General features: G+C 40.8%; 3 protein-coding genes across 4 annotated transcripts; 2 read left to right on the top strand and 1 right to left on the bottom strand.

The window, feature by feature from the left end:
* Window positions 1–6,294: 6,294 nt before the first annotated feature.
* ttc14 (tetratricopeptide repeat domain 14) lies at window positions 6,295–17,311 on the top strand (the record flags this gene model as incomplete). The annotated part of the gene is made up of 12 exons (XM_079221094.1): window positions 6,295–6,428; window positions 7,002–7,132; window positions 7,816–8,015; window positions 8,279–8,363; window positions 9,484–9,613; window positions 10,315–10,470; window positions 11,359–11,430; window positions 11,550–11,669; window positions 12,340–12,462; window positions 13,082–13,199; window positions 15,366–15,472; window positions 15,625–17,311. The coding sequence occupies 12 exons, from the start codon at window positions 6,295–6,297 to the stop codon at window positions 16,616–16,618; spliced, it is 2,370 nt and encodes a 789-aa protein (XP_079077220.1). The 3' UTR covers window positions 16,619–17,311.
* A 20,280-nt stretch (window positions 17,312–37,591) lies between these two features.
* Window positions 37,592–50,282, top strand: fxr1 (FMR1 autosomal homolog 1; the record flags this gene model as incomplete). Of its 2 annotated transcripts, XM_079221434.1 has the most annotated exons (17): window positions 37,592–37,732; window positions 39,347–39,399; window positions 39,522–39,615; window positions 39,696–39,767; window positions 40,736–40,884; window positions 41,148–41,241; window positions 41,439–41,555; window positions 42,164–42,334; window positions 42,598–42,676; window positions 42,889–43,229; window positions 45,036–45,312; window positions 45,452–45,545; window positions 45,644–45,783; window positions 46,472–46,681; window positions 46,906–46,983; window positions 47,745–47,830; window positions 48,378–50,282. In XM_079221434.1, 17 exons carry the CDS (start codon window positions 37,592–37,594, stop codon window positions 48,543–48,545), a joined length of 2,364 nt encoding a protein of 787 aa, XP_079077560.1. In that variant the 3' UTR covers window positions 48,546–50,282. The 2 variants fall into 2 exon arrangements, with proteins under 2 accessions (XP_079077560.1, XP_079077561.1); XM_079221435.1 differs by lacking the exon at window positions 46,906–46,983.
* A 650-nt stretch (window positions 50,283–50,932) lies between these two features.
* On the bottom strand, window positions 50,933–52,972 carry dnajc19 (DnaJ (Hsp40) homolog, subfamily C, member 19). The gene is made up of 6 exons (XM_079221165.1): window positions 52,870–52,972; window positions 52,465–52,516; window positions 51,841–51,914; window positions 51,650–51,729; window positions 51,463–51,533; window positions 50,933–51,131 (listed from the first exon to the last, which is right to left on the bottom strand). The coding sequence occupies exons 1-6, from the start codon at window positions 52,870–52,872 to the stop codon at window positions 51,061–51,063; spliced, it is 351 nt and encodes a 116-aa protein (XP_079077291.1). The 5' UTR covers window positions 52,873–52,972; the 3' UTR covers window positions 50,933–51,060.
* Between the last annotated feature and the right edge of the window lie 12,825 nt (window positions 52,973–65,797).

The raw sequence follows: 65,797 nt of genomic DNA, 5'->3' as shown, positions 1-65,797 counted from the left end.
TAGATCTGTATTCTGTTTTGAGAGACGCAACAGCAAAACGCCAGGAATCGGCGAGTCACGCATGCGCAACCTGCTAACGGTGTAACGACTTTTTATGTCCGTGTACTTTGTACTTTTGTACTAAGTAAAGTTCTCATGTAGCTCATGGAGAGAGTGGTCGTCCTGAAAGCACAAGGTAACCGGTTCAATCCCTGTTCTCCCCATAGTTTGCATGTTGAAGTGTCCTTGAGGAAGGCACTGAAGCCCCAGTGCTTCACAGCAGCACACTGCTCCTTAATTACAAAGGATGGGTAAAATGCAGAGAATAATTTATCCATTGTGGGATTGATGAAGGATTATAAAAAGAAAGAAAACAACATCTCCCCCCCGCGCTCCATAGTTTGAGAACCACTGGTTTACAGAGATACCTTTAAATCAAGCTCTATTTTTCACCAGAACTCGTGACAATATTTACATAATGGAATAATGGAAATTTCATGTGATCCGCAATATAATCATATCATCCCATCCCTACTGGAGACAGTTGTAATATTACGTTTTTTTAAATGATTTTTAGTATTAGTAGTCATTTTTATATCATAATTAAGATTAAATCAAAACATGACAAGAGATTTGGAAATACTGAGACGTTTGACATCATAGTAAATGCACTTCTAAGTCGCATTGGACAAAAGCTTCAGCGAAATGTATTGTAATAGTAGTTTTTCCTGAAATTCTTTCATATTAACAATACGGATTGATCAACAAAAACTGCAGCCATCTGCAGAATCTACCCTTTTCTGAGAAAAGAAGAAGAATAGCTCCGCCCCTGAAACTGCGGAACCAATGAACAAAGAGATTGTACCTAGGTGTTACGAGAGGGAAGAATTAACCAATGGAAGGGCCTTAACCTTAGAACACTAACGTCAGGTGATTTTCATCCAAGCGATTGTTGTTACGTTATTTTCATTGTGTTGCTTTTCTCTGAGTTGCGTGGGTCCTTCTGTAGCTTCATGCTGCTCACAGACGTTACTGAAGGTGGGCGTGTCTTCCTGCTCTGATCACTGTTTTTTTTCTACAGGCATCTATTCGGGTGATTTTCACCCGACGTTAGTGATAGTGTGACTATCTTTTCCGGATGGCTATTAACATTGAGGGGAGACTTTTCCTTCACAGAACAAGACTCACATGTCACAGGAACATGTGGACCAAATAACAAGTTCATAGCTCCTTTATTTATATTTGCAATCATTTTTTATTGACGATTCCCAAATTCTTAACCGGATTTTGAACCTTTTTTCCGGGTCTCTCCGTGATACCTGTTTATCGTTTTATGAGAAGTTCTATAGGGTAAAATAAAAGAAGAGTACTCCAACTTGCCTTGTATTGTTGTATTTGAATATATTTTGATGAGAAGTATATCTTATCAGGTACATTATTTATATATCGGGTGAAATTCACCTGACGTTAGTGATAGTGTGACTATTTTTAACGCTTTGCTGCGTTCACACCAAACGCAGCGCGAATTATTCTCGCGACCAGATTACATGCAAAATCAATGCACATACGCGATAGGTTGTGAAAAAGCGCCTTTTTCGCCGGGCAGCGCGATAGACGCGTTTGAGGCGGCACGAACAGAACTTTTGACGCGGGGCAAACAGAGTGAAGGACGCGGCTGGAAGTTGAAATATCCCAACTTCGGCGATAAAATTGCGTTGAGAAGCTCCGCCCGTCACCGTCTTGCCGTTGCTGAATCAAACTGCTGCTGAAGTAGCGCTGGTAGCGGCCATCATTCAGACACTGTTGTGAGACTACGGATAATATTATGAACCCAGACACGATGGAGTTTGATGTTCCAACGTATGTAGAGGGAACACGCCCCCTTTTTTGAATTCCCGAAGTGACTGGACAAGACTTGTGGTCTGGAGTTCGTTGAGGATCGAGGGGCCCCGAACGGGATTGCATGAGCTGTCTGCTCCCAGGATTTGACTTCAAAAAGCTATCTAGCTTGGTATCATGGTAGAGTACAAAAAAAGAAGTAGAGCTTAATTTCAAGGTTTTATGCAGCATTGCAAGCATTCAAAGTGGCCCCGAAATACTGTTGATCCCCTGCAGTAAGCAGTATATGCTCTTCCTCTGTCATCGTCATAATCCTCTCTCTTTCTTTTTCTTTCAGTCTTCTCATTTACTTTGTGCAGTATCCTCAAGTGGTTGACATGATCAAAGAACCACCGTGTTGAGATTTTCTAGTAATGATCATTCACTTCACCGTGTCACCACCCACACACAAACACTCACACCATCAAGGATGAAGACCAGATTAATAAATTGTTAATCATGGCTTTGTGCAACATCTTTGTCGCACCAAAGTCAAATTATTTTTAGTCAGAAAATACAGAAATACGGACTGAAGTAGTTGTTGCTTGTTGTTGTTGTGGTTAGGGCCAAAGTTGTTGTACTGACTGCAATTGTGGTTAATTATTTAGTATGAGTAATATCAATGATTTCATTAAAACATTACTTTCTGTTTCAGTACAAAGAGTTACAGTTATGCTTAGGGTAAAAACACAAGCCTTGGTTTGGAGGCGCAGATGTCATCGTCGTGGGTGAACCTGTCGTGGAATGGAAATGTCATGTGACCCGCAATATAATCCTATCATCCCATTTAAAACGAGTTTTAGTATTGCAGTTTTTTACATTTGGCATTCAACAAAATATTGTTTTCTTTCCTTTCCTGTTATTTATCTCTCCTTATAACGGAAGCGTAACATATTCAGTTGAGAAAAAACAAGATTTTCCTGTGAAAAAATCTGTTCTTGTTAGCTTGCACACTCCCCAGCGCTGTAAGGTGAGCGGATCGCAGCTTTTGAGACAGAACTTCAGTTAGCGCAGTGGTTCTTAGCGCAGTGGTTCTCTAGTGGGGTGCGGAGGTATTACAGGTGGGGTGTGGGGGGAGATGCAGATTCTTACAAAATAAAATAAAAAATCTGTTTATTTTTTATTTTATTTTTTATTATTTGTAATAATCCTTTATTAATGCAAAACAGGTTATTTGCAGCCACAATAGGTACTTTTTTTGCAAAATATTAGTTATTTTTTGCACTGATAGAACTTTATTTGCATTGTTATAACAAAGTGATTGCACATTTTATTACTTTCTGTCTGATGGAGCAATCTGGTTTACTTGAAAGGGATTTCAATTTATTGTATGATAATTATATGATAAACATCTTGTTAATTCAGAAATACAGAGTAGAATAAAAAATCATATCTCATAATTAAGATTAAATAAAAACATGACAAGAGATATGGAAATACTGAGACGTTTGACATCATAGTAAATGCACTTCTAAGTCGCTTTGAACAAAAGCGTCAGCTAAATGAAATGTAATGTAATAGTAGTTTTTCCTGAAATTATTTCATATTAACAATACGGATTGATCAACCAAAACTGCAGCCACCACTGGAACTGGGATTCCAACAACCACAACTACAATTGCAGCTGCCAACACCACAACTTTGGCTGCAACTACCACAACTTCCAACTAGCGATGAGACAATTTAGGATTATATCGTTGATCAAGAAAAAAAACTAAAACAACAATAAATTGATTGAGGTGAATTTCCATTATCGGGATAAATGTAAATGTTGTTACAAGTGACTTCAAAAAGCTATCTAGGTTGCTATCATGGTAGAGAGCTGAAACAAATAGAGCTTGAATTATTTCAATGTTTTATGCAGCATTGCAAGCATTCAAAGTGGCCCTGAAATACTTTTGATATCCTGGCTGCATTAAGCAGTATATGCTCTTCCTCTGTCATCGCCATAATCCTCTCTCTTTCTTTTTCTTGCAGTCTTCTTATTTACTTTGTGCAGTATCCTCAAGTGAAAATGAGGGTTTGGGTTATTACTACAAAATCTCAACACGGTGGTTCTTTGATCATGTCAACACATGATCAAAGAATCAGTTGAGATTTTGTAGTAATGATCATTCACTTCACCGTGTCACCACCCACACACAAGCACTCACACAAGCAAGGACGAAGACCAGATTAATAAATTGTTAATCATGGTTTTGTGCAACATCTTTGTTGCACCAAAGTCAAGTTATTTTTAGTCAGAAAATACAGAAATATGGACTGAAGTAAAATACAAACAATCAAAGCCATAAAAGTATCACTGAAATAGTTTACCTTGTCCACAGGATACATGTAAATATCCAAACAAAAGTATCAAACAAAGAATTGTTCTTTCCATGATGAGTTACAGGTACAGACGAGTGTTTTGCAAATGAGTGTTTGTCACATAGTTTGGATTACTCCTTCCTCTGGAGTGACATTTCATTGGTTACTGGGTGTAGTGCCCATGTGACCTATTCACCCTAGAGGCACTACTTGGCTGCTCATTGATTAATATTCCTGACGCGCTTCATTAATGAGGATGTCCAGTTGTGTCGTCCAACATGTTTATTCTTTGCAGAACATAAATCATAGTCTTATTGGAAGATCTTAACTGCATGTATTGAAATCATAAAACAAACCATAACATTTGTTTTACTCTGTACTCTCCAATATTCCAGTATTGTCATACAAAGTGTTCACACAAAACGTTCCAAGCGGTCCCAAGCGGTCAAAAAACTGTGTGCTTATCAAACGAGCAACCACCTGACCCTAATGCCACTCCTGATTATATAGGGCCGACTCAGTTAAAGTCGGCCTTACGCCACCCAGTGGTGGGAGGTTCAACATACATCAAGCAAAGCAAAATGGCTCGTACACAGGGAATGCTTTCATAAAACCTAGGTGAAGTATACAATACATACAATGCATTCCAGTGGGGCACTCGTTGGTTTTAGAAGCTGGTATCAAGTAACTATTAATTAAATTGTTCTAATCAACATGAGGCATTACTGTAAACCCTCTTCAAGGTTGTCAAACAGGTTTCTTATTCATGTCATGCAATTATTTTATTCACCTGCTGTGTATGTTTTTGTTATTTCAAAAAAGGGAAAAAAACAAAATCCAATACTTTAGTACATTTATTTCAGTAAAAATTTGAATGTAGGACTTTTACTCAACAGATTATTTTTTACACTGTAGTATTACTAGTAGTAAAGATCTGAGTACTTCTTCCTTTATTGGCTCATGAAGGCTATGTAGGACTAAATTGTGGTAGGATATTTTACTGTGAACATAATCGCTTCAAGAGGAGTTACTTTGTAATACAATTTAGATTTATTTCTGAATATGGCTTAATAAATAAATGTATTATTAGGCTCGTTCGAGATGAGCCAGTTCTGCGCAGAATCGACCGGCGGCAATCGGCGCGCAATGCATGCTGGTTAAATTTGTGTCAGACTTGCTCCCGACTTGCTCTGACGTCATGCACACGTGGTTAATGATACTTTCTCGAGATCAAGTCGCCGTACATATTTTATAAACATATTTTGTGTGGTTGTTAATAGAAAATCGTATTTATATAACACATATCAAAATGAGTAGTAATGTATTTCACAGGCAGACATAAAAAGGAAAAAAAGGATGCAGCTACACATACATTTCTACATAAATATATATGTACAAACATATGAATGAATCCAAACGTGATCTGTAAACTACAAATAGACAAAAGTTCGGAACTAACAAGAAGTCATTTTTTCTGTGACTTCCTGTGTATACTTTGAAGGCAGTTGAAAACTGTCCGACTTGATCGCAGTTTATTGACAACGCCTCCTGCTGCGGCCGCTGCTCTCTGGATTCCAGGCGAGGCGCAGAGCCTAATGTTTGGATTCGTCCACTTTAGTTCCTAGGTGGGACTTGTTTCTCCCGACGGTTTCAGTGTAACACACCTTACGCATGCGCACTCGTCCATGTGTGATAGTAATGGGCGATGCTTGGGAAAAGAGTAGTCGAGACTTTGTGGAATTGAAATGATAGTCGTTTCGATTTAACAGAGGTACCTTACATGTGTAAAACTATTGGAATATTGTTTATTACGAAGATAATTTCAACTCGCTCGTGTTTTAGCTGAATGAATAGCTTTGTTTTGGTGGCTAGCTAAACGACGCAGAGCAACGTTGTTATCGAGCTAACTTACACCCATTAAAGTGCTAATGGACCTTTAGCACTTTTAAATCCGAGTTGGCGCACACATCTGGTAAATAGACGTGTCTATTGATGGGGGAAAGTATGTCTCCACCGCAATACAAATAACACGTTTCCTAAATGATGCTAAAACGTTTCTTTCAGACATTGTCAACGGCACTCTGGCTACTGACTTGTAGAATAATGTGAGTGCAGTCCTGTGGATGCAGAATGGACAGAGACTTGTTAAGGCAGTGTCTGACCTATCATGGAGAATCGTTTTTCAACAAACTGAAATGTGAACAAACAGAAAACCCAGACTTCCAAGCTGTGGTGTCTGACCTGTACAAGGTCTCGTGTGAAAGGTATTTAAGTTCATTTAGTTTTTGTATGCTTTTGTTTTAATGAAGGTTCTAGTTTAAGTGAGGTTTGACAAATTATTGTGTGGTATTATCTTATCGTAGATACAAAAAAAACATGAGCCATCCAATCTTTCTTTTCTTGTTTGTATTTCTAGTTTTTTTATTTGTATTCTATGGATCTCACTTAAGGTTGCAATTAACAATTATTGTCATTGTGGTCAATAAACTTAAATAGTGAAAAGTGCACAAATTAATTCAGTCACAAATTCCATAAATCCAAGCTGACGGCTTCACTTGTTTTGCCTGACCAGCAATATAAAACTGAATTCCTTGATTTAGTTTACAATTAGAAGTCAGAGAAAGGCACTTCAAACTGGCTAGAATGAATGTCTTTAATGCATGATGAAGGTCCATTACCGAAATGTTTTATCTTTAATGAAGTCAGCACCGGTAGTGTACGAGACTTCAGCTGTTTTGCCTGATTTCCACTTCCTATGCACCAGTTTTCCAGGCGTGCTCTACACAACACCTAGTTTGACAAACAGTTAAGCCTGAACATGTGTGTTTTGTGTGCAGCAAGAGTGACGGGCAGGACAGCCCCCTTGTGGAGCAGTTCATTGCCCGGAAGGCTGACATCCTGTTCTGTCCATCGTGGAGGACCACCACTCGTCAAGAAGAGGAACATGAGCAGGACGATGACGCTGCAGGTGTGTGTTGGTTTGCTCTGGCTCGGTCCACACTAAGTTATCAAATATGTACATTTTCTAAAGATCTCTGTCCACACGTAGCGTGAGCAGCACATTGGTGTAGCAGCAGCTTCAGTCTGTGTCTACGCGGGTTACATTAAGTGTTGAATGTAGGGTGGCCTGTGTGGACAGTTGGATTGAGTAAAATAGAGGCTTGTTGCTCATAATTGTTAGCCGGACAATCATTGCTAAGCAATTTCACTGAAGTGCTGAACAAATCACAAATTTATGATTTCCACAACATCTGACGAATTAAAACGTGTCACACGTTACATCTTCATGGTAACAGCTGTGATGTGTCTTTATTGACATATACAATGGGGTTATAAACAATACTACGTTCTCTCTCTGAACTGCCACACAGCACCATGTTGTGACTGAACAGACTTCTGTCATCAATTAGCAAAAGCTCAGTTTTTCCCATAAACACGAAAATGCTGAACAAGAGATGTATCCATTCTGGAGAGTGTTTTGGAAAGGCTCCATTTTTGGGTGAGAACACATTCCAGCTTTGTGAATGAGGGCCAAAACAGAGAGGAAAGTATATTTTTAAATCTCACCAGCTTATTTTGGATGTACCCTAATATAGAGAAATCTATCTTCATATGCAACATGTTTGATTCAGTTTTCTTCTACTTTCCCAGAGCCGTATGCCATCATGCCACCAGTGGAGTTATTCATGGAGGTGTCTTATGAAGAAAGAAGAGCCATGATATACAGGGACCTGGAAAAAGGAGACATTGTCGTGGGGAGGATCAACAACATTAGAGAATATGGCTTCTTTCTCACTCTACTCTGCACCGCAGGAGGACTGAAGAGAGACATAGAGGACCTAGAGTTGTCGGTATGTCAACAAGCTATATCGTTTGAATGCCATTGAGCCGTGTCATAAACCTGGTAACGCATTGAAACCAATCAATCAACCTTTGTAGATGCAGTAGACTTTAATCGTCTTGTCCAGCTCTACCAGTACTACTGACTTGAATGTCTCTCAGTGCACTGCACAAGTTGAGGTCTTAAACCATCACACATGCAGTTTGTGTAACTATAATTCGTCGTAAATTGGGCAACTATACTGGTGGAATCTCCTTTCTTTTCTACCTACAGGCTCTTTGTCACATCAGAGAAATTCCCTCTATTGGCAACCATGATGATCCTCTGTCCTACTTCCACACCGGGGACTTCATCAGAGGTTAGTGTCTTAGTTGCTTTGTCTTAAACAACCACCTCTGTGCAGACTTTCTCTGACAGCCAGACCATCAGGCGTGCTTTTTTCCTACAGCGCTATATATATATATATATATATATATATATATATATATACAAAAATAAAAATAGCTGGGATGAAAGATCTGTACAGCGTTTAGGAAATGTAATTAAACTTAAACAATAGAGAGGTGCAGAAATGCAAAGTATGTATATGAAGTGTGTGAAGTGTAGATAAACATAAACGTGTACAGTGATTAATCAATCTACAGAGGATCTGACACGAGGTATTGTAAAGTCTTAATGCCGTGGGCAGGAATGTGTTCCTGTATCTTTCCTTGTGACAGCGGAGCGTGATATGAAAGTAAACTGCAGAGGCAAAAAACAGGTTGGGGAGAAAAGTTATACCTGGCTCAATATTTGCTGCAACACAAAGTTATTTTGTTGAATTAAATGACGGAGGATGAAAGGATTGCCATTGTTGTAGCTGTTATGTATTTTTGAGTCTTTCCTCAAAGTATTATATTCCACTGTTATATACACCTACAGGTAAAGTAGAGATTGTTTCAGTTATTTTGAGTAACTAGTATCGTTAGAGTGAATATTTTGGGGAAACGTTACATTATAAGTGTTAGAGTAACCAATAACCATATGGCAATATAATGTATCGACGTATAGCTCAGGAATTGTAATTCTTCACTTAAAGCACCTAATGATCACTAGTTAGTAAGTTATTGTTGCATTGTAAAGAACAGTGATTATGGAAATTATAATATACTTTGATCCTTACAAAGCAATTATGCCATTATTAATAATTATAGTCAATCAATTATAATTATACTTGAATCATTATGTCATAATGAAATGATTTGTTTTTTCAAAATATGATTGTTATAAATCATGATGAATCTTGTGTGTCTGTGTGTGTGTGTGTGTGTGTGTGTGTGTGTGTGTGTGTGTGTGTGTGTGTGTGTGTGTGTGTTTAACTATCACAGTGCTGTGATCAGGTTGTAACACATAAGTATGTCTATAATGAATTATAGACATGGGCTATAACATTTGGTATTTTTCAAGTCTTCTGAATTCTCAACTTTCTCGTTCTGTAGCTGCAGTGAAAGATATCGACCGCTACCAAGAGAAAATCACAATCTCCGTCCTCCAGGCCTCTCTTCCTCCCAACATGGACCACATCAAACTGGGGGTCCTTCCTCGGGAGGAGCTGCCCATACACTACAGGTAAATACACCATGTGACGTGATAAAATACTACAAAATATACGACACTTAACTTAGAAAAACTAACACTTATTTAAGAATCTCAAAACTGTTTAAAACTAATTAAAATATGCTTGAAATGTTTTTGTATTAATACAAAGTGGTATATCTGTTTAAAATGACTTGTCTGTTGTTGCGCTTCATTATTTAACACAGATAAACTGAGTTCATGACTCATTTAAACACCAATGCTTCCTTTGTGATCACCAGAGCACATCAAATGGTTTCATGGAATGATCTGCGTTGAGGGTTTTTCTTGTTCTTCAAGTTAGGCTCGTTCAGACTGGTGTGCTGACATGTTTCTTTAAGACTGTGCCAAACATTGCGACGGTCTCTGCTGCAGTCATGGAGAGACAGAACGTGCCAGCAGACGACTTATTTTGTAGTCTGTCCACGGACTGTTCTCCTCCATGTTGCTCTGCTAGTAGCGACTGGCACAAAAAAGACACTTTGAGATCTGTTTTGAGCGACCAGAAAACACATCTGTAGAAATCCAGTTGGAATCGCATTTCAAACCAGCTCCAAATGTGTCTTGACTTTATATAATCAATCTGGTACAGTCTAGATACGCCAAATACATCTGGATGTGCACACACACACAAAGATTTGGGCCGAAGTGTTCAGTTTTAGCATGCGGCGCTAACTCCTCTCCCCTGTTCTTAGTCGTAGCGTTCTTGCAGCCGCTGACTCCAGTGAGACGTATGAGTGTATACTGAAGAGCTGCCACGGCTACCACAACCCCTCGGTCGTGGCCTACCTGCTGGAAAAGGTTGGGCTTAGTGACACCCAACCACCATCAATGATGAGAGGACTACAGAGGTAATAAACATGCCAACTGGCTTTTAGTCTCCCTGTCTTACTTCTTTGAAAATGAGAAGTCTAAGCAAAGTAGCGGTTGTCAAATTTGTGTTGCCTCTCTCTAAATAGCAATTGTCAAGGCAAGTTACATAATGTGCAAAGAATTGTAAGTAAGTATTTGTAGATTTACTTAAGTCCTGGAAAACTGTAAGGAAAATGAAGACATTGGCAACTTTAACCTGTTGTAATCGTTGAATTGATTTAGGGCAGTCAACAAATATATGCAAATTGTAAAGAAAACTGGTCAGATAGAAAAAATAATATTCAATAATGGGGGAAAACGCAGCACTACTGTGGCTGTTTGCCTCACGCGCACTGAATTCACAGCATGGCAGTATTCACACAACGTCACTTCATTGCTTGAAAAGGAAGTGCAGCGTTAGGTTCGGCTGAATGAGAAATAATTCGACAACAACCGTCTGGTAGCAGAGAACTCGGCTGCAGAGAGAGGAACACAACAAGCGTTACTTTGCCTCAACTAACCACAAACATATCAGCTGTGGATCAGATCAGAGACCACTTAAAAGATGTGTGAATAGTACTAACTCTTCTGACGTTTGTACTTTTTAAACAGAATTTTTTTTAAATATTATGATATATACTGGAAAAAAACAGCAAGTAGGAAACTTTCAGCTCCCTGGCAATATCCCCCCAGCCAGCTGCTGCCGTGTTCAGGTTTTTGTTGTGAAATGAGGAGGTATGGTGTGTATAGATAACTCCTCATTTCTAATTACAGAATTAGCCGTTCGTCTTCCATTGCGGCGTCAACTCAAAACGTGTCCTTACTGGCACGCGGCTCCTGGATATATTGGAATACTTTAAACCTCAAACTGCCTCTTTTCTCCACAGTAAACTTTTTCAAAAGGAAGATTTTGCCGCTGCAATCAGGAAGAAGCAGTCTGCATCATGGGCTTTGAAGTGGTATTGACACCATATTTCATTTGTGTATCATATACAACATTCCCTTTCTACACAGTCTTCCTTCCTCCAGCTTCTTCTGACTGGACATTCCTGTTCCTTGTCTCTGTGCGGCGTTTCAGTGTCCGTGCCGGTGTGGCCCACTTCAAACATGGTCACCATGTGGAAGCCATGAACGAATACAACAAAGCCTTGGATATCGACACCAACAATGTAGAAGCACTGGTGGCTCGTGGAGCTCTGTGAGTCGATTTCTTATTTCATTTCCTGCAACCTACTTTGGATGTGTTGACGCTGTACAACTGGTTTGAGGTCACAAGTTCCAGTAACTTCTTAACTGTCTTACATGGGCCTCACTTCCTGTGGAAGTTTTTGAATAATTAAATATTCATGCATTGAATACCTATGCTTGAGTTTTACAAGCCATCTACTGCAGTTGTTTTTAATAAGAAATGGTAGATGTCATTTTTTCTAAACTGTATGTAAAATTGACAGAGTATGCATCAATTAGTTTGGAAGACGATATGAAGAACAACATTCAGATACCGCACACGTAACTCCTGTCATAATGTACTTAGTACATAGTGTCTATGTTTCAATATACAGCTGTCGTTCACTTGGTGCCAGAAGTACCAGAAAGGGATCTCATTCATGAACTACATAACAGATAAATGATGCAGAAACTGGCAGTTTAAATATATATTTACATAATTGTTTGTTTTACGCATTTAAACTGCGTGCCTGGACTTTATAATCTCTCTGTATGCATAGTAATGTGTTCAGAAATGTAGTTGGTGATCCACGAAGCAGAAGTTATCAGAGCATTATTGTATCTCAGTTGTGATAGTCCCTGTAGATGCAATGATTGAATCCTCTTGTAAGATGTGTGTTTCCATCATTTAATATTCTCAGGTATGCTAACAAAGGCAGCATCATGAAGGCGATAACGGACTTTGAACTGGCCCTGGAGAGCTGTCCGGATCACCGCAACGCCAAGAAGTACCTCTGCCAGACGCTGGTGGAGAGAGGAAAACAGTAAGTATAGTTCCCAGTTAATTTATATTCTCACCACCTGCAAGAGCTGACTGTGTAGCGTTAGGTTAAATGACTGGCTGGCTGGCTCTGCTCACTCCCAGGCTGCGTGGCGAGCTCCACCGCTTTATTTATGTTGAGAATGTAGACGGGCAAGTTCAGTGTCAGGGCTGCGTTTCAAACTGTGTACAAGAACCTGCCTGAGACTTCCTGTCTGAGACTTTTCTACGAGTAGGTGTCGCACTTTAATTACCATTATTGACTAAGTAAGTAGTCATTATCGTGCTTCTCATTCTTCCTACATGTGGGGTTGAAGAGGCAAGTCTGCTCTGCTGCCTCTACATACTATTTTCCTTTTTAATCTGTTATTTTTTTTACTGCTTTACAACTAGTAAAGTATATTAAGGAGACAATTTGAACATGTCCGTGCCTAGTCAACCATTTGAGTAAACAAATGAGTCGGCATCAACTGGTTTGGCTTGTTTCTGTTATGAAATGACAGGATAATGTGGAAAAAATAGTGGAAATGTGAATTTTGTTATTCAGTATTTATTACTCAGGAAGAACTCTGACCCTGTGTATTGTGTGTGTGTGTGTGTGTGTGTGTGTCTGTCCCTTTTAGGCTTGAGGAACATGAGAAACTAGTAACAGCAGAGGGATTGTACAGGAGAGCTCTCTCTCTGGATGACTCGAGCCCTGAGGCGCAGGAGGCCCTGCACAAGATCACAGACATGATACAGGTGAGCAGGCCTCCACCCATACACACACACGCACACACACGCACACACACGCACATAGGGTTGGGCAAGCACACTGTGTACTCAAGGCTTAGCGTTGAAAAACAAAACCGGTGAACGAAATACATTTCGAGATGTTTTACAAGGAAGTTTGATCCTGTCTTTTTGTTTTGGTTGAGTCTCACCACGCTCCTCAGTGTCGTTTTCAGCTGCACAGGCAGCTTTAAAAGAAAACATAAATACACAAATGACACACAAAATGAATGACCAGCTGGTGAACCGAGTGAAGCAATAAGCAACTAAAGAGACGGATAGTTGCCCCACTAGTTGGTGTAAACTCACAACAGGAGTGAATGTCGGACTTACATGTGTTGCCCAGAAGCACAACTGCGAATGAATGTCAATGTTGCGCCATCTGCTGGATGAATAAATAGGCAACTGCTTACTAAAACATTCACCATATCAACCTTGAAGGTGATGATATAATATTGTCTTCACAACAAACGCATGCATTTACGATTCACCCAAAGGCCAGGAAATCGGTTTTAGCAGGTTTTCAAACATACCTGTAAGTTTACACTTCCAGGTGTTTGAAACGGGCAATGTGGTGTAAATCATTACTCACTCTGACCATTTACCGACCATGGGAATCAGATTCTAACTGAAATGATGGAAATTTCCGTGTCTGCTAATGGTTTACCAGCTTAATGTTAGTTAAAGATTAATATTAGAACATCAAACATTCCTTGTTTGTTTATACACTGCATCACATAGTTATAAACTGTGTGGGGTCATACATTTCCCTAAGGAATGGAAATACATTTTATTTCATCATCCCAAAAAAAATTTGTTAGGATGGATTTTTAAATCTACAACACTTAAAAAAATATATACATTTTTAATAAGATGACTTTTTAAGGTGACCTTTTTAATAAGGTGACTTCTGTTTGTGTTACTACATAGTATTAGTTAGATAGACATATTTTCAATAATAGCCACACATTTTCTGAGCAGGAAAGGCCCTTTGACAGGTTACTAATCACATTAGCGATGACTCTGATCTCTTCTGGTGAGCCAACATTTACCCAACAAATCTTTATACTAACTGGAAATGAAACAATACTTGAGCCGTTTCCATTCAAATTCACCCAAGACAAGTAAAATGTTTCTTATTATCTTGTTTTGTTTTCCAAAGGCCTCCTGGGTTGTTTTTACTAACATATAAAGTAAGTTATATCCCAATGTCCCTCTCTGCCGTTGCCTCCGTGCTATTAATAGCTTGCTGAACGAGTCTGTCGGTGGGCAACAAAAGTCATGACACATTTGATCACTCATCCTTCAAAATCCTAAAATTCAAAGGATCCTCGACATTGGAGCAGTCCTTCGGTGGGATTCGATGACGTAGCATCCTTTTTAAATTCAGCCGTTGAAGGATTCTTCCTTTACATTGAGAAACACCCGTAGCCTGTAAACGCTCACACACACACACACACACACACACACACCGAGTGCTGTCCAACAACATCCTCTTCCACTGAATGTAGTGCATAAGCGCAGACCTGTTAGCGACACTGTCTGGTTTGTAATACTGATGAAGTGTTTTGGTGTGTGTGTGTGTGTGTCTGCGACCCTGGGACTCTGCCCTTTGACCCTCCAACTGCCTTGGTCTTGTCACCTGCCTTGCCGGTGTGAAAAATAAACGGCACAATGACAACGACTCCTCCCCTGGACACTCGTGTGCGCCGTGTCCCCGATCCAAATACGGTAACGTTGAAACCTTCTCTGTCTGAATGGGGAACACGTGCTGTTTGTCTTCTCTGCACATCTCTGCCTGTACGTCTGTGTCCATCCATCTGTTTCTCTGCCAACAACCGTTCTCTCGGATCACACCGCTTTCTTTTCTGTGGTAAATATGTGACTCTGTGTATTTCTCGATCATTCTGTCATCCGGTGTCTGATCGTTGACGTTCTTCTGTCCTTCTCAAACCTTTGACTTGCCTCCTCCTCATAATTTCTAATCCAACATAAACGACTGAATAAATGAATGAATGGCCGAATACCGATCGATTTCGGGGTCTCCGTTGCTTGTCTTGGGGGCATGGCGTGTTTTGATTGCGTCTTTGTGGACTTTTGCCTGCCGTTGTCATGTCTTGCTTTGCGACTATAAAGAAATCGATTCGCCTGCGAGAAGAAGCGGTGGCTAAGGAGCAGGACAAAGCTACGAGCAGCCAGATCAGTGCTGAGAAATTGCGTAAGATCTTAAAAGAGGAGAAGAGGTGAGTTGACTTTGCTCTTTTTGAAAGTGTGGCAGGTAAATATACTGCAGATGAAGCCATGCAAGTCATGTCTTAACTTCAAAGCATCAGATTTGTTTAAAATGAGAATGAAATGTTCATTGAATGTCTTTTTTTATTATTTAATTTTACAGGATGAAGAAAAAACGGAAGAGATCGGCCTCTTCGTCATCCGCCACTTCTTCCAGGAACTCCTCTTCGTCATCTTCCTCCTCTCGCAGGAGGTCCAAAAAGAAGAAGAAGAAGAGGCGGCGGTCTGAGCGGGCGAGTAAGCGCCATCGCAGGGTCTCCTCAGTGGAGAGCAGGAGTGAAGAGGGTAAGAGCGAGAAAGACAGGAAGGGGAACGAGGAGGACGAGGTGGAGTGGTATCCCGCTCCTCCCAACACCTCCGCCACCTTTCTCCACCAGAAGGGAGGCCCGGGTTTTGGAGAGGGGGATGAAGCCGACGTCATGGTGACGGCTGCTGAGGATAGACGCATCTCTCAGCTGTACTCTTTGTCTGCCGCTTCAGAGGATGAAGAGTCCGACTCCTCACGTAGACAAAGGAAGGGAAGGGACAGAAGGGAGAGCAGGGAAAAGGGCAGAAGCCAAGAAAGAGAGGAGATGGGGAGCACGAGTCGGGACAAGGGGAGGGAGGATAACAGGAAAGACCGGAGAAACAGTGACTCCAAGAGGAGAAGTAGCTCGGGCGAGGACAGAAAGAGAAAGCTATCCTGCTCGTCCGTGGAGTCCGAGTATTCACGGAAATCCACTTTCAAATCTGAATATTTAGGGAACTCGGGTTCTGCATCAAAACAAGTAGAGCGAGGGACGAGACACGACTCTGCCAAGAGGAACTCCTTCGATGGAGGAAGGTTTGAGAGCAGAGAGCGGGAGGACGTTGAAGAGGTAGACGAGGCCAGGAGAGAGCCGGACAATCGAAAGGGGAAAGTAGTGGGCGGCGGCGGCGGAGGCAGGTCAGACGCAGCAAACGGTAAAAGACCAGAAGCTTCTGCAAATCCCAACAGACAGAGTAGTTTGACCTCAGTGCCAGAAGGAAGGGCTAAGAAAGCCCTCCCGTCTAACCTGTTAAGTATTTTCGATCAGATTGCCCAGTTTCAGAAGGAGAAAGGAGTCGGCCCAAAATAATAACTCGAAACCAAAAGTCCAAAAGGTGCCCAAATATTAGTGGAACCAGACTGTGAAATATGGATGTTTGTGCCATGAAACTTAGTTTTGGACTGTGTGTGTCGAAGCTGATTGAATGCTCCCAGTTGTACTTTTGTTGTGAGAAAGAAACGCCGTTTTTCTTTGACCTGTCTTAGTCCTTGTTGTAGCTCTCAGGCCTGTGAGCAACTGTTGTGTGTTAGAATGTTCTTTAACAATTGGTTGAAGCTATAATTTGGGTAAATGCTTTCACAAGGGATGTGATAACATGTCATGATTGTAACTGGTGATTATTAGTGTGTTTCAAGAGAACAGACCGGTGCCGGCAGATATTATAAAATGAGTCATTATCGCTTCATCTGCGTTCCTGTCCCCATTTAGAGGGTTATTACTTTATTCGGCCCATCAGTTGCTACAGGCTTTAATATCTGTTTATGGTTCATTTTAAGTTGAGACTTTTATCTGTTGAAGACGATACTGCCTTATGTTTACTGCCTTGTGCCATTTTGTGCATTCTCTCTCTGGCTCGTTAAATCCCAAACAACCTGACTGTTAGTACTGCAGTGCTTTTTCTCAAGCTTCACACAAAGCAGATGTTCCAGTTGTATCCCGACACATTTTCTCTGTGGTAGAACAAACTGTTGACTCAATAAAGCAATTGAAATGTCAAAGCTACAGTGTGTGTGTGTGTGTCCAGGGGGAGATTCAGCGCACTAATAAATACTTACGGTCTTTTGCGGTGTGTTTATTGCTGTGTTCATATCACAATGAAAATGAGATTTATTAGTCATTAACGCAATAAGTCTTGACAGCGAGCTGCAACCCTGTAGCTGAAACAACTAAATGGAATTCAGCCATCATTCATTTTCTTATTGACACCTTTTTTATAAAAAAAATGTACTATATACCATCTGAATATCTTCTTTACATACCATCTGCGTCTCATTTTCATCATACGTTTCATTCAATTATTTCCATAGCTTTCTGATGCTGTGTATTTAGTTTTTAAACGGCTAATACCAGATAATGGCTAAGCTAATATAACCGTCCGTGTTACTTTTGCTTGTGCCAAGTACAGGAAGCGGCATTGAAATCAGATTGAAAATTGAAAGTCTTCAGCGGCATTGGAGAGATTTAAAAAAATATATATATATTTTTGTACCACAATTCAGGGTTCTTACGGTCATGGAAAACCTGGAAAAGTCATGGACTATTAAAATGGTTATTTCCAGGCCTGGAAAAGTCATTGGAAAAAAAAATAAATCTCAAAAGTCATGTAAATGTGTTATATTCATGTGTTCATGACGTTTTATTAGAGTTTGAAATGATGAATATGCTTTTAAAAGTAAGACGCTCAAAATATAAGCAGACATACGCTCTCATTCTCATTGTTGGTTTAAATACTACATTTTCTCACTTTTTCATGTATACACAGAGATTTCACAAAATGTTTGATCATGGAAATCCATTGGTCAAAGTGTGTATGAACCCTGACGATACCAAAGCAGACGTGAAGACACCATCTCTCTGTCAGAGGACATCGCAGCGCTAACACAGTCCGTCTTCACCTCACGTTTGCAGAGAGTTTGCATATTCGAGGCCACGAGGATGTGAATGTAGAAAACCTCCGTCAAACTTTATGCTGGAAATATTCCGCTGTGGGGCTGTTTCAGGTGACTTGCACCGGATCAGCTCCACACCGCTAGACTGAGAAATACCACTTTATTTTGCAGAGGCATGCTACTCCCCCTTCTGGCTCAGTAATATGTGTCAAAGAGGATTCACTTTCCAGCAGGATATTGATCCTAAACATGCATGGAAGCTGCTGTTTGAAGTCCAGGGAAGAGCAGGCCCTGCTGCCTCGTGGGGCTTTCCTTCCTCACCAGACCCAAAGTTTACTGAAGTGGGAAAAGTCCAAAAGTGGAAGAGAGGAAACACACGGCAACTCCACGAGATGCTAATCTGGGATCCCGTCAAAGGGTCGGTTCACTCGAATGACAACATCAGGACATCGTCACACGTTTGTCCCGCCATGCACACATTGTGTACAACATGTGTTGCTCTATTGTAACTCTGTTCATGTGAAGTTTTCTTTTGAGACGAGGTAGTTCACAGTCGTTTTAGGGAACGCTCCAGCACGTGAGGAAGAGGAAATTGAGAAAAGATTGTTTAGTTTTTTGGCTTTTTGTTGATTTGGGTGAACTGACCTTGAGCCAAATATTAGGAAATATTCACCTTTTGTTAAATATCAACACATTTTCTGACTAAATTTCGATTTTCGTCTTCACATGTCTAATCTTATATTGATCCCCCAGAGGGGAAATGTTTTAGTGTAAAGTGTACAATAAAATATTGCAAAGAATATGTCAAATAAGTATAGTATGACCAAAGTGAAGTATAAAGTATTTATAATGATACAAGTGTTACTACTAGTGATACATATAGTGCATTATAAGAGTAGTGTGTGTGTGTGTGTGTGTGTGTGTGTGTGTGTGTGTGTGTGTGTGTGTGTGTGTGTGTGTGTGTGTGTATAATCAGCACCTGAAGCTCCGGTGGCTATTCTTCTAAGTGGTAAAACTTGACTTTCTGACAGTGGAGTTTTGTAGCCTCCTCTATATTTCCATATTTCCATATTTCCATTCGCTCGTGTTCTTCTCGCTCCTCTTGAAGCAGCGTTGCTCTAACACAGGATGATGGCCTAAACACATCCGCTTGTCTTTCATCCTTCAACTAAGCAAATTAAACCCAAAGTGACATTATGTTTTATTAGTGCTTTAAGCTACTTGGTGTCACATATTTGATTAAATAACTGGACACACACACACACACACACACACACCAGTGGTTGTGCGACCAGCCGTGCGCCGCCCCGTGCCAAAGTAGCTTACTCCAGGCTTAGCTGCCAACCTCCTCCATCATTACTGGTCCCATCATCAGCGATGCAGCCGAGAGGCTACGGTCTATCTTGTTAGGGCAGATTAAGCACTAATATACAGGCAGCAAGGAAACCCTTCATCTCATGCTGTACACACAGGCTCCTGATCCTGTGCTTTCTGTCTCAGGCGCCTGACATCTTAATCTTTATGAATACTGACGACAGGAGATCCCGCAGGCGTTCCTCTGGCCTCCCCGAGCGCTTATACTCCGCGGGTCATCATTAGTCCTCTAAAGAGCCACTGTGGGAGTTTTGGGTCCTGAGCACGACGCATCACTGAGCACATGGATTATTCTGAGGCCATTATGCGTCCTAAAAATGACTGGTGTTCGTTCATAAGGAGTGCAGGCTGAGTTAGCGCCGCACTTTCAATTATAGTTGTCCAATACTGGATGCAAAAACATACGGGGAAATATGATGCCATCTCATGATGGCAATAATGTTTTGTTCCTCCATCTTTTTCATTCATACATTCTAATTTTTTATCTCATCCCGCAAACCTCGACCAATTAAATGTGACATAGTAGTTATAAGAACCAAGAACTTTGTATTTGAGACTTGACAGGAAGTCTGATGTTAATTATTTTGTAAGACGTCTATGAAACCAGACAAAGAGCAAAAACATACTTTATGTTTCACAACAAATTTAGCTTTAGTATCGAAAAAATGTTTATTCACTGTTCTCACTGAAATGTCTGATGAAAAGTGTATATTTATTTCTGAATTTGTTCATGATTTATGGTTATGGCTCTTTACTGTATTTTCAGAGGCCTCTTCACCAGTGTTAACGTCATTATGTATTAGAAGGTCTTGGATAACGTGTTAATGTTGTAGCTAGAAGCGTTCCACAGCAAACATGTCCTTGAGAGAAACACTGACTCACCCGCTCCTGGAAGCATCCTGAGTGAACACTTTAATGTTTCTCCAATTCCAATTGGCATAATTTCTGAAACAAATTCAGTTGCATCGCATCTGCAGTTCTGCAGCTCTCCACTGGAGGGCAGTGGAACACTGTGTCTGTGGACAGCAACTGGATTTTGGGAAATGGAGCAGATCACGTTGGTCTTCTCCTCGTCCACACTGATGGAGCCGTCTGCCCTTCTTTTAATAAGAAAGTGCATTTCACATGGATTTATGTTTCGATCCATCTGTGAGTGAATCTGAAACAGACATGCTGTTCATTACAGTGGTTTCAATACAGAAGCAGCTTTTGTGGTTGTTATTAGCAGGGGTGCTGCTAGAAATGTTGGGTCCCGGAAACAAATATCACATTTGACCCTGGATCATAAATGTATTAATACGATATCTTTAATTTATTATATATTGCCCGGCACTTTTATTCATGTTAAGTTTCATCTCCAGTCCAAAACGTCACACCTCATAAGATTTGTTTTGGTAACTCTTGGCTGCAACAAAAACGGCAAAATCGAGGCAATGAGGGTTTGTGGTTTTCATTGTATGACCTTAACAATAACAAGAAAACTGTTGTCCTGAAATGAATTTCCCATCCATTATGAATAAAACGTAATAATGAGATTAAAAAAACAAGACTGAAATTGTTCAAATAATATGAACGGCAAACAATCTACCAAGGAATAGAAGGAAAGAACAAAATGAGAGGTAGAATGAGAGAAGAAGAAAATCCACTAAGGCTGAAACTAAATGTTTTTTGTCAGATTATTTGGAAAATTCTACTGATACACAGTTTTTTTATGATCATATCCGTAAAAGGAAACGATAAAATCATCCAATTGGAGAGGCTAGAACCAGATTGAAAGGTGAAAATACACCAAACAGAACAGTGATGGTAGAACGCAAGTATTCAAAGTTGGCACCTTTATGGCACGAGTAATGACGAATGTGTTTCTCATATATAATATTCCTTTATAGTAAATTATGAGGAGGTAGTGAAGACCAACTTAACTATTGTTAGTGTTATTTTTTGCAGGACAGCGTTCACTAATCCTTTATGTAACACGTGTTCCAACCCGGATCACTCCCAACAAGTCAAATGCAGACGCTTGGTCCTTCTGCGTCTGACACCGACGCTCCGGGCTTTGAACCAACTCCCATTCAAACCCACCAGCGCCATTACTAAACAGTCATAGTATACAGAGCGGGACGGTCCACACAAACACAGAACCGCCATGCAGGAGCACGCTGTTGGTGTCCTGACAAAAGTAAAAGTTGACATTTTGTTACATCAGTTGTGGTCACGTGACCCGTTTGTCACTCGATATTCACGTAAGTCGTGAATGATGCCGGCGGCGGCTGTGGCTCATGGGGAAAGTGGTCGTCCTGCGACCGCAAGGTTCACGGCTCAATCCCTGTTCTCCACATAGCTTGCATGTCGAAGTGTCCTTGAGCAAGACTCTGAACCCCCAGTTGCTCCCCGGGTGCTTCTCAGCAGCCCTCTGCCCAACCCTTTAATAACCAATCCCCCCCTAGGGGGGGCAGACTGAGAGATTGTTACATAAAACTGTAAGTCATAGCTTCTTTCATGAAAAAAAGCCCCAAACTGCTGTATTTGGATGTATTGGAGACCATAAGTAATATACAAGTAAAATATATGGTTTGGTACATGAAAAAAGTCAAATGTCACAGATGTGCTCAAATGTGCCCCAATGCAAATTTTGGAGACCTCGTCTGAATATTCTCTGTACTAAACCCTCTCTAACTTTGTTCTGCTTCACTTTATCAAAGTCAACCTTTGCAGAGAGAATGTTCACATATGGAGCTATGATTTGGGTTAGAGGTGGACCTTACTGCTGCTTCATTTCAAAGAAATAATCATCCTGAAAGTGATTTTTTTCTAGGCGGACCTGAAACCTTTTCATTTTTTCTGTGTGTCATCTTCATTTACTCTTAACCAGTGACATATATACTGATATTTACACATCTGAACACATCTCACATGTGTACCTTTTATTATAACCCAAATTATTCAAATAGCCCTAGTGGTTGCAGAGATGCACCCTTTTTAGTTTGGGTATGCAATTTCCGAGCAGAGGCCTAACAATAGGTTCGTTTTCTATTGGTTCATGCTAAGGATGGGTTGAATGCAGAGACCAAATGTCATGTATGTACATACAGAATATGTTAAAGTTTTAGATGGTCTGAAGCGCCACTGAGCGTCAGTAGTTGACGAGTCTGGAGTGAGCATGTGTTGCATGTTCACGTACTTACTGTATTTCAGGCACGGAGACACCTCATCACTGTCCTTTCCTGCAGACCTGAAGGACTTTATTTCTCTGGGGGTTAAGTCCTGACCCTGGTCTGCTGCAATAAGCTGAGAGGGAAAAAGTGTGAGAGAAAGAAAAGAAAGAGCAACAGAGGGAGGGAGGGAGAGCGGCGTGACCGCCGGAGGGAAGAGAATGAGAAGACCTTTAGTCCTTGAAGGTGTGGGTCTCTCTCTGGGCAGCTGTCCTGCTTGACCGACTCTGATGAAGCTGCAGATTCTCTCCTTCACCAATCCTCCCGCTCCATTCTCCGCCTCGGCTCCCACCTGGACTCCTCTTCACAAAGAGAGGGGATTCCTCCTCTTAGGCCTCTTTCTTCAGCACTGAGGCAATCAGACTGTTGAACACGCGGACGGAGATGAGACATTTTAAATTAGTGTTAGGAGAGGGGGAGAGAGGGAGAAGGGGGGGGAAAATGACATTTTTCATTTTCTACAATAAAAGGCACTACATTGAATTCCCGGAGCATGACAATACGGAGGAGTAAGTAATGGAATAGGAGCAGACGTGGTGTCTGTGTGTTAGTGGATAATGAGGAATTTATAGATGTACGGTCCTCTGCCGCCATTCAATCAGACGCTCATCCCGCTGCTGTGGCTCGTCCTCGTCTCAGCGCTGTCACAATACTGACTCAAACGTCCTCTTTTTCTGGAGTCGTCAGGAACTGGTCCTCAGGGGGTTTGGGGCTTTAGCCACTCAAGCAAAATGCACCCTTTTAATGTCCTGATGACCCACTCCACCACAGTATTTATGCAGAGAGCTTGGAATGGTCCAGTACGATAACTAGGCCCCAGGTTGACCATCCAGGGAACCCACAGTTCACATTGATTAGCATATTGGTCATAATATCAGACTATGTTGTTTCTGGAAAATGTGTTTTCAGCCTTTATGTTGCCAGGCTTGCATGTTTTGGTTTAGGTGCATTTATAGATGTGTACAATCAGAGCAATATGACATCTTGTAGCACACTTTCTTCAACAGAGAAGCCCAAATACTCCACAAACATTATTAAAACAGATAAAACACCTGTTAGAAAAACAAGAGAACCAGCCTTCATTCCATCAATACTGGATGAGGGTTGGAGTTGCATAGTTTATCAATTCAGGTACAAAATGTTCTGATTTTTTTTGTTAGTTGAGTATGAGTTTCCATATACCTTCACATCTATAATAGCTATAGTATGCTAAATATAAGTGAAAAGAGTTTAAGTGCCGTATAGTTGCCACAGTGTTAGTCAGTAATGCAATGCTTTAACTACGAGCTTTACAGGATCATTTATATGGTTTTAGGGCTGGGTGATAATTCAAAATGATCATTTATCGTTTTTCAATGGAATCATATTGTGATGAAATCATGGATCAAGATATCGCGATGCACAACTACGTTGTCTAAATTGATCAAAACAACCACTAGTAACTCAGAGTTCTCAAAATATCGGATCAAATTCAGTTGAATCAAGCTATCGCCATCATCTGAATATTCTGCATCTGTATACATGGATGTAATCATATAAGTGTATAGCTGGAAATATATATGTTCTCTGTACTTTGACCTGAAATGACCATGTGGTTTATATTTAGGCTACATATGGCCGTAGCTACCAGAGAAAAGGTTTTATTAACGGCCTGAGGAGCAGTTTGCAATCTACGTACCAGACACAGGTTTAAAGAGGCAGATTCATAGACTTTTCATAGTTCATTAAAGGCCAAAACCATGAATTAGAAAAAAATGTGACTGTTGATATCTCTTCACTAAAATGATGTCCTTGGCATTGTGGGGAAGGCATGACATTACTTTTTCTCTGCTTCTTGTAGGGAAAAGAAAATGTGTAGATAAATGTTTAGAATTAATATATTTTTTTAAAGCAGCCCTTTTTCTGCTGGCCAGTCCACGGTCTCATAGTGAGGTTGGGGGTTGCACTACATGGGTCTTTGGACTCTCCGCCACGGTATTCCTAAAATCCTGGCTGCTGCCGTGTAATTGCACCTTAAAAAAAATCATTTCTGTCTATACATGTTTTGACTTCATCATCCGCTTGTGGATTTAGATCCTCAAATCTGGTTTTGAGATAGATCACAAGTGTAAAATGACCTAACTTCCAGACGCTCTTTCATTAAATCAATTGCAGGTTGACACACCGGTTTAGATGCAGAATGTGTGTTTATACATATATTCCTTCTTACTATAAACTATATGCTGCAGGCGACAACTGCTGAAGTGTGACAACACAATTGCACAGGGCTTTTCTTCACTCCTCCGACTCTTTAATAATAATAACCGTAGTATTTGTAAACTGCAATATATCATTTAGAAACATTATGTCGGGACATCATCACAAAGCGCCATAGTAATTTCAACTTCAGCTCTCGGGCATAAAGAAAACCTGTCACGCACAGGAGAGAAGGATTTTTCTACCGCTCCAACTATAAACACTGTTTTGACATAATTGCTGCTCTGAGAGTGCATGAAGTGGAGAGTGAACCTCATTTATTAGAGTCTTAACACCCCCAGAGGTCGTTCCCCCCCAGCGAGCAGTCATTAGAAAGCACGCACACAGCAGGAAGTCCCAAGACAATATGCAAACAAGTCCACACGCCATTGTTCACTGTATCCTCTGAATTATGTCTCACAGCCTAATGGCACAGTGCTTCTTTTATTTCTTTCATTCGGGGGCATTCAGTGTTCAGCATGCCTTACTGTGCCTCCACCGTCCTTGTTTTTTAATATAAAATGCGCAAAGCTTAAAACATTGTTTTTAGCCGTACAGTTTTGACAGCGTTATTGTCAGCAGGTGAACTCCTAGGCGGCAGGCAGTTTTTAATTCCACTCAATGTCAGGATGTCACATTCGAGTGTTCAATTCAGTTGCAATTCAGATCTTTTTTTTTTTTTTTCGCCTAATGAGTTCCAGCATGGATGTTGTTGTATTTTTTTCTTCTCCCCACTCATTGTTGAGTCTCAGCGATGAAGAGGCAGGAGTTCAGGTGGAGGAGAGAGGCTGTGCAGCCAGCCGGCAGAACATCCTTCAGCGCGCCTGGATAAAAAGGATGAATGTTCTGGAAGTGTTCAAGGCCAAAGTGAGAGATGAGAGGAATCTGTTGATTTGCTAATGGAGCAGAGGTGCTGGAGAATATACAGCACACTGTGCACAAAACCACTCCTGCTCTGACCTCTTTCTTTTTCTTTTTTTACCCTTTCTACACCTGGCCTACGTTCTCTCCCCTCCTTTCCCAATTTTGCCCCCCCCCCCCCCTCACTTTCTGTCCATGCATAGATAAATATTCTAGTCACCACTTATGACTGATATTTTCCAAGCCTTCAGCATTCAATTGTTACATCCTCAGCTGCTCTGAAGATGCAGGGACAAGCACATTGTACACCCAAAGGAAATGTCCTTCCAACAACAAAATTACACTCTGATACAAAACAAGCACACACACACACACACACACACACACACACACACACACACACACACACACACTCATGCACACTCACCGGTACACAAGTGCATATTAGCATACGCGCAAGAAAGACACACATACAAATAGATGTTTTCACAAAAAAGCTTGCAAATTCCATTACACCCCCAAAAAAGGGATTTAGGTTAATTTAGTAAACACAGGGTCAGAGCCGCTATAAAAACTGAGATGAGTTGTGTGTGTGTGTGTGTGTGTGTGTGTGTGTGTGTGTGTGTGTGTGTGTGTGTGTGTGTGTATGTGTGTGTGTGTGCACAAGCTTCAGTCTGTGCATGTGATTGCATGTGTGTGTGTGTGTGTGTGTGTGTGTGTGTGTGTGTGTGTGTGTGTGTGTGTGTGTGTGTGTGTGTGTGTGTGTGTGTGTGTGTGAGAGAGAGGAAGAAGTGCTGACTGTGTGAAGCAGAGAGGCCTGGCAGCAGCAGCAGTCTAAACCCAGCCACTCTTTCCAGAGATAGCGCTTCTTTCTCATTTGCTCTGGCCCTATTTTAATAATAGCTGTGCATAAGTAATTTCTAAAAGGCCAGGCAGGCACATGGGCGTGGGTGGTGGGGGGGGAAATTAAACTCATTTTATCTGTGAGCAGGTGGATTCCTATTTATCATTAACATGCATAGAATTTGCACAATGTTATTTCTTGCTGCTGCTACTGATGGAACGTCATCCAAATAATGTCGGAGGAGGGTCTGGCTTTTTTTTTTTTCTTCTTTTTTTTTTTGCTTATGCTGGAGTGAAATTCATAGATAAAAGTACTGGGGGTTTTTCCTCGCAATTTTCTGCAAACGGAAACTAATTCTGGGAAGCTTCTTATTACAGTGCAGGCTCATTTGGTTTGCATTAAAAGAGGACAGGAGCGACATTAGGATTTCTGCCAGATTTCCAGGAGATGCTCCGACATTCGCTCTCATTTCATTAGTAACGCCCCTCTCCCCCTCTACTTACAGCAGCCCTTTCCTCTTTTAACTGGCATTAAACAATCTCTGCTCATTATTGGCCCAATAATACAACTGGAATATATTTGACTTCCTGATTTAGATCCTATCAAAATATTGGAATGTAAATGTGTCATTTTTAACGCATGATACGGCGGTTCATAATTGCTGGATATTCCTTGTGTGTTATTTTATCAAAATTCAACAACCGGATTATTTGCCATTTTTTAAATTAGGATTATGTTTTTTAATTTGTTTTTGGATTGTTAATCTTTTTTTGTTACTGCTTGATGGGAGCTGCTTCCAGTTTATCTAATTCTGTCCTGAAAAACCACTAAAATGTATTCTTAGTTTTACTGTTGCTGTCATTTTTTATAAATATATTATTCTTGCAGGGCTGTAACAAACAATTATTTTCATATCTCAATTTACTGGCTGATTGATTCATCTAAACATGTTAGAAAACAATAAAAAAAAAACATCCACCACATGTTTCCAGAGTCCAAGGTGACGTTTACAAATGTCCAAAGGTCCAAAACCCAAACATATTCACTTTACTAATAAACAAATAAAAATGTCAGATCTTCACTTGAGCAGAAGCTGGAACCACAAAAGGCGCATTCATTTCTTAAAATGACGGAAACAGTAGCTGACTCATATCTGTAGATCAAATATAATTATCATCCTTTTGTATATCTATAACCTTATATCACCTTTTAAACTTGAAACACAAAGATAAACCCACTTCTGACTGACGCTTTGATATCCTTCATGTCATCACCCACATCCATGTTGTTGTCGTGGAACGACATCACACACACACTCTGCAGAGGGGGATCATGGGAGATCCGTCTGCAGGCGGGATTAGACTCGCCGTTACAGGCGATGAGGAGCGAGATGATGATGTGTGTCTCTGTCTCCTTTTCTCTCCCCTGACAAATAACAGCATGGCAGCTCATGGCAGCCCCACAGCTCCTGACAGCCATCCAAGCAGCCAAGCAGGCAGGCAGTCAGCCATTGTTTTGTAATGTGTTTCACTCTGCCAGCGCTGATCCTTGCTAAGGTACTTACCACGCCATTGTTGTCTAAGTATGCTATTTTCTGGCTGGGCACCTCCACTATAGAATAGGCTGCTTTTTCCCCCCTTTCTTTCTTCTCCTTTTTTTTTTTTTTTCCAAAGAGAGGTTTGTTACAGTCACCGTCATGCTAATCCCGGTGTGTGATATGTATATGTGTCAACATGGAGAAAGAGAGAGGGAGAGAGGGGAGTCTTAACCCAACAGACAAATGGTGTGAATGGCTGAGAAGCAGATAGACAGACAAGTCCCATTCACTCCGCACTGTCCTCCATGACACCAAATTACTGTTTATCGAAATAAGACGAGCGGTATAATACGAATACTTTCCGAGTGTGTCGTCTAATGCGTCTTGAATGTGCACAGGCCTTATGGTATTTCTGCGGAAACATTCACCCGGCAGTCAGATTAAAGGAGCAGGTCAGAGGAGGACGTTTAGCTGCTGCAATGATTGATTGCAATGAAGTCAGATTATTTTGGGAAATATAATGTTTATTGCATATTTAGAATTATAGGCAAACTATAGTTTGACATTCTGGGACATCTAACTGTCTTCCATGCTGAGACTTAGATGAGAAGATTGATGCCACTCTCGTGTTTGTCCGGTGAAGATGGAGCTAAAGCGAGAAGACAGTTAGCGTTAGCTTAACATAATGACGCGGAGCAGCTAGCATGGCTCTTTCTGAAGAAATATGCCATCCAGCATCTCTGGGCCAAGAAAGTGTCCGACTAGAGAGTTTCTTCTCACCTTACCCGACGAGAAGGAAATATACAACATATAACAGCCAAACTTTGTTTATTTCACTCAATACAAGCATCATATAGATTCAACAAAGAGTCAGAACAACCAAACACAGGTTACATTATGATGCTAGCGGACGTTTTTCCAACCGTAAAGCAACTTAAAGACAAAAAAAGGGAATTTGTACGTTAAAGAAATGAACCACCGTGTTGATAAAAACAACAAAAAGCAGTTTGTTTCCTGTCTGTCTCTGTGATTTTAGAAACGATAAGGTATGACTCACGCATCGTACTCCACCTCCTTCTGAGGAATTGTTAAGGGACATTTTTCCAAATGCTATTTCAAAGGTCTCCGCACAGACCAGGTTCTAGTCATAGTGCAGGAATACAAAATCTCTTTATTTTTTACATTTTTACCTAAAAGCCGCCAAAGTATGAATAATATTGACTTGAAATACAAGCTTTAAAAAACTCATCATGTGTAATTTATGTAAAATAGTAGAATGTAACCTCCCCAGGTAGTTAAAGCCCCCTCAGATACACCACAGAGGATGTGTACTCAGTGTCCTCACTGCTTGTGTTTGATGCATTTCAATGGCGGCACTTCTCTCTGTCGGGTGATGTATCGCTGTACAATCTCCACTTTTAATTAATCATCACTCCGAGACCTTTTATTTTCCCATTTCTGATTAAGTGTGCATATTTCACTCGCCCACTGCGGTGGTGGAACAGAAAATCTGCGGGAGCATTAATAAGCCTAATATAGAAACATATTTGAACCCTGGTCCTCCACTAAGTAGATTATAAACATTTATTATAGCATGTTATCATAATATCCTGCACAGCATATTGCAAAACTTCTGTGGGCCAGTTTTTCTCCCGGTGCAGTGGAAGATCATAGTTAATTCAGCAGCGTTATGGTAATGTAGAGGTCCTATCGGTCCCGGCATCACACATACTAACAAGCTTAGGATAAGCCCAGCCTGGAATGGTATGAGGTTTGAATTTCTGGAACCAGCGCGCTCTCTGCAGCCAAATCTCACTTCAGCAGAAACCAGTGGGGTGATTCCTCTGCTTAAAAAATTAGTGCTAGTGCATATATATTTTTCTGCAAGGAAAGGAGGTTTGGTACCTTGCGAGGAGGAAAAAATGCACTGTATGTAAAAAAAATATATATTTTAAGGATGGCAAAAATCGCCTTGAGAGGGCTAATCAGCCGGCAACTCTGAAAAGCCTGTAATGTGCATTAAGAGATTTATACACAGCGCAGAGGTAAAGCCGTGCAACATTGTTGACTCATTTGAAGATGCCAACATCTCAACTTTGTGCACTGTTAACAAATGCACACATGTTAAGTTGGTGTACTCTGCACTTCTCCTGTCTCTGTAAATCGCAGTGTATCTGCCATAAGCATGTTATGCCCCAGGGCTCATCAGCACCATGTGATCCGAGGCAGGGCTGCCACTGAGAGACAACATGATAAATCCTGTTTGTGAGACTCGGCTGCTCTCGGCTCTTAGCTCTAATCTAACCGCCCTCCACCTCGAGCGCGGGAGAGGAGCGTCTGTCAATCCGGGCGGAGGAGAGGAAGGAGGGCGCCGTATGCATTACTGTAAATTCAGATTACTCCCGTCCCGGTTACTGCAAAAGTGCAAAGGTAGTTTGCTTCTCGTGTTTGCAACGGTCAAGGCGACATTCTTGAGTTGATAAACTGCAACTATGAACAGGAATGTTAACATTTGTATCGACCTGTTGTACATTCATAAGAGTTTGGTAACTCTGGTGTGTCTTGCAGAACATTGACAAAAGTCCTTTACACTGACAGAAATAGCAAAGAGTGACTTTTTCCTACATGAAAAAAAGTAACTAATGAATGGACCATAAAGCAGCCTGTAGATTGTCTAGCAGCTGAAGTTATTAATTGCATAAAGACTGAGAGAGTTTGACATTGTTGATGACAAATGATCAGTAATCCAAATCATTGCTGCATAACTTTTTTTGTCAATCAAGAATCGATTAATCAACCAATTGTTGAAGCTCTATTTACTAATCATTAATTTATGACCTGTTTGGCAATTTTTTTTGTAGCAGGGTTTCACTCTGACCGCAAACATGCTGTTCCTGATTCTGCTTTTAACATCTCACACAGCAGGCAGAAGAAAACACTCTATTGAAAAAGTTAATCATCATGCATCAAATTTGGTTTTGTAGTTATTGTAGCAAATAGGATTATTAAATGATGCTGTAAAACACTAAGTAACTCCAGGGAAAAACGGAGTAGGCATGGTCATTCAAGCGGACCTCAACAGTATCTGAAATATTGTGCAGCAGTGATGATCAACTCGCGGCCCACGGGCCATACGAGGCCAGCGGTAGGGTGCCAGGTGGCCCACCGACCATTTTATTATTCCCATGGAAAATAAATGTATTCACAATGAGAATTTCTTTGTACTTTGAATGTAAATAAGGTGGCAGAAGACATTTAAAAAAAACATTAAAATAGATGAATAGAGTTTGTTTGTCAAAGGCCAGGAACCCCAGAGCTACGGATCTTTTAATGCTTATTCATTTGATCTGATAATTATTTTTAATGTTCTGTCATTTTGTAAAAGTGGCCCCCAGACAAATAAAGTTGAGTATCCCTGTTGCTTTTCCTTCATTTTATTCATTAAATATAGTCTGGGGCTTACTTAATTGACTCCATTCACTTTTTGCTTTCTGTATCTGCCACAAAGTTTGTTTTTATTGAAGACATCAAACAGGAAATAATAAAGGTACTGAAAGTAAAAGGATTCACAGAGACGTGAGAGCACAAACGTCTCATAACAGACAAAGAGGACGATGAAGAGTTGAAGCAAAGTTACAGTTTGCAGTTTGCCTCAATTTTATTCGCTTCTGTCACTGTTTCATCAACTGTCTGTCTGTCGGTCTGTCTGTGTCTGTCTGTGTCTGTCTGTGTCTGTCTGTCTGTCTGTCTGTGTCTGTCTGTCTGTCTGTCTGTCTGTCTGTCTGTCTGTCTGTCTGTCTGTGTCTGTCTGTGTCTGTGTCTGTGTCTGTCTGTGTCTGTCTGTGTCTGTCTGTCTGTCTGTCTGTCTGTGTCTGTCTGTCTGTGCCTGTCTGTCTGTGTCTGTGTCTGTCTGTCTGTCTGTGTCTGTCTGTCTGTCTGTCTGTCTGTCTGTGTCTGTCTGTCTGTCTGTCTGTCTTTTCTTTCTCTCTAGATGATAATTCAGAACATCACCAATGTGGCACTTGTAGCAGGTCTGTCTGTGTCTGTCTGTGTCTGTGTCTGTCTGTCTGTCTGTCTGTGTCTGTCTGTCTGTGCCTGTCTGTCTGTGCCTGTCTGTCTGTGCCTGTCTGTCTGTCTGTCGGTCTGTCTGTGTCTGTGTCTGTGTCTGTCTGTCTGTCTGTGTCTGTCTGTGTCTGTGTCTGTCTGTCTGTCTGTCTGTCTGTCTGTCTGTCTGTGTCTGTCTGTCTGTGTCTGTGTCTGTCTGTCTGTCTGTCTGTCTGTCTGTCTGTCTGTGTCTGTGTCTCTGTCTGTGTCTCTGTCTGTCTGTGTCTGTGTCTGTCTGTCTGTCTGTGTCTGTGTCTCTGTCTGTGTCTCTGTCTGTCTGTGTCTGTCTGTCTGTCTGTCTGTCTGTCTGTGTCTGTCTGTCTGTCTGTGTCTGTCTGTGTCTGTGTCTGTCTGTCTGTCTGTCTGTGTCTGTCTGTCTGTCTGTGTGTCTGTCTGTCTGTCTGTGTCTGTCTGTCTGTCTGTCTGTCTTTTCTTTCTCTCTAGATGATAATTCAGAACATCACCAATGTGGCACTTGTAGCAGGTCTCGCAGAAAAATTAATTATTGCAAACTCCAAGTGCTATCAAAATTATACATTTGGAGCGAGTGGAGATACAGAGAGAGAGAGAGAGAGAGATGTGAGGACGTTCTGGTCTCATTAAGAGAGCAGGCAGAGTGGAATTAGTCTGAATATAATGACAGGCCACACTATCTCATGTAAAAACAGCCCTGTTTTCCTCTCTCATTCATTGGCACTAGTAATTAGTTTTGGCCCTAAAACTGTCACCCTTTACTCTAGAAAAGGCAGATGTGATTTGAGGTGCAATTTAATCTTGCTTTAATGAAGAACTAATGGACGCATTGCAAATTACTGCCCCCCCCCCCCCCCCCCCCCCCCCCACCCCCTGTGTGATTGAACACAGGGGCTTGGGGAAAGAAAAAAAAAAATCTATTTCCTGCTTTTGAAAAGATCAAGAGTATCTTTGATAATGGCGAGAGCGTCACCGGCAGCTTCATTGCATCGAGCCAACAAGCTCTTTTACCCCGAATCACAATTCAGTGGAGAGGAGGCCACAATTAGTGACAAAGCAGAGAAAGCGCTGCGGGGCCCGGCCGCGCAGAAAGCCTCTCGGTGCTTCAGGCTCCTTGTTAGAGAAACAGGCCCTGGAGGTGTCACACAGGAACAATGAGGCCTGATAAATTACCCACCCCAGTAATAAAAAAAATAAAAAAACAACGCAGAAAAGATGTTCTATTAATTTTCAATTACGCCGATAATGCATTCCCAATTGGAGAGAGAAATTGGACATGTGTGGAGGAGAACAAACAGTCGTGGGCTCAAAACACCTCCATCCAGAGTGTATTAGCGATACATTACATGGTGTTTAATATAGCAGTTCGCTGGTGATTTTACTCCACAGAGAGAGAGAGAGAGAGAGAGAGAGAGAGAGAGAGAGAGAGAGGGAGAGAGAGGGAGAGAGAAGGGGAATTCATATGCCTGCCAAATGATGTCTCCTCATTACATTTCCTTTTTTTTACGTCAGAGGATAATTATAGGCAAAAAGACAAAATTGCATTCTTATCTAATTTAGCCTAATTTCGCAAAATTATGTTTTTGTTTGGAAAAAGAACATTTGTATGGCCCTTCTTTCAGAAGAGAGAGAAGAGGAGGGGAGAGTTTGAAGTCTGTGTGTGTGTGTGTGTGTGTGTGTGTGTGTGTGTGTGTGTGTGTGTGTGTGTGTGTGTGTGTGTGTGGGCGAACTGCCTGTCTGCAGCTCTCTAAACCACTTAAGAGACGCTGTGTTTCAAACTGGCATCGCTAACGGATGATGTTGTGGAGAATATATCAAGGCCAAATAATAGTCCTTGAAATGGGTGAAAGGTGATGTGAGAACTGAGGAGGGTCAGACATGTGGAACATGTGTATCTGTCTTGGTGTGTATGTGTGTGTGTGTGTGTGTGTGTGTGTGTGTGTGTGTGTGTGTGTGTGTGTGTGTGTGTGTGTGTGTGACTGCAGCCAGAGCAAGGCAGAAAGCCTAATGGGAGTGGGCTTAACTCTTGCACACAGACTCGCTACATATCTGATTACTGGGACCAGTAATTTTCTTTCCTTAAATAAGGAAGAAATTGGATAGGATGAATGAAATTTGGCTGTCATATTGCAATGATGGTGCAGCAGGGAGATTATGTGTTTCACATAATCGTCCATCATTTCCCAACCAGTGTTCGGGCTTAGCATAATGGAATTGGTAAACTGGTTTAAATCAGAACGTGAGAACAGACTATCAGGCAGACCGTGAGGGTCTTGTGGTAATGTCTTCAGACCAAGCAGAATATTTTCACCACAGAGCTGCACATACACACTGAATCACACAAACACTACAGGAACACGCCGTCTTCATCTTCACCTCATCACACTGTCAGAATACATCAAAAGATACCTTAAAGCATCACTATACATAATATATGTTGCATTATAATGTATCTTTATTTCATTGTGTGACACTTTTCTCTGCCTTTTTACATGCATTGACTTAACTCTGAATTCGTTTGCATATGTCTTTTTTAATTGACTGATCTTTTTATTTTTTATTTTTGTAATTTTCCAGCGTTCAATTTCAGTTTTAGGCAATAAATTGTCAATGCCCACTCCCCTTATTTCCCTTTATTTTGTCTTCCTACACGTGTATGACCACGTAGCTCCTCACGGGGTCGTTGTGGACTATAGAAAAGTCTTATATTAGTATAATGATGAATACTTTTTTGCAAATGTTTGGTTCTCATGTTGTAAATGAAAGCATGACAATGCCACTTGTTGGAGACATCATACGTCTCTTTTTGAGTGAATTATAATTGTTGTCCTCATATTAACAAAAAGAGCAAAACACCTTCAGAGAATTAAGTAAACTCCCTGAAAGACCCAGTGTATAAAGTACTGCTATTTTCACATCAGTGACAGAGTTTGACCCCAGGTGAAAAATATGTATTTGTTTCAATTGATCATAATTAAAAATGAAGACATTTAGGGCTAAAACCTTTTACAGCATCAGTAAGCATGAAATATGATAGATGACTTCTCTCAGGTGAGTGTTTCTTTTTTTCCACTTTTCCAAACTGGTGACAACTTAAAATTGATCACCTGACCAAACATGATGGGTTGACCCAAAATTGACCAAACCCAATTTCTGTAGTTACTTCCTGTAGTTAATTGCTCATAACAGTATATTGTATATATTGAATTGAAGTCTGTTTTACCGTTAAGCATTGCCGTGTATCTCTGGTGCCAAATCAGGATAAATATCTGAGACTGGAGTAAGAGCCCCAGGAGGTTATGTTGGCCACTAGGTGTCACAGTGGTTGTTTCTAAAAGACGTGCCGGCACCTGCTCTCTGTTGGACTGACTACTACACGAATGTTGAGTTTAATGTGTGTTTGTATTAAAGCAGCCCTGACCAAGAATTCTGAAATGTGAATGAAAAATAAACATGGCTAAAAAAACTCATTAGCTGCACCTGTGGATGAATGGAGGCTTGAAAGATGTTGGCATCAGAAGCCGTCGGCAGGAGGGAAAAGCACACAAATGTGAACTGGTTTTAATGCAGCAGATAAACAAGCTGAGTGTGAGCTCTGGGCTCTTCATTTTATTGAATTATATATCCGGATCAAAGGTTCATGTCAATCACATTATGGCAGGAACATCAAAATGTATTTAATTGTCTCAATATAATTGTTTCCCCCCTAAGAAGAGCTCAAGTGAGTTCCAGTCCAGATGTTTCTGAAGCTGGACGGCACAGATATAAAAATAAACCTTTAAAGCAGATTGAGCCCTCATCCGGACAGAGCTGCTTCACAATTGGACAAATGTCATCACTTTGAATGGTTTGGAATTTAGTTGAATGTACAATGGTCATGCACGGATGTACTGGATCTGATCCTCACCTGTAACATCCGACAAAGCATCCACAACTCTTCACTCAAGTGAGGTATGGTCTCCAGTGTGGTCTCGGTCTTCTTATTCCCTCTTGATGTAAGCACAACATGCTTTATCAGAACAGGGTGAAGGATGATTCCTCAAACTATTCTTTGATTTTTCTCCACTGTTTATTGTATTTTTGTACAATATCACCTGCAAGGCTTCATGTTAAGATATAATAGAAGGTTTAAGACTGGAGATAAACCACAGAATCTATCCTTGTCTTGTGACTAATCCAAAGATATAAAGTCAATCATAAATATCAAATAAGTAATACGTAGGTGAAGAAACCAAGGTTTAATTGGGACAAAATGTGTTTTAAATTAAAGAAATTAAATGTTGGGAATGACATTTTTAGAAATGAATGTATACTTAGTGTGACATTTTCTCATGGACACTTTGTAGGACACGTATGTGATTTAAAAGGAAGTCAGAACAAGTGGAATGCCATCTGAGCAAACTAGTAATCCCCATAACATAATACAAATATATAACTGTTGTTAACTAACAGCTCTCGGAAGTGGCAGATGAAATATTTCATTCCCTTATGCAAGAAAAAAGTACCACTACTGTTGTAACATATACTGTGAAAATTCTCCACTACAAGCGGTCCTTCATTCAAAATCCTACATAACTAAACCATGTAATATCAGAGACATGTATACTTTAAGCTTCGAAAGTAATACTCATTATGTGGAGGAATGACCTCGCCATATTATAGTATTTGCATATTATTAATAATGCATGTATGTACGAGTAAACTGAATTTCAATGTTGAAGCTGAAAATACCTAATTTAAACTATTCCATATAATCACCGGATTATAAGTATTGATGCATTAATTAAACGTACATAACTTTAACACTGCAGCTGCTAAAGGTGGAGCTTATTTTCAACAAATTGATATTCTACTGGGTTACTTATTCCATAATACTATATCATTATGTATTAGCTGATTTATATGTTGTATTAAAAATGATTATGCAAAGTAGCTAATGTTGTCAAATGAATGCAGTGGAATAAAAGAGTGCAATATCGGCTTCTAATATGTAATTTGGTAGAAGTATAAAGTAGCAGTAAAGTACAAATATACCTACCTTAAATAAAACATGTACTTCAGTAAATGCACTTAGTTACTCTCCACCACTGCCTTCAGCGCACTCTCTTAAAGGGCCAGCACAACCATAATACAGCAGTGACATCAGACGAGGCTTCAGTTTGCTATTTTTATTATCAGTGTGAGGAAACACAATCAATCTCCTTTCGGGTGTAATGTTTGTATTTCGAGGAAAGCAATAAGCACCCCGCCGCCATGGAGCCGCTACCTCTCCAGCCTGCACACTTCTGCCCCGATGATGCCTCGAGGAGCACCTGTCGTCCCGGCATCCTTTGCGTGTCCAATATGGAAGAACTGGTGGTGGAGGTCCGTGGCTCCAACGGGGCTTATTACAAGGTAAATACCGCCTCATCAATGCACGTCCAACACGATAGACACGTTTCACCGTGCGGTCTTTTAGCGGACGGCCTAACGGACCACGGGAACCGCTCCCGACTCGCTGAACACCCTAGTTAGTGTAGTTACTAGCTGCTCGCCATTAGCTCGTGCTAGCTACATACAACATTAGCGGGCTAAGCTAGCGTGGCTCGCCAACTGCCACTTTTTATTAACCTTTCTTTGTACTCGGAGTGGACGAAACACGATATAATCTTCGATTAATGGCACATAGCACAGATAAAGGCTTTTATTGAGTGTGCTTGACGTTCGGTTTCAGCTTTCCTAGCTAAACGTTAGCTAGCTGACGTGCTAGCTGCCTCACTGTTGACGTCAAACGACCCAACAGCTCAAGTAGATCGTGTTTGTCGCTGTAAAACATCTCAGTCAGTAGCTGCCATGACATTTATTTGGTTACTAACGCTGTTGATCGTGTATCTTACTAAAATACGTGATGATTAGGAGGCACCGTGGCCCGTTATGACTTCGAGCTCCCCCGGTGAACTGCACCTACTCGACGAATGTCTATTATTTGATACTTCATCACGCAGAAGTTATTTTGTGTGTGAGAGGGAAGCCAGCTGTTCCTTGTCAATCCTGACCAGCTGGCATGCCAGGAAAGGATCACTGATACCATAGACTTAGAAGCTATTTCTAGACCTGCTGTGTGCAACAGTCCCGTCTCCTCTCCTGCCATCTCTTCTCCCGTGTGTTTCCTCCCTCCTTCTCTCGTCTCCTCTGCTATTCGTACTCCTTTCCTTTATGTCATTCCTCTTTCTGGCCTCACCTCTATTCCTCAGGACTGTCCCAATCTCCACTGCTTTTATCTGTGTACCCAGCCCTGGTTGCATGACTCATTGAGTTTTATGCCTGTGTGATTATATGATTCTATTAAAATGAAATTGATATCCCACCTTCAAAAGAGATGAGCAGGTTTCTTACATTGTACAGGTCTTAATCAATCAATTCTGATGCGTTTTTATGGTCAGTCAATTCTTACCCCCAATTAGGGCAGCAGCTCAGGCTTATTATTGTATTAAGTATTACATTTCTTTTGATGAATCTGTTTTTTCATTCTACAAAAAATAATGTTACATTTCTCTCACATTGTATCTTTAGTCTGACCTAGTTTGTCAAAAACCCAAAGGTATTCAGTTAACTATTACAAATGACAATGAATAGAGACAAATCCTCACTTTTGAGAAGTTGGAACCAGAGAATATTTGTCAGATTTTCTTGAATAATTACCGATAATTGATAACCAAAATAATAACTAATCATTTCAGCTCTCAACATCCATTTAAAATAAAATACAATTAATCACACTTCCTCCTTGTGGCCTCTTCTCATACAGATGCCACAGGTGGTTTTTGCCCATATTTTAAGATATCTGCTAGATTCATGCTAATAATTCAAAAAATAGTTTGGTCTTGATTTGGTCAAACTATTTTCAACCCCAATTGATTGAATTGAAGTATCAGTAAACTATTTGTGTCCTATACAAACATTGTCTTGAATAAGTGTTACCTAATATCAGTCAGTTGTATGTGTTAACTGTGTGTCTCTGTCCTGCAGGGCGTTGTCAAAGATATCCACGATGACTCTCTCACCATTGCCTTTGAGAACAAGTGAGTCTCTCTCTTTCTCCTGTATTCAAGCTGTCTTCATAAAACATGTCAAGTTCAACATTTTAAGACAAATGTAGGACCAAGGTACACAACAAGGTAAAAAATGACCATCTTCTTTTCAGTTGGCAGCCAGAGCGCCAAGTGCCCTTCAATGATGTCAGGATGCCACCGCCCGCTGACGGCAAGACGGAGATTGGAGAGGACGAGGAGGTGGAGGTGAGGAGGACATGCATACAGTCTACCTTTGTTGTTACTTGTTTCCTTTCTTACACCATTTTGTCTTCATCTCCTCTCAGATCCTCTCCAAAGCCAATGATCAGGAGCCTTGTGGTTGGTGGCTCGCTAAAGTCCGCATGATGAAGGGAGCTGTGAGTATTGTTCCTTATGAAGACACATTTCTATACCGAACACTCAATATTTACAGACAAATGAATTCCAACAGTATTACACTCTATTGTAGCTGTATTATAATATCATTCAATAAAATGGACCTATAATACTTTGTAACTAGCAGAGCGTTGAGTGAAGAATGTAGCTAAAATACATTTGTCTTTGCTTTATTACAATTATTTTTATTTTTGCTATTGTTATTAGGGTGCTCACAATTTCAGATTTTCACTACATGATTATTGTTTGCCAAAAAAAATCATAATAATAATAATAGTATTATCAGGATATGAATAGAACATTTTGAAAACAAAACAATGCTTTTAGTCAGAGGCATCTTTAACCGGACAGTTCACAGTTAGATATTGATTTCGGCCGTAGAGATGTCTGTCTGCTCTTGAAGATAATTGGACATTATGGGACTCGGCTTGTGGTGCTCAAAGTGTAACATAAATACATTGAAAAACTCTCTCAATAAATCATGACCTGGTTACTTAAGATAATACAGAGACCTCATGGTGAGCAGTTTCATGTCGGATGTATTTTTCTTTCGAACATTTTACATGAAGCTGCTCACAACAAGGTCAGTGTAGTATCATTAAAACTCTTCAAAACTAGGCAACTCAAACAAAAACATTCTATATTGAGAAATAGCACTACAACTACGAGGAGAAATATGTATTTGTGATTTTAGGGTGAACTGTCCCCGTAACTTTAACCGATTATTGTGCATTTTGTCTCGTGTGGGGAGCTGAAAAGCATCCTAAACTATTAACTGTATCTATAAAATGATTTAAGAGGGGTTTGGATTATTTCTTTGAAATTGTCATTTGTGCATTATTGACATTATATCAATATACATGTTTTTTTTTAGATATCATGTTCATCATCAATAGCTGTATATTGCGACAATCCTAATTGAGCTATGTATGCCTGTGTGTCTTTACAGTTCTATGTGATAGAGTATGCCGCCTGCGACGCCACCTACAATGAGATCGTGACCTTTGAGCGTCTGCGTCCAATCAACCCTAACAAGGCCATCACCAAGAACTACTTTCACAAGTGCACTGTCCCTGTCCCTCAAGATCTACAAGAAGCGTACGTAGAGCAGCTTCAGGGAGGGTTACGTCTTCAATACACTTGCTTATTCTCTTCATAATTAATGACAATAACACGCTTAGACATAGTAGATTGTTTATTGTAGGTGTTACATCTGGTCTGTACTTGTGAGAGCTTTGAGTTTCTCTTAAGATTTATCCAATCCCAATCCCCTCTCAGCTGTTTGACAGATGTGCAGGAAGATCATTTGTTTATATTAGGAATTGGCAAATTTGAAGTAATACATTTTCCTCATATTGCAGGTGCCAGGGTGAGAATGCCCATAAAGAGTTTAAGAAAGCCGTGGGAGCCTGTCGCATCTCCTACTGCCCTGAGACCAGCCAACTAATGATTGTGGTAACTGTCTCTCTGTAATCCTATGGTGACATTTGGATGTTCATAATAGCATCGAAACTACTACGTCCTGCTCATGTTTGAACACTGGATGACTTGGCTACTCCTTTTGTTCTAGTCGTCATCAAAAAGGTAGAAACTCAACATATGTTAAGTCTTCTTTCATTCATGTGTGTGTGTGTGTGTGTGTGTGTGTGTAGTCCACCAATGAGGCGACCGTGAAGCGTGTGTCTTTGCTGAGTGACATGCACCTGCGCAGCATCAGGACCAAGCTGCTGCTCATGTCACGCAACCACGAGGCCACAAAACACCTGGAGGTGAGTTGGGAACGACCACGTTGTGGTAACGCTGGAGGTCTCATAGGCAGTTTAGACAATTAGTAGCATCAAACCTGGTCATTTAAAAGTCAGGAGGTCACCATGGGGATATGCAATGTGAAGTTATAAAGTACAACTTATTATGACATGGTGTCTTTCAGAGCAAAAAGTAATTTAAGGAGTTTGTAGCCGAACAACTTAGAGTAAAACAAGTTGATGAATAAATATATTTCTCTCTATCAATCCCTCTGCTCTGTTTCAGTACCCGGGACAGCTCCGCACCAATGAGAATAACGAATAATAATGAATGCAGATACATAATGAATAATGTGTTATTACTATTCTTTATTTCATGGGCTATTTGATATTTCTGAAGAATTGACTGTTGTGAATGGTTTTATAGAAATACGGCTATTGCCCCTGATAATGGTGTTAAAATGGAAAGGACAGATGTACAATATGTGTCCTTTTGCTGCAGCTTTTTTAAAGATTAATAATATATTTTATTTTATAACGTTATATCTGTTAGTTTGGGTTATAAAAATGAAGTTCAAGCATTGTGAATGAATTAAAACCAAAAGGTGAACTTTGCTCTTGTGTTTGTGCAGAACTCCAGGCAGCTGGTGTCGTCCTTCCAGGAGGAGTTCATGGTGAGAACGGATCTCATGGGCCTGGCCATCGGTAGCCACGGCAACAACATCCAGCAAGCACGGAAAGTTCCAGGTGTCACTGCCATTGACCTCGACGAAGAGACCGGCACCTTCAGGATCTATGGAGAGGTAGAGTTGGGTGCTTCAGTGTTGGGGGACGCAATGATGGGTGAAAGGAATTCATAAATATAAACTGCAACAAATTTAAATACACATACTAAAACTAGTATGTTGAAGCATTCTAATCATTTTCACCGTGGTTGCGTTGGTTGATATTTTACCTTATTTTGATTTTATGACGATTAAGTGACTGTATTCGGATTCGGTTTACTTTTAAATGAGCATGCGTGTTGGGCGTCGAACAGATAAAGTAACCCTGTGTTGTCTTTCAGACAGCGGAGGCCGTGAAGAAGGCCAGGAACTACCTGGAGTTTCTGGAGGACTCTGTCCAGGTGCCCAGGGCCCTCGTTGGTACGTAGGTCACAAAGCTGGAAATCTTCCAAACGTGTGCAACTGAAAATGAGATGCTCCAATATGGTCGTGATTATAGAGCCACATTACAGACAATTGTGTGACACATTGCAAGACAGTCATCTACAATTCATATACCATAGTTATTTACTCTATTATGAGGTTAATTCGGTTTTGTTAGTGCATCATTTTTCCCTGCTCTGTGTCCGTAGGCAAAGTGATCGGTAAGAACGGAAAGGTCATCCAGGAGATTGTGGACAAGTCCGGTGTGGTGAGGGTCCGGATAGAAGGAGACAACGACAACAAGCAGCCCCGACAGGAAGTAAGCTGCTACTGCCACGCCGCTTCTGCTACCGCTAAAGCTGCTTGTGGAGTGTCACCAGCTTTGTCTTTTCCTAGTTCAGTCACTTGGGTCAGTCAGTCCCATACTAACATGCGTTGTGTTTTTTTTGTTTTGTCGACACAGGGAATGGTCCCCTTCACCTTTGTCGGTACGAAGGAGAGTATTGGCAATGTTCAGGTCTTGCTGGAGTACCACATCTCTTACCTTAATGTAAGGACCTGTGTGTGTGTGTGTGTGTGTGTGTGTGTGTGTGTGTGTGTGTGTGTGTGTGTGTGTGTGTGTGTGTGTGTGTGTGTGTGTGTGTGTGTGCGTGTGCCAATCAGCTGGCACTGTCAGCATGAAGAGGCAGAATGGACACATGTTGGAATCATGTCCATATTTAATTAAGGCCTGACTGTTTTACTTGGCCACCAGCATGCGCTGCACAAATCTAAACATTAACGCTGCTTTGATTTTGTGCTTAGCAGGTACTCACTAAATAAAGTGATGCCGGAAAACTGGAAATTTATCAAACTAAAATATTGAATATGAATAAAACACCTTAGGATGACTCGGACAAAATATAGAAATACTTGCTCTATGTTGGTATGCAGTAAATCCAAGGATTATTCTCTACACATTATTGTTATTGTTATTATTATTATTATTATTATTATTATTATTCCCTACACAGTAGTATTATGTAGTGTAAAGTGTAAAGATCGCCTCTACTAGCGTCCCAAAGATTTTAAACACTTATTTACCAAATAGAATACAAAGATTAGTAGAGGAAGAGCAGAAGACATAATCATGCAAGATGATAAGATGGAAGGCTGGATGGCTTCTTTTGGTTATCAAGTCACTAAATGAATCGAATCAAGTCACTAAATGTAACACAAGAGGAAAAACATCAGAATCTGTCAAACCGATATTCTGACTCTTGAGATGACAGTGATTCATTTGTCACAGTTTAGGTTTTGTGGTAAATAAAGCGAAGCAATGTGTTGCACACGGCTCGAACTTAAGGAGATTCAAACTGAGGAAAAGAAATCGGGGACAATACAAAAAATATTTTGTGACGATCAACCTAAAAAAAAAAAAATACAACTGGGATTAAATTATAACATTCCACACATTTACAGTACTTTTATAATTGGGAATGTTGTTTTGGGACGGTGAAAGAAAATGTGTTCCATTTTGAGGCTAACCGCTTGATGGGATGTGTGACAGAAATGTCACAAGCAGAGGAGTGCAAGGATCTGAAGTTCGTTTTGAAGGAAATATCCAGCTGGAGGGGACATCTGTGGTTAATGGGGAAGAGCGGGTTGTCCTTTTAATTACAAGATTGCCAGCTCCTTCCCCGACTCCTCTTGTCCTAAATGTCAAAGAGAGACAAATGTGACGATGTAAATAACGTTTAACTGTCAGCGAGACATTGACTTGAAGTTTTAAATATTGACCAGCTGGACATCTATATTATTACTATCTCGAGTAAACATCGTTCTGACAGGAATTCCGATTATTATCATTATTTCTATATTTTCAGCCTCCAGTGTTACTTGTCATACTAATGCTTTGTAATCTTCATGTGTAATCACTTTGCTGGTCTGCGGTGTGAATTTCACTGTGTGTACATTTTGCACGTATGTGTGTGTCCTGTGTTTCGTGGCGTGTTGGTGCTTTGCGTGTGTTTTGCATGGTGTGTGTGTGTGTGTGTGTGTGTAGGACATGACGGAGCTTCTCGCAGCAGGCCAGCAGCTCGAGGAAGAGCTGAGCCAGATTGTGGATTATACACAGGGAAGCAGCCTAGCAAGATTCAGAATATGCAACACAAGGCACACTGGAAGGGATGTAGATGTGTGTATGATGGTTATGCATTTGTGTCCAGTGATGACCCTACATGAGAAAAACAAAAAAAAACATTTTAGTAAACAAAAGAAATACAATTGCACACATTTTCAGTTCCTTGCTCTTCTTTTGGTCTCATTTTCGCTCTATTTATTCTGACCATTGCTCCTTTTTTCTTTTTCCTTCTAGGAAGTTGAGGAGCTTCGTCTGGAGAGAATGCAGATTGATGAACAGTTGCGTCAGATCACCCAGGTCCATCGCTCAGGTGACAGAGAGAGAGGCGAGCGAGGGGAAAGAGGAGGAGGAGGAGGAGGAGGAGGAGGAAGTAGTGGTGGTGGTGGTGGAGGAGGAGGGTATAACACAGACGGCAGTGCCAATGCCGCCGCCTCCTCCGCTTTACATGGCAGTCGCTCCTACAACGGTCGAGGCCGTGGGCGCAGAGGCCACGGCTACAGCACCGGATATGGTAGGCTCTTTTCAAATCAGACATTCAATACAAAATAATCGACGTACTTGCTGGCAGATACATGGTGTTGACAGTTGTATACAAATGTGCCATGTGTGCAAGAAGCCGTAACCTTTCTGTGTTCTCTCGATTCTTCTAGGCACCAACTCGGAGCAGTCCAACGCCTCCGAGACCGATTCAGAGCGCAGGGATGAGCTCAGTGACTGGTCTCTGGCTGGAGAAGACCAGGACAGGTGAGGTTAAAGCAAAATGTCATCGCTGTGTTGTCACTACAACATGCACATACAAGTTATTGATTGACTGATGTATTGATTGGCTGACTGACTTGCAGGGAGAGGGAGAGAGGCTCACGACCGCAAAGAGACGCCCGCAGGAGGCCCGGACCCGGCAGAGGCCGAGGAGGGCCTGTAGGACGGGGGAGAGGAGGAAGAGGAGGAGGAGGAGGAGGAGGAGGATACGGCAACAACTCTGGTAAAGTTCCCTCTTGGGTCGCCAAATAAATTAGCAGAATTCTTTCCTTAATCCTTCGTTTAGGATTTATATCTGCAGTACACCTTTGAATCACATGAGGCAGCCTGAAGGTTCCTCTTGTTCTGATAAATGTAGTTTACTTCTGACACTGACTCTAATACGACAGAGTAGCTTTCATTCTGTTTAAATCATGAGAGGAGATAAACATGAACCTGTTAACTCTGCCTGAACGCATTTATATGCTCTCATTTATAAAGTATCCAACATGTGTTTACATTGTCAATAAAACAAAGTTGGAATTAGCAAATCTTTTTTTTAAATGGCTGGTTCACCTTTTCAAGATAATATAGTTGATGCTGAAATGGCAATAAAAATCTGAATCAGCTTTATTGTGTACACATACATGCAATTTGACTCTGGTTGCACGTTGCTCTCATCGGACATGATATACAATAAACAAGATAAATATAAAAAAGACATTAAAGGCAACGGAGTAGAACACAGAAACCAAGCATGAACATTAACATTTAACTAGTATGTACAATATAAATGGTCGAGAACGATTGTTTTGTCAAAAAGGGGGTCCCCAGAAAAAACGTTTGAGCAACACTATCTCGGAGACTACAAAGAGAGTGACACAAAGATGTCCTCTGGTGGTTTGACTTATTGTCTGACTCTGACTCTGCAGCAGGGCCTCGGGACCACGAGGACAGCCAGGCCTACGGCGCCACGGAGACGAACACCGAGACCGACCAGGCGGCCGACACCGACGCCAGCGAGTCCAACCTGCCTGCAAACCGGCGCAGAAGATCTCGACGACGCAGAACCGACGAGGACGCCACCCTGATGGACGGCATGAGCGAGTCGGACAACGCCTCGATGAGCGAAAATGGAGTCGGTAGGGAAGCAAAAATACAAACTGTTCATGTGACACACAGACAGTCAGCGCTTGAGCAGAATATCTTAGTAAGAAGGTCTGTCATACTTTTCTCAGAGCTAGCAGTGCTGTTTTTAGCAGCGGTGCATAGTTTTCTCATATTAGGTGTTAGAGGAGCTCCGTCTCTGGTTTAAAGGCAATTTAAGCTCCAAATCCCTTTCTTTGTGATTACCTAACGTCCTTAGATGACTCAGAAGTTAAACCTCAGCGTCGTAACCGTAGTCGACGTCGCCGCGCTCGCCTGCCTGAGGAGAGGCAGCCAGGTAACCATGGCAACTGCCAGTGTCCCCCCCCCTCCCTGAACAGTTCTCCTAATGGCTTGGCTTAAAGGTTGCTCACTAGGCCTGTCTTCTTTTCTTCATGTGACACAAACAAAAGAAACTAAACCACAGAGTTGTTAAACTCGTCATGATTTCTTTCACTTCGTGGTAATCGAGTGTTGCTTGCTTTGCTCATTGATGTGATGTGATTGGTTAACCGACTTGCAAACACCGTCCACACTGGAATGCCGTGCAAATTGAAAGTCTGCATCTTACTTTTATTTGTGCACTTCTACTTGTTCACTAACGAGGCCACAGCTTGTTTGTTTTCACGTTGTCGGGCTGTCACTCACACCGATGGCCCTCTGGGTTTGTGTGCTGTGTCGTAGTCGGCTTGACCTCTAACTCACTTTTCTGTGATGTGGTGCTGGATGGCACGTATACCACCAGTTAGGTCAGTGAATTCTACGAGAAGCACCGCTTGGAGAGTGTAAAAGTGCTGAAAAGCTCCTTTCAGGCTGCCAGACGGGATCGACCGGGACAATCCTTAAAACGGTCAAACGTGCTCACTTTCTGCTACCTTCCATTTTAACTATGAAACCACAGGAGGTGTCAATTGCGAAATCAATATTGTGAATATGTTCTGAAAGTGCGAGACGGATGTGCTTTCACGGTTTCACAGCACTGAAAGAACTTTTTTGGCTTCGTTGATTTCAATAAAGCAGACTAATGGTTTCCTTTTCTCTGTTGTCTCGTCTGTGCAGTGTCGATGGCTGACTACATATCCCGGGCTGATTCTCAGAGCAGACAGATGCCGACCACTAAGGACACCAAGAAAAACAAGGATGTGGTGAGTTCCTAAATGTCATTTTTTTTACTTAATGGGGAATCTGTTTGAATACAGCAGGGTTCTTACGGTCATGGAAAACCTGGAAAAGTCATAGAATTTTAAAATGGTTATTTCCAGGCCTGGAAAAGTCCTTAAAAAAATTTAAATCCCATAGGTTTTGGAAAAGTCATGGAAATGTGTTATATTCATGTGTTCATGACGTTCATTTATGCTGAGTTTGAAATAATCAATATGCTTTTAAAAGAAAGACGCTCAAAATATAAGCAGGCATCCATACAGGCATCTATATAAATGTTTATTCTTTTAATCAAACTATTGTCTCTCATTCATTTGAGTCATTTAAGGTTTACTGTATGCTTTGTATTCTCATTGTTAGTTTAAATACTACGTTTACTCACTTTTTCATGTTTTTCATGTCCGAGATTTCACAAAATGTTTCGTCATGAACATTTGGTTTTAAGTCAAGGAAAAGTCATTGGTCAAAATGTGTATGAACCCTGACACCGTATATAATTGCATTGTTTGGTCGTCCCACATTTCCGTTCAGGGTCAGGTGGACGCCATCGCTGAGGACAGCCCACCATCTGTGCCGGCAACCACCAATGGTTCAAGCAATGCTGCCGACACTGAGAGCAGCAATGCCGCCGGAGCGCCCGCCAAAGTCTCCTACCAGGGGGACTCAAACCCACAACCTGTCGTTAACGGACTCTCCTAGTCAGACCTGAGCAAAGGAAATGGTTTCAAATATTTAAAATTCTTTTGGCTGCACTTGATTTGATCTCCCCGTCTCGGGGGCGGCCTTGAAATTGAAACATTTAAACACAACAAGCACTGTTCTTCTTTTACTCTACAAGTATTTGAAACCTGTTCCACTGCGCAGGTTTTAGACATCTGAACCGTAACCTCCACTTTACACACGTGTTCTGTCCAACTATTCATTTCACTAAAGTTTTTTTTTTTTTTTTTTTACAATAGTTCTTCCTGTATGAGCTTGCCAAAGATAGTCAAACACACACAGACTTACAGACATCCACTGAACTTTATTTCCGGTCCACTCTTCACTGAGAGCTCAGGGAGAGGAAGGACCGAAAGCAGTACATGCAGACAGGGAATCAACTCAAACCCACACTGAGCTATGAACGCAGCAGTTCTTTTTTTTATCAGTAAAACAAATATCATAGCAGGATTTTAGATCAGAAACATGTCTGCCTTTTACCAAGGTGGACTCGGAAAGATGCTTCCACAACCTTTTTCAGGATGTTTTGTGCATCTGAAGTAGTTTGTACATTCAATATTCTGCATGAGCAGTACCACAGTGCAGATAGGTTTGTTGGAAACCCAAGTATGTTTGACATACATGTGATCATCTGTTGTGCCTTGAGAGTAGATTCAACATGTTGTTGCCTGGCTCTGCACACCATCTGAAATTGTTTCACTTATTTCTGTGTTACACGGTCACCCTCTTCTGCCACAGTGGAACCAGACGAGTCTCCTTGTGCTTAATGTACCCTCATGGCGCTGTAGGCAGGTGCAGACAAACACTGAAAGACCCTGAAAGGATTTCAGAGGCATATCTTTTTAAAATCAGGTGTGTCTATTCTTAATGTTTGTGGGGAGAATGAGTCCAGTTATCCTTTATATACATATATATATATCTATATATCTATATCTCGCTCTCTGTTGAGGAGTTTGACATTAGCTGCTTTCTGTTTTTTCAATATGCAACCACTTTGGTCATACAAGAAATGTTATTACAGCGTGTCTGGAAAAGAAACAAACGATAGAAGATTTGTTTTTTATTGCACTGAAACATAACCTTTTTTTCTGTTTAAAAAGTTGATTGTAGTCGAGTCTGGAAACTGGCTGTTACTGTTTAGTGCTGGAAAGAGATGAAGCCGTCAAGTGCTGGGTTTCCTGGAAACATCTCATTGCTAAAAAAAAAAAAGCAGGCACTTTCATCAAATTATACGACAAAGGGGATAAGTGTTTTTTTTTCTTCTTTTTTTGTTCCAGAATTCCAGCTCACTCTAAAGTTAGTCAATGCTCGGTTGAGATGTTTCTGGAAAACCAAGCCCAGGTGACGATGATGTCATTTTCATGGTTCTTCCATAGATTGGCTGGCTGGAAACTAGTCACGACTGTTCCACTAAGGAAGGAGATTTATTTGGTTTATTTATTTAAAAATGTACAGTATTTAAAAAAAAGAAAAAAGGCTGAAACAAGAGAAGCTCTTCTTTTTCTTGACACTAAAACATGCGTTACCGAGGGTTTTCTTTTGAGACAAATGACAAATTGGACTACTGAGTTGTGACATCCCCAAGTGTTTTTGTTGGGTCTACTACAGTATGATTTGTTTTTTTAAAAGATCATTCTGGTTGGTTGATGTGCAATATGTTTTGTATGCAGGTAGTTCTTAAATAAACTTGATCTTCCATGTAGATCTAAAACTCAACTGTGTCGTGCTCTCTTATGAAAAGTTATGACTGAAGTTGTACAAATACAACAGAAGTTGGTGCAGGTTTAATGCTAAATATTCATAACATCAAACCCTAATTGTTGGTACCGTTCGTGATGGCTGCAATCAACCAGTCAATATCAATACATCACGTTTTACCTTTCTATATAGTTTTATTGGTGGGGCCAGGCCCAACCATGCATGAAATCCAGCACAATTAAATATCTGCCTCTTACCGTTTGTGTCAGCTATATTTGAGTCATTGCTCATGCAAATGGAACATCCAACTACTGCTGCTTCACTGCGAGAGAACAGTTGAGCTCTCTAGTGAAAGTGGTGTGTGTAAGCGTCCCTAACTCAACCCTTCACCATGGCACTGATACACTGCTGCGTGGGGAGAAACCTCTTGTTCGCTGGAGCGGCTCGTCAATACTTCAGCAGTCAGTGTTAATCTGCTGGTGTCTTCAATGTTGCAGTTTAATAAAAGAATAAAAATGTATATAAGAGAAAAATTGTGTTTAAAATACATAAATGGGAATCTATTGTTTGAAGTTCCCATCTTGTAGGAAACAACCCTGGAAACTTCCTCTGAACAGTACACAAAGTAGATCTAAAATACAGCATAATAACGAACGAGAATTCCAGTAAACATTTGTAGGGCATGATTTTATTTGAGAACAATCGGTTAGAAAACTCTGGTAAATCGCTCAAGTCAGTCAGTGCAAACATCATGGAGAAGTGCAGCGTGGAACCACGCTCGTCTTTGCCGGCCTCTTCACTTCTTTGTCTGGGCATCCAAGAAATCCTTCGCTTCATTTATCTTCGCTGCTATGTAGGGAGATCCACCTGTGACACACACACACACACACACACACACACACACACACACAGACACAGACACACACAGACACACACACACACACACACACACAGTGTCCAAGGTTAGGTTTCAGAAAAGCTAAAACTATGAATCTTAAATGTTGCCGATCACACTGCATAACACCTGTTAATAAGTGTAGCTGTTACTTTTACCTTTCTTTCTAAAATACACTACACCCTGAAGTTGACACATACGGACTGGCCAATAAGGTAGTTTGAGCGACACGTCATCCAAGCACTTTATTGTAACGTACAGCGTCTACAGGAGCCGATGGTGAACCTTGAATGCCTCGCTTACCTCTATCTGGGTGGTTCAGGGTCATCAGTTTTCTATGTGCCTCTCTGATCTTAATCCTGTTGGCTGTGGGACTGCAAGACAGAACGGTGTGAATAGTAGCGCTGAGCCGGTTCTAACATTGAACATGTGACTGGTGGATTTAACTGATGGAGAGAGGGAGAGAGAGAGAGAGAGAGACCACACATACCTGACACCTAAAACCAGGGAAGCTTCTCTCTTGGACATCTTTGGGTCAAATCCACCTCGATAGTACCCTCCTCCAAAAGCCTGCAACATGCACAGCTCAACATGATGAGCCCGCTAAGTGACCCTAAAGTGATCTGTAATGCACACTTCCATTTGGGGATGAACGTATTGGGTGCATGTTTTCCTTCTTACCGTCTTGGGGAAACTCTGAAGCGCCTGTTTCACCTGAGGCTCCATATGCTTCATGGCCTGCATGGCATAGCGGCCTGAAGGACGGAGACGCTTATTTACATATCATATTTGGGGATTTGTCTCTTGTTATTTTGGCTGGGAGATATTTAAAAGCATTTTTTCCCCCCATGTCTATATCAATATATGGCAAATGTGTAGAAAAGTGACGACTGAGCCATATTACACGCTTATAACATTTAAAACATTCTGTTAGTTTTGATCACAATGTGCTTTAAATAAATCAACAAGAGTAAATGATAACCAATGTACCCATATATTAACATGTCTGCACTATATTAATAGATGATACTGCATTGTTTATTAACAGCAACTTGGATTGCTGCAGGTATTATAAAGAAAACCATGAGGTGATTTATCTGAATTTCTTGGACTTCTCATAATTTCTGCATTTCCTGTTTGCATTGCTCTTTTTGTGTGTGTCTGCAACAGTTGTTAAATCATCAGTTGTACTTAGACCTCAGGACTTAAACTCAGACAATGTCGGTCAACTTTGACCCAGCAGTCGCGTCAAGGTGACCGACCTCAGCTTAACGTTTCAACAGTGAGTTCATAGCAGACACTCACCTGCGAATCCAGCTGCTGCCAGAGCCAGTCCCACTGCCACCATGGAACCGGCCTGCAGGGAAACACAGAGAGAGACATTATGGAGACGCTCACAACACCTGCAGACCCACCTGGGCGCAACGTAAACACGCACCACATGACCGCCACCTGTCGTGAAGCCTAAGCACTGACATTAGCTCCTGCCGACCTGTCCGTACCACCCTGACGTCGGTTAGCTGGCTGCACAACGCGGTAAACGTCATCTAGGTGTTAGTCGCGCACGTTCAGGGTAACAAGCTAAAGCTAGCGTTAGCCTAGCCGCTCAGAGTGAACGTCATGCTACTTTTCGGCAGACTCCTGCTCGCGCAGCAAAACCCGTTTACGGTGCATCGTCGCCCGAGTTAGTGAATAACAGGTCCGACCTACCATGTCTGTGTGTTACGTTCCGTTTCTGTGAAAGATTAGGATCATAACTTTTGACCTCTCATGTTTTCCTCGCTCAGGCGTGCATGTGTTTTGTACCGGAAATGGCGGAGAACTGTCGTAAAAGCGTTGACGTCCGCTGGTCCTCCTCTCTCTCTCTCTCCTCTGGACACGCAGCCCCGCCCACAACACTGGTCAAGCCGCCGCACGTGCTCTCACACGTGCGAATGCTGGAGAAGTGTTTAGGTGGTAATTCGCTTAATTAGCTAATTAACAAAAAATAATTATTTCAATGTAGTTGCCTCAGAAGGTGCCTCATGGTTTGTCTACGCTAGTTGTAAGTGCTACGTGGTCGAGCTAAAATACTGCCAGCATCTTGTTGTGTTTGTTGAACCGAGTGGCCACAACTTATTACAGAATATATAAGTGCAAAGTAAATGTTCAAAGAAGCTATCCATGTCTGCAACATCTCTGTTTGCTAAAGTTGAGCAATGGTGCGATTTGTCTAATATGAATTAAGCTTAATTTGAAAGTGTTTGATTTAAAACACTATAAGCCCCAATAAACCCCAAGGCATTTTTTAGGATTTAGCTCGAGATAGCATACCCAAACTAAAAAGGGTGTATCTCTGCAACCACAAGGGCTATTTGAATAATTTTGGTGTTATAATAAAGGCAACCCTTGTGAGCTTTTGGTCAGATGTGTAAATATTAGTATATATGTTGCTGGCTAAGAGTAAATAAAGATTGAAACACAGACAAAATAAAAGTTCCAGGTCCGCCTATAGAGAAAAGCACTTTCAGGATGATTATCTCCTTGAAATGATGCTTCACTAAGCCTGAATCTCTCCCAAATCATAGCACAGTATGTGAACAGCCTCTCTGCACTGTTTTCACTTGAAAAAGTGAAGCAGAACAAAGTCAGATTGGGTAAAGTACACAGAGAATTCAGGCGAGAATGCAAAATTAGCATTTCGGCACATTTGCGCATATTTTCGCACATCTGTGACATTTGAATTTTTTCATGTAGCAAACCTTATATTTCACTTGTGTATGACTTATGATGTTCAATAAACTTGTATTAGTGGGGATTTACTGAGGGAAATGCATTTTTTCTTATATTTGCTATTTTCTCAATTTTTTTTCAAAATTTGCTGACTCAGCGATTTATGTTGCTGTGTTCTTTGGTTCATATCTCAGTGATGCTTTGCAGCAGACGGATTTGGTGAATAGATTTGGAATCTGTGTGGAATTGTCTTGCTTTTTGCTGTTTGTCTTTTTCTGATAGCACAAAATTATAACTATTTTATTTTATTAATTATTTTAGTTGGTGTTTGAGTTGTGTTGAAATGGCTGACTAATTATTGTAGCCCAGGTTCCTTGTTTAATTTGATGTGTAGCATCAATATATTTGTTCATGATTATTGTAATGTTTTACACAGTTTAATTAAAATTTTAACAAAAGGACCTATATATGTCCATTCGGGGCTTAAAAGGTTAAGCCAACACAATTAAAAATAGCACAATGTATGTTACGTCAACATGTGTGTAATGCTGTTGTCATGTCTGCACACAGGAGGAACACAGGCCTCTGCAGCCAGTGTCATGGTTAAAAGGGTGAGTGTTTAGCTTGAGGAGGTTTTACCCGTTTACCTGTTTCTTTTTCAATAAAATGTTAAAAGTACCAATGGCCCAATCCCAATGTCCTCTAAGCCCTCAAACCCTGAACCTTTAGGGACTCACTCACGTCACCTGCTAAGTGGGTGAGTGTGAGAGGCTGTGAGGGCTTGAACTGGTGTAAATAAGAACTGGTGGTTTTTCATGTAAAAGTGCTGTCAATTTGATAAAGGGCACTTTGAGAGCAATGGTGGCTTTAATATCCTCATTTAATGATGACGTCATGGGAGATGATTGCAGATGGAAAACTGCACAGGACATTTTTAAATAAGTGTTGATTATAAAAAAAATAGCAACACTTTCTTTTTTGATGTGGAGCCATTAATTGTTTATTAATTGAGCCGTTGACCTCAAATCTAAGATAGTTGTTGCATAAACAATGCAGGCTTTATGCCAGCCTTCTTTCTGTCTATAAACCCAGATTTATATCCAACGCCATGTATTAATGAATTTCATTCACCAGGTGAGTTCTCAGACTATTTAGAGGTAATTCATATAGTTATCTGGGTTGAGCAACATCTCATTCTTTTGTAGCATGATTTCTAAAACCATTATCTCTTCAGAAACATCCAAACCAGTCTTAATCCAAATGGTGAAGCATCTTTTGCACTCTGTGTTCTCCTTGAGGTTGTGAGATGTTTTTGCACATTTGAAGGTTATATATAGTGAAGTGGTCCTTTGATTACATTCATAAAGGTAGCTCAGTCCTATCCAGGGTGACGATGAAACTGAGTTCATAATATTGGGTGAAGCATCCAACGTGTGGGAGAACAAACTCTGAAAGGGTTTCAACCACAACATAATGTGAGTTATTATGAGCAGTCTTGGCTGTTGGACATTTTGTTCCACTGAGACAGGAGAGCTTCTGGAAGTCAGATTTAGGGCTGCAACTAACGATTATTTTAATAATCGATTTATCTGTAGATAATTTTTTCGATTATTCGATGAATTGGATAAAAAAAACAAAAAATAATTCTTTTCCAACCCTTTATTCAAAAATAGAACTGACAGTGCAAATTCACAATGCAAAACAATCTTCATAAAGTGCACAAACAGGTTGCTCCTTGAACATCCCTGAGCTGTTAAAGTAATAATAAAAAAGACATAAAAAAAAGAAATGGACTAACACAAAAAAAAATACAAGTTAATAAAGTGAACAAAAATATTTATATTTTTTGTTCAGGGACCTGAGCTGTCAGAACAATAAATCATTTCTAAAAAATAAAGAAAAATACAAATCAGAAAACTTAACAGGATTTGTTTGAACGTCAGAACTTGTCGTACTTGTCGAACTACATTCACAGACAAACACACTCACAGACACACACTCACAGACACACACACTCACAGACACACACTCAGAACTCAGAGAACGAGAGATGAGAATTCCAGTTGAACCTTACATCATACAAAACAAATCAGAATAAACTGAAGGGTTTAACTACATACTTTCATTCTGTAGATACCTGAACATTCGGTTCTGATACAAGGAGTCAAGGAAATTCACGGTTCAAGAGCAAACACACACACTGACACACAAGCGAAACATGTTCCATCATAAAGGGTTATTGCACAGGCTACTGAACATCACACATCACACGCGACGTTTACACATTGCTTCTTTTGAAGCCCTTAAAACGAAGAAACGTGGTTTCAATAAGTCGTTATCTAACCCAACAGCGCGGCTCAAACACGAGGAATGAATGACTAGCTAGCGAGCTAACGACAATGGTTAGCCTAGCTGCTAAGTTATTGTAGCAAGCAATTTGAACCACGCAGTGACATATGAAAGGATACAACGGGCTGCACCATAACCTCCTGGACCTTCTGTCCGCTCTGCACTCAACTTCTTCTTTTAATACTCAAACATCTCCGCGACTTATTGAATGGCGTAATAGGACACAACAAATCGATAATGGAATTCGTTGCCAACTCTTTTAATAATCACATGTTATCGATTCGTTGTTGCAGCCCTAGTCAGATTGCATTGTTTGACCTGTGAAGGTACCTGTCCGTTATGCCTGCATGAGCAGCTCAGTAGCCAAACGACCTGCTTGTACTGTCGGTGTATTGTAATCCAGGAAGAGGCAACCGCTTGGCATCAATCAACCTTTCAAGCCATTCACAAAGCAAAAGCATGGCTGTCTGTTTTCCCATTACAACAGAGCATCACATACCAGCCGGCCTCTGGAGGAACAACAGCTGTCTGCTGCGCTGACATCCAGCTCTCAGGCGGCTCTCTCACAGCTCAATCCCAGTTTGCTGCCACTGTGTCATATATGGGGTGATGGCTAGTTATAGGATGGAAGATGCTGTGAACATCTGCAGGCTGTCAGTAAGGAGCAATTTAAACCCGACCGGGCCCTGCTGCGTCTCTCCTGCCGTTGGACCGAACCGCGGCAGCAAGCTAACACAATGGGACAGTGAAGGGCCTAATTATTGCCCCTATCATTTGCATAATTACAATGTTTTTCTGAGGCAGGGGCAGTATAGAAATTGTAAATTGTAGTGGACCCGCTGTCTCTCCTTTAGTGGAAGTCATATTTGAATGGCGAGAGCCTGTTCTGCCAGCCAGGCAGCCCGGCTCAGGGAAGAGGTCCCAATCAGCCAGCCTCACAGACTGCTCATTCAATAGGATTTAAAAAGCCAACTGTGTGGAGAAATGAGAGTTTTGCCCCCCAAATCATATGGAATTACAGTGCTGGTTGCATATGGGGGGAGCCAGTGGCAAGCACAAAAGCCCACAGGAAGCAGCTATTTCTGTGTGTTTTATTAACCCAACCAAGCAATTTAATTCTTTTGTTCGGGGGAGTTCTACTTCATTGATTAACAAAAGCGGGGATATAATTTTTTTCAGCCCCTTTTGAAAAGCCTGAAATGTCAAGCCTTTTAAAGGAGATTATTCTGCCTGTGTGCGATGAATAGAGCCCAGAGTAACCTTTTGTCTACAATTAAATATTCCAGCATAAATATAAAAGAAAATCAGAGATGGGGAAGATTGAGTCAGGAGAGATTGGAGAGGTAGATCCTCTGCCCGATAGTGGCAACAGCCTGGCTCTAATTAGATATGCCAGGCGGGCTGTGAGCAGTCACTCTCCACAGCACGCCGAGAGAGGAGGCAGCCCGAGAGAGGAGGACACGGGGAACCTATCTGCTCATCTGTCTGTCCAGCGCCTTCCTCTGGGCATCCACAAGGTATTTCAGGAGACTTTGTTTTGTTTTGCTTCCCGCTGCTATTTGTTTTCCTGACATCTTTGCCACCGGAGAGGGAGAGTCTTCAAGGCAATGCCTTCTGGGAACTGCATAAACAGAGAGGGCTGAATAGGGGGGAGAAGAAAAAGTTGTGAGATTGTTGATGATTCTGAGGAGTGATTAGGAAGGACAATACGATACTTTAGGGACACTGGGGGCTTTATTTGTTTTTTTCACTCTAGAGGTAGACGATGGAGAGGGATGATAATGAAGTTTTGATCATGCAGGGCTGCGTTTGATTGTGTTTCGTGAGTTGCATTTGCATCGTGCACCGAGGAGGCTTCATAATGCATGTGGAGCGAGGCGATCGGCACGCTGGGATGTGGCCGTGAGCTTTCGTTCCTCGTGGAAAGATTTACCTGAAGACAAAAGTTCTGTCATCAGGTGATCAGAGGTTTCTGAGATGGTCTTCGTGATGCGGTCGTCCTCTGTGATGTAACCCGTTCTCTTTACTTACCCTGAGATGAAAGAAAACACTGGAGGTAGTGAATTAAACCCTTGAACTCTCCTGTAGGGTTAGTTTGAACTGGGTGCTGGTTTTGATGGATGATGCTGAGACCTCTTGTCAGTTGATTATTTTCCTGACCAATCATTTTCTGGAGTGACTTCATGAGAACGACTCGTCTCTGCCAATAGACGCGATGCTCCTCTTGGCTTTTTGACACGATGCATCCATACTTATACTTGGCTTTTTGACACGATATATCCATACTTATACTTGGCTTTTTAACACGATACATCCATACTTATACTTGGCTTTTTAACACGATACATCCATACTTATACTTGGCTTTTTAACACGATACATCCATACTTATACTTGGCTTTTTAACATGATACATCCATACTTATACTTGGCTTTTTAACATGATACATCCATACTTATACTTGGCTTTTTAACATGATACATCCATACTTATACTTGGCTTTTTGACACGATACATCCATACTTATACTTGGCTTTTTGACACATGCTCATACTTTATTGACCACCTTTAACACGTTTACTTGATCATCTGCCTGGATCCTGTTTATGCTGTTTTTTATATTATGTTTAGTTCACAAAATATTCTTACTTAAAATGATATGGATCGATCTGGTTACATTCATTTAGCAGACACGTCTCTTTTTATTCAAGCAAAGTACTTTCAAGTTCCAAACAGTTTGTATTGATTTATTAAAGTTTCATCAAGTACTTTTTTTTTTATCCCCTGGAAAATGTATTGAAACATAAGTAAGGAAAAGGAAAGCCTCAATACCTTTATTATATATGTATTAGAGCCATAAGAGCATAAGGACTCATCTCACATTACTTGTGGGTTGTCTGCTGGTTTACCAATATCCCACATTGTTTGGTCAGGAATTTTGATTATGTAACAAGATACTGGAGGTGAAAGCTGGAAGGCAGTATTTTGATGATGTATTGTTGTTGGTGAGAAAGGACCCAGAACGCCTTGTACTCTACTTCTGTACTTCACAGCCAACGAGAAAGGACAAACTATATTAGAAATGATTTCTGAGACCACTCAAGGGCTCCTGGATTTATTTCACCAGACCCTTCAGCATCCTCATAATTGCTGTCAAATCTTTTCACCCCTAAATGATGTGCAAGCTATTTAACTGAGGATTGATTTTGTACCTGAGCATGCAGGCCAGGACAGCACGTCGTCATTAGAGAAGTCCATGAAACATTTAACACAATGAAAGGAAAGTAGAGCAGGTTACAATACATCTGAGTATTCCTGTGCAACACAAGACCACGAGGATGCAGTTCAACATTATGTGTCAGTCAGGATGACGTTGAGAGGCGGTAACCTGCAGACTTTGTACCGGCCATGAATGCAACAGGCCCTTCAGACAGCCTAGATGACCTCGCTCCTGTTCAGTCTGCTGATTTCCTCCAACTGTCTCTAACTCTGGATCAATGATAAGGAGTCCTAATTAAACTGCAATGCAGGAAAGCATTAACAGAATGGAGTTATGCAATTATGTGGGCTAAAAGAGAGAAATGCAGTAGCGATATCATGGCATGAAGGAAATATCTTGTTTCCTTTCACTCAAGGACAAACGTATACATTGTATTTGTGTCTAGATTTGTTAAATCCTTTCTCCATCTGTCAATCAAACAAATTGCTGGCGCTTTTGTCCTTTTAAACTCGATACCTCTTTTGTTTTTCCTGTCGGGGTTTGAAAAACATGTTTGTATTTTTAGTGACAAGTACTCTTACCATTGACGTATCCAACTCATTGACCCTCGATGTGTTTTCTTTGCCAGTGTAAATTCAGCAGAGTGCCACTGCACATTCATATTTCCCAGACTCGAAATGTATTGAAACTCATTGTTGAGCTACAAATATAAGACTGGATCCAAGACTGGGATTTCAAGTGCACAAAGTTGTGTGTGCTTTTTTAAGTTTAAGTTTTTTAAAAACTTGAGTCAACGGAGGAATTATTCAGATCCTTTACTTCAGTAAAAGTAGCAATACTGTGAAATACTCCATTACAAGTACAGGTGCTGCATTGACACAATTAAAGTATTGTTAGCTAAATGTATCAACGGTACGTGCTAAATGCAGAAAAATGGCCCCCATTATATATTTTTATTGTTGGATTATTTTTATTACAGATGCATTAATGCAAGTAGCATTTACTGTTGGTTGAGTTGAGCCGGAGCTAATTTAAGCAATTTTATAAACTGTTGCAGGGCATCCTATTCCATAAGGTCTTCACATGTTTTGTATGTGAAATGGTAATCTGTGATGGAGGAGAGCTGGTCTGGCCTCAGACGTGTTGCAGGGGAGCCACTTGATGCCCTATGAGCTGCGTGAGAACGTGACCCTCAAAAATGAGATATTTTAGTTCTTTTAAATAACAAAATTCACTCAGAAATGGAAAACTTTACAATATTTTTCAGCATTCAGTTTCGTGTGTTCAAGGTCTAACTTGCATATTTTAATAACCTGCAAAACTTCAGACAAAAGTCCATAACGTAGTATCATACTATGCATTCATTGGGATTATACATTTTTTGTTTTGGTTAAGTTAAGTCACTGCATCAGATCCTAGATTTTGGGCAGACCTCTCTTGGAGTAAAAGGCCCAGTTCAAATGCAAGATATTGCCAGATATTTCCAATTATAGGCACACAAATGCCCCAAAAGTAGTTTATTTAAATCCCTAACTGATTCATGTTCTGACTTGAAATTCATTCAAATTGATTTCAGTGACATTTTGAGTCTTTTAAAGTCGGAAAGAATATATGTTGATTTGATGTTAAATCCATTAGAATATTAAAATGTATCTTGCTTGAGCCCCAAATTGTCAATCACATACCTTTCCACCTTCCGTCTGTCAGGTACTGTGGTAACCGTTTAACCCAACACCAAGCTGTGCTCATTTTTAACCCCATCCCTCACCTGTACTTCATCTTAATTCTAATCTTAACCCTAAACCAAAGTGTTAATCCTAAACACACACACACACACACACACACACACACACACACACACACACACACACACACACACACACGCACACACAAATCTAATGTCACCTCCCTCCAGCAGCCTGTTTTCCCCCCAGAGGGCTTTATCAGAGCTGTGGCGGGCTGATTGGAGGAGGCAGCAGTAATGGCTGCAGGTCGTGAGGTCAGCGCCCCGTTATGATAACTAAACTCTGAGGTCAAACGCCTGAACTGCCGCGTGCGCTGCCTGCTGATGATGCCTGATAACGGCAGATGAACATTGCTTTGTTACTTTAATGTTTAAATCAAAATTCATCCCTTCATGGATTTGAGGGTTTTTTTGCAGAGTTTTCCAGTTTTCCATGCCAGACACCAACCGACCTATGACGAACCAAGTGGTATATATATATATATTTAGTGGTATACATGTGTGTGCATATATACATATATATATATATATATATATATATATATATATATATATATATATATATATATGTATATATATATATATATACATATATATATATATATATATATATATATATATATATATATATATATATATATATATATATATATATATATACGTATACTACTACATACACATGTAGACTACTACATACACATGTATACTACGACATAAACATGTGTTATACATGTATATATATGTATATATATATATACATGTATACTAAAAAAACTTTTGTTTTTAACTAAAACAACTAATTATATATATATGCAATATATTCTGAAAGCTTTCTTTAAAAACATGTTCTTGAGGGTTATGATTATAACCTAGTCGTGAGAGAGGTAGTTTTGAGGTGGATTAAAAAGGTTAATTGAAATTAAAAGACACTTCTCAAAATTGTAAAAAAACAAACACACATAAGTTGCGTACACATTGTTCCCATAAAGTTGACTGCAGAATGACAGCTGGGCAAAGTAAACATTGTGATTCTTACAGTGGGACTCAGTTTACTTCCAAAGCAATGCTCTGCATTTCATATCAGTCATTTTGCAGGTTTCTGATTGCTTTAGGCAATCCTTACTCCAGAGTCCCCCAGGTCCTCCAAGATATATCTATATATTTAATGTTGTGCCCATAAGATAGAAGACTGTATGTTAAAAGTTAGAGGAATAATACATTATTTACATTATACTTGTGTATTGTTCTCTTGCACCCACCTGGTTAGATGCTGGTGAGAAGGAAGGCCACAGCTGTTTTCTGATATGTGCCAATTTTAACATCTTTAGCACCTTCCAGTGCGACATTATGTAACGCAGCTTGTTTAAGATGTAGCCGGCAACCACACATACAGACTGGACGTGTTTATTTAGTGAGGCACCAGAGTGTGTTTTTACTTCTTTCTTCACGCAGACAGACAGGTGTGCCGGTCGTCAGACATGCAGAAGATAGAGGCAGACTGACTTCCACAGAGCGCGTGTATAAATCTGGAATAATGCTGAATTTTTACTTTTCCCAAAGAGGACTGCTAGGTTGGCAGAAAGGAAACAAGAATTATTCAATCAAACAGCTCTCCTTCCATATCCAGATTTGACTCCAGCTGCATAAAGCTTTCCGCATAATCCTTTTATCAAACCCTCCGATGGAATACTCTTATTGGAAATACCCGGAGAGAGAAATAATATTAAGGTCATTTCTATCTCCAGTTTATTTTCTCCTTTGGAAAAAAAAAAATCACCCCTGCTTTTCGTTTTTTTATTTTTTTTTTAATCTTGAGACAATAATTACTTCAGGTTGGCGGACGGAGACCAATAACTGCTGATTATGAATGTTCTCTGACCACTGAAGGAATCTCTGCCCTCATCAGTAATAACCAAATTAAATTCTCCTCATTTCTATAACAAAAAGAACCCAGCATCCCTGGAAAAGTGTATTCGTACTGCGCCTCCGCCAGGCAGGTTGGAGGGGAAACGTAATGTGGGTCATCTGGTGATGACGGCTGGTGGTGCTAATATCTCTAACATGGAAGATATGGAAGCTGTGAGAGCTGCTGCTCTGTTCTGTCAGCGTTTTGCAGCTTTCTATCTCTGCTCTCTGAAGCTGTCTGTGTGTGTGTGTGTCTGTCAGTGTGTGTGTAGGTTGGTGTTTGCAGCCCAGGGTTATTGTTGTATTAAAACAATAATCTCTTGTGGATTATTCCAATTCTCCCGTCTGTTTTTTCCACAGGAGGAGTTCAGGGGGATTCTGTGTTTCTGTCAATAACTTCAGGTGTTTTCATTTCGGTTAGATGTCCTCAGTCAATGTGTACATAGTTGAGATTTTCCAATAAAAAGTTTGGTCACCAAAGCTGTACGTGACAGAGATAGTTGTGTCTATTCCAGTATTGTAACAAAACAAGCCTGAACTCTTACATTAAACCCTCCCTTTATATAGGCACATGTGAAATATTCACATGCAGAAACAATTTCATGTCTGCTTTTTTGTTTGTAAAATCATTTTTGAGTGTCAGACAAAATAAGTAAATGTTTCAAACTGTTGGCAGATATGCTTTAGAGAATGTGCTGAGTGTATTATTCCTCTACATTTTGACTGAATGAGCATTTTCTCGAGATTTTAAGGTCAAACTTCTCAAATAGGTTTATGCTGAACTCCTCTTCTTGCACCAGATTATGTGGGAAATGAGCATGAGATGTCCTGACCGGTTCTTATCAAGTAAATGATGCATTCTTCTCTGTCATATAGTTCATTTTATGCTCTTTTATGTGCTCATATATATATATATATATATATATATATATATATATATATATATATATATATCAGCTTTTGCTGACACCAGTTATCAAACTGGGATACGTTCATTGGTGGTTTTGGTCTCTTCAGGTGGATACGTGGGGTTGGTAATTAAAGGGCCAGTGCACTGATTTTACACTTTGAGTTCACTCTTCACTCTTTTACTTCTCAGCAACAGTTGAATAACGTCTACTATGGATCTGTAGAAAATGCTTCAAAAGTGGAAATAAACCCAATGTCTTCAGGGTGGATGGGATGAGATGCTCAACATGTATATCAGAAAGCCTTGCGATTACGAACTGTGGCCGCCATTTGAAAGAGGTATGCATTCACCATCTAGGGATCGTCTCATGAGAGACGTCAGGTTGAACAAAGGCATCCAGTGTCTTTGCAGCTTGAACCTTCATACGGACTTAACGTCAAGATATCTCGGCCTCTGCTGCATTGATTTAAACATAAATAAATGTATTCTGTCTTTTATGAGATCTCAAACTGTTTGCTGGAGTTCCTTTTAGAGGTCCTTTTGTATTATCCTTGAAGCAACTCAAGAAGAATAATGATGGCCGTCTCCACTTTCTTCTTGTTTCCTCTCTGCTTTTTTTGGTGATGCGTTCATTAGAATAACTTAGCAATGTCACAGGTCTCTTTTTCAATCCACTGCTTAGTATCTTGACAACTTTTGGATGGATTTCTATGACATTTAATACAGACGTAGGATGAATCCCCTGACTTTATTTCTACTCCGACGCGAGCAGGTTGATATTTTGTGAACGAAGCTCAATGTTTCACCAGCTACTGGGTGGATTGTCATGAAAGTTGACAAATGAACTGTTGTTCAATCTTGATTCAAAGTAGCCGCTCAGTGTGTGAATCTGATTGTTTTCTGTCAGAAAGAAGAGAAGAAACAAAGTGAAGGCTGCAGTACAATTTGAGGTTTGACAACGGTTGAATTTCTGCCTTGTGAAAGACGTGTTTAATGCGATGGTTACTTCTTCCTCCCACTGATGGAACGAAACGGCCTGCGACCCGGATGGTCTGCTCGGTGCATCCAGAAATGAACTGACTCCTGTCTATTAGTCTCTCTGACCCGGAGCGGCCGTGCCAGGTCTCAAACCATCAGACCAGCACTTTCATCCTACAGTCTGTAGTGAGTGATGATCTGGTAATGGGATAACAAGTCACAGTTCACTCTGAACGGGCTCTCCCTGTGCTGCAAATGAGTGTATGTGTGTTAGTGAGAAAGCAAGAGAGCTCTAAAGCTGTGTGTGTGTGTGTGTGTGTGTGTGTGTGTGTGTGTGTGTGTGTGTGTGTGTGTGTGTGTGTGTGTGTGTCTACAGACCTATAATTATCCTCCTGAGGAAAACAAGTGCAGAGTGAGTGGTCCATTGTGGAAACAGGATTATAGCCTGTGAGAGAACAGAACGCTCTGCACTTTGTGTTGGCTAATGTTTTCGAGTTGAGCTGAGCTGTTTGATTTGAGCTGTGTGTGTGTGTGTGTGTGTGTGTATTATCAAATCTAGTGGTCAGAGTGTGTCTCATTTTGATCAATTCCCTTCCCGTGTGTTCTGCTGAATATGTGACTTTGTCATCTCCGCATGAGGCCGCATTCGTCTTGGAACGCGGCCTCATGCGCCGAGCCTCAGGGCAGGTGGTTATTAATATGACAACACGCAGCAAACGCACTCTTTCTCTCCCAGTCAAACACCTCATTTAGTTTGTTTTGATGAAGGTGTACGACTCAGAGAGAGAGAGAGGTGCAGAGACAAGGAGAGCGGAAGAA

The sequence above is a fragment of the Taurulus bubalis genome, assembly GCF_910589615.1.
Source record: "Taurulus bubalis genome assembly, chromosome: 7".
NCBI lineage: Eukaryota > Metazoa > Chordata > Actinopteri > Perciformes > Cottidae > Taurulus > Taurulus bubalis.
The sequence above is the reverse complement of the archived record's forward strand: the minus strand, read 5'-3'. Positions and strand labels throughout refer to the sequence as shown.

Bases quoted from the DNA above. Each gene is read 5' to 3' on its own strand.
- dnajc19 (XM_079221165.1), bottom strand. The intron at 51,534-51,649 runs GTATGTGTGGTC...TCTGTCTTGCAG, and splicing joins TCCCTGGTTTTAGGTGTCAG to TCCCACAGCCAACAGGATTA. The intron at 51,132-51,462 runs GTAAGCGAGGCA...TGTGTGTCACAG, and splicing joins CCTGAACCACCCAGATAGAG to GTGGATCTCCCTACATAGCA.